The sequence below is a fragment of the Cetorhinus maximus genome, chromosome 13 (genome assembly GCF_964194155.1).
Source record: "Cetorhinus maximus chromosome 13, sCetMax3.hap1.1, whole genome shotgun sequence".
Taxonomy (NCBI): Eukaryota; Metazoa; Chordata; class Chondrichthyes; order Lamniformes; family Cetorhinidae; genus Cetorhinus; species Cetorhinus maximus.
This window is the reverse complement of record NC_135891.1, coordinates 12130049-12201871: the sequence shown is the minus strand read 5'-3', so window position 1 is coordinate 12201871 and position 71823 is coordinate 12130049. Positions and strand designations below refer to the sequence as shown.

The following is a 71823-nucleotide window of genomic DNA, read 5'->3' as shown; positions in this document are numbered from 1 at the left end:
GAGAGAGGAGGGGGGGAGAGAGGGGGCGGGAGAGAGGGGGGGAGAGAGGGGGGGGAGAGAGAGGGGAGAGAGGAGGGGGGGGGGAGAGAGGAGGGGGGGGGGGGGGAGAGAGGAGGGGGGGGAGAGAGGAGGGGGGGGAGGGGGGAGAGAGGAGGGGGGGGAGAGGGGGAGAGAGAGGAGGGGGGGGGAGAGGGGGAGAGAGGAGGGGGGGGGGAGGGGGGAGAGAGGAGGGGGGGGGGGGAGAGGAGGAGGGGGGGGGAGGGGAGAGAGGAGGGGGGGGGAGGGGGGGAGAGAGGAGGGGGGGAGGCCTCACAGTCGGCTCCTGGGTAGGAGGGGCGGGTCTTCACCGTCAGCTCCTGGGGGAGGTAGGGGTGTGTGCGCTTACGCTCTCTCTCACACACCAGCGCTGGTTATTCGGGCCTCAGTCAACGCCCGACAAGCGGATCCCTCCCGGTGCCGATTATTTCAGTGAGTCTCCCCGCTCCGACATGACACGCGGATTGCGCATGCGCCGCTCTGGGAGCTCGCGAGACCTGACTGCCCCTCAGCCACGTGCTCCTCGGGGCTGCTCCCAGGGACATGCACCGTGCAATAGGCAGCATAAAGATACTGGGGATTTGCATAATTTTATTTTTTTTAAATAGCTAAATTCTTCGCACAAAATGCAGAATGTGCCACCCTTTACAAAAGTACAAAAGTGAAAGTTTATTGGCAATTTTACCAAAGGGGGTTATGATAGATTGTAATAGATGGGACGTTCCAACAGTTGAAACATATATGTGATGAGTAGGAACCATGGGATTTATTTAACTGACTAAATTTAACTATTATAGTACGTGTGCTCTTGCAGAACAATATTCAGTTTATGCTGAAAATTGGAAATAAAACCTTGAAAAGAGGAAAACGATTAATATTTTGGGTGAAATCGATGATTTCTATAAAAGGTCATGTCTGGTCAACTTGATTGAATTTTTTGAGGAGGTAACGATGAAGGTAGTGCATTTTATGCCGTCCACAAGGATTTCAGCAAGGATTTGGTAGACTGGTCAGAAAAGTAAAAACATATGGGATCCAAGGGAAAGTTGGATCCAAAATTGGCACAGCAGCTGAAGCAAAGGGTTATGGGTGATGGGTGCTTTTTTTGTGACTGGAAGGCTGTTTCCACTGGGGTTCTGCAGGGTTCAGTTATATAAGTCCCTTACTTTTCTCTCATTGATTTAAATATAGAGGGCATGATTAAGAAGTTTGCAGGTGATGCCGAAATGGTCATGTGGTTGATAATGAAGAAGAATGCTGTCGGCTGCAGAAAGGTATCAATGGAATGTTCACAGGAAAGTGGCAAATGGAATTCAACCTGAAGGAGTGTAAGGTAATAACAAATGAGGAAGATAAACTAAACAAGGGAGTGCACAATAAATAATAGGACATTGAGAAATGTAGAGGAACAGAAGCTCTGGAGTGCATGTCCACAAATTCCTGAAGCAGGAGGTGAATAAGGTGGTTTAGATGGAAATATTTTCCTTTATTAACTAAGGCATAGAATGTAAGAGCATGGAGGTTATACTCAGACTGTATAAAACACTAGGTAAGCCACAGATAGAGTACTTTGCACAGTTCTGGTCATCATCTTACAGGAACAATGCGAAAGCGCTAGAGGGTACAGGGGAGATTTATGATGATGTTGCCATGAATGGAGAATTATAGCCATGAGAAAAGATTGGATAGGTTGGGGTTGTTTTCTTTACAACAGAGGAGGTTGAGAGGATATTTAGTTGTGGTGCACAAAATTATGAGGGGCTTAGATAGAGTGGATAGAAAGGACTTATTTATCTTAACAGAGGGTTCAATAACCAAAAGGTATAGATTTAAATTGGTCGGACTAGAAACGATTTGAAGAGATCTTTTTCACTCAGGGTGTTGGGGGTGTGGGACTCACTATGAAAGGGTGGCAGAGGTAGAAACTCTCCATCACATTTGAAAAAAAAAACTTGGATATACATCTGAAGTGTCATATTCTACTAAGCGATGGATCAAGAGCTGGAATGCGGGATTCATCTGGATAATCCTTTTTCAGATTTCTGCAGCAAGTAAGGTCATAGGTATGGAATTTTATAAGATAGATGTCAGTCAGTTGGATAATAATGAAGGTCTATTTTCTAATAGAATGCCAGGATGAAATCTACAATTCTGGTCAGAATTTGATAGATTTTAGAAAATAGATGCCCATTCCATGGAAGAATATGTCATGGACTTTAACAAATTGTACAAAATGTTGACAAAGTTCAATTTGGGGATTTCTGGATCAATATTAGTGTTTAAATTACTAGATTGTGCTTGGGTGCCCCAAATGGACAAGCAAAACTGCTTCTAACTGGGGTCCAACTCTCAGAGAAGACGACTCTGGTGGATCAGATGTTCGCTCCTTTAGAAAAAATACCTGCAGAAAGTCATTCTCTTCAGCCTTCATGGAACAAATTCTGCTGTGACACAAAGGGCCGGAACTTCCGCAAAGTGGCAGCCAGAGTTGGATTGCCACTCCACTCCTAGTTTCCTACCTTGAAATCCAGACGATCTTTTCTCGCCCAACCTTCTGACTCAGGGCAGATGAGAACTCTATAGGGCAGCACGCTCCTGAGGCCTCCAGTCAATGGCTGCAGAGTTGGAGGTCAGGAGGCTACACCCTCCTTTTTTACAGCACTAGCTGCCGTAAAGCAGATAAGTTCAAAGGTCCAGCCACTTTCAAGCCAAGGAGAAGGTAGTTTGTAAGGTAAGTGGGTAGGGTTGGTGGGGTTGGGGAAGGGTGCGAGGGGGAAGGTTGGGTCGGGTCGGTTGGGGTGGGGGGGAGGGAAGTTAATGGAGGGAGTCGGTCGGGAAGGGCGACTATCAGTTGCTCAGTGGGGGATGGGAGTCAGGTGATCAGTAGGGGAGCGTCGATTAGGGAGCCAGGTGGCGGTCAGTTGGGGGGGGTTGGTTGGGTGGGGTCAGGTGTTCAGTAGAAGAGGTCAGTCAGGTGGGATGTAGTCAGGGGGCTTCAGTCAGGTGGGGTGCAGTCAGGGAGTTCCATGCGGGTCGTGGGGGTAGGGGCTTCCTGTGATGGGGTTGGGATGCTAGTGCAGGGGTTGGTGTAGTCAGGGGGTCCAGTGGGGGGTTGGGGCAGTGTGGGAGGAGTCCTGTTTGGGGGGCCCATAGGGAGTCAGGTGGTGAGGGTAGTCCCGTGGGGGCTCAGAGAGGCGGAGGTAGCCCTGCGGGGGGTTTCATGGGGGTGGGGGTAGTCCCATGGGGGATTGCGGGGGGTGTGTGGGCAAGGTCCCATGGGGGGGTCGGGGGGTTGTTGGGGGTCTCGTGGGGTGGAGGTCAGTACAATAGTTACTCTGAAGCTAGAAGTGGTTTTAATTCTTCTAACTTTCTCTGGGTAACTATTACTGTAATACAGTTGAAAATATCTGATGTTTATGATTTAAATCGCAGTTTCAGATGGTTCCCAGTGCAGAGCAATTGCCATTGAAAGTTTGAACTTCCTGGGAAATTGCAATACAATCCTTACCTAGGAACATCTGGGGGGTGGCTCCCTGGCGCATCTGTCGAGTACCCCCCCTGATACCCTCTCCTGGAGCTCGGATGTTACAGGCCAAAGGGTATTAGATTTGCCGGTTGCCCATTCAAAATATTTCAGATGCTGGATGCAGGCATCAATGATTAGGATTAAAGACAGAGAAAATGGTGGTGAAAGCATGTTTAGCAATTCTGATTATACCAGGAGAAGATGAAATTGGAATGTTAATAATGGGGCAATGAATTCCAGAAATGCCCAAGGACAGGTTAACAGATGCTTTAGCTGTGACTCTTAAGTAGCATTATGTGGCAAATTGCCCAGAGTGAAGAGGCAGGATCTTTGAAATGACTCATTAAGAAAATAGTTCTGAGAAAGAGGATAAAGATAATGATGAATGAACAGTTTATACCAGTCACAAGGAGTTTGAATCCTGTGATGAATGTATTAGTTGCAAACTCCTTTAGTTGTGCAATAGGTTGGTTCAGGGCCCTGAGAGAGGAGTGCCCGGTCCTAATCACTGGGTCTGTAGGGGATCTGGACTCATTGGCCAAGTGACTTGTCAGTCTGGATCATCAGTGTCCAAAGCAGCCAATCTGGTGTGTAGAACATCCCAATTGATAAGCTAATTGACCAATGATTGCTGTTGTTCAGAACAACAGCAATTATTGGTCAAGTAGTAGGACGCACCTCATTCCATTCATTCTTACTTATCTCATGGACTTCTGTTTGAGCCTTGTCATCGTGGGATGCTGCTTCCGTAATCTTCAGACCTGGCTGGAGCACAAGCAAGTTGGTGACACTTGTTTCGAAGCAGATTCCCCTTATTCCCTCCCCCACCACAACCTATTTCCCTTGTAAAGTGTGGGCAAGCGGGTTCCTCTTTGGGTTCGACTTCTCTATTTCAAATTCTAAATTCGCTGTAACCAACTCCTGGGGCTTGGCTGTTTTGAGACTTAAACCCAGCCCCCTCTGCCTCTCCTTCTCCTGGCTCTGCCTGTCTGGCCGGTTTCGATGGCAACAGGTGGCGGGTTGGAGGGCACTGGGTAAGAGAGCGGCAGCGGCGTGAGTTGGCTGGCCTGGACTGCTGGAGGCCACCGTAAATGGAATTTGAGTCTGCCTTCAAGGTCCTTCCATTAGGTGGAGCAAAAGGAGGTAAATTGAGATCTGGAAGTCTGATCACCACCGAGAGCTTACATGGGAAGTTCTACTGGAAATCTTTTCCTACTTAGATGTATCATCCTTGTTGTGTGCAGGCTGTGTCAGCAAGTCCTTCTACCAGATGTCTAAAGACAATTTAATTCGGCACAGGATCTACTGCAGGTATTTTGCATGCAAGAGAAAAGCCTGGAAGCCCAAGACTGTAGACATAGCACTGAGAAGCTGAGTATTATTTCAACACTGTGCAGAACAGTCCAATAGGATTTTGGGTAAAAGAGTACATATGCCAGTGTGCAGGCTCCGGCACAAGGGCAATTGTTCACAATGCATTAACTCTTACACAGGATTGCCATCAAAGTTCCAAGAAGCTTGAAAGCTCTTGGAATTGCTTGGACGGTTGTTCTTTGAGATTGAAATGGGAAAGAACATGTCAAAGAGCAGAGTAAGGCCTGTGATTCTGTAAGAGGTAAAGCGCCTAGTGCCTTACCTGTCTGGCCCTTCCCGATCCTCCTCCTTCGTTGGTGTGTGGGCCCTGGCCCCTGGGCCAGGCCCTTTCCTACCTCTTCCGGCCACTACTCTTGGTGTTAAATATGGAGTTCCATCACATTGCTGTATCCTGCGAAAGAGCCTTTCAGCTCCATTTCGTCAATGTCATGAGGCAGGTTCCTGACAATAATTGATGACTGCCTGGGTATCAGATCGTGCACCGTGTTTCTGCATCCGCCGGTTTATTTCCACTGCGACCTGGGTTCCCTGCCGTTACCTAATTCGCTGATCACCAGGTCTTCCGGGTGGAATTTATATTTCTGGTTTTGTCCCTGGTGGGGGCTGTGATGTTGGGGCTTTGATAGCATGAGGTGGAATTCCAGTGGTGGGGACAATGCCACGAGTGGGCAGATTCTTACTTGTTACTGAAGCCCAGGAAAACATCCTGGAATCCTCCAGAATGGGTGCTGGATTGGCAGTGGAGGGATATGGAGATTTTACCACAGGTTCGTCAGCAACTTTCACCTCTAACACGGGCTTAGGCTTTACTTCTTCCACCAGTGGCTCTGGTTCTGGTCCTGAATGTGTTCTTCTATGGGTTCTACGTTCCTGTGTTCCATCCTGACCTCAGTGCTCCCTCAAAAGTGAGTGACGGAGTGAGAACCTGGAGGCTAGGAGTGAACCGGACACACACACACCTACACAAGGGGCTGCTCGGTATGGGACAAATACACACCCTCTCCCTCCTCCTCCTCCTCCCTCTGCAAACACCTATCCACACCAGCAGCGGAGAGGAGGAAAACCCAGGCTGAAAGCCAACCTGCTTCCAACCTCCGCTTACATATGAATTCTGCTGAGGCCAGTTTGGAGTCTGCACCACCAGAGGTGAACGCAAGGTAGGTGTTAGTTAATCCCAACTCCTTAGCTCCGTTCCCTCCCCATTCCCTGGTGACCCAGTATTGGGGCTTATTCTGTCTCTTTCTAGCTCTGCTCCTTAAGTGAAAAGGCAAAAAAGATTTTATTAGTTAGCTCTGCTGCTTGGCACTTTTAAATGATCATCTTGATTAATTACTCATTTTTAAAATGATCAATTTTTTGCTTTGACATTTTTTTTGGATCAGCATGTTGTTCATGCTTTCTTCATACCTTAACTTCTTTGGGGAGAGGTGTAGTGGTATTGTCGCTGGACTAGTAATCTAGAGACCCAAGGTAATTCTCTGGGGACCCAGGTTCGAACCCCACCAGAAGAGATGGTGGAATTTGAATCCAATAAAAACCTGGAATTAAAAGTCTGATAATGACCATGAAACCATTGCCAATTGTTGTCCCCCACCCATCTGCCATCCTTACCTGGTCTGGCCTACACGTGACTCCAGACCCATGACAATGTGGTTGACTCTTAAATGCCCTCTGAAGTGGCCTAGCAAGCACTCAGTTGTGTCAAACTGCTATAAAGTCTCAAAAAAGGAATGAAACCAGACTGACCTAGGCATCGCAAACGCCAACGGCAAACTCAGCCCTGTCGACCCTGCAAAGTCGTCCTTACTAACATTTGGGGCCCAGTGCCAAAATTGGGAGAGCTGTCTCACAGACTAGTCAAGCAACAGCCTGACATAGTCATTCTCATGGAATCAGATCTTAAAAGATACTGTCCCAGACACCACCATCACCATCCCTGTCCCACCAGCAGGACAGACCCAGCAGAGGTGGCGGCACAGTGGTATACAATCGGGACAAAGTTGCCCTGGGAGTCCTCAACATCGACTCCGGACGCCAAACATAGGCAAGGAAACCTCCTCCTGATTACCACGTACCGCCCTCCCTCAGCTGATGGATCAGTGCTCCTCCATATTGAACACTACCTGGAGGAGGCAATGAGGGTGACAAGGGTGCAGAACGTACTCTGGGTGGGGGACTTCAATGCTCATCACCAAGAGTGGCACAGTAGCACCACTACTGACCGAGCTGGCCGAGTCCTCAAGGACATAACTGCTAGACTGGGTCTGCGGAAGCTGGTGAGCGAACCAACAAGAGGGAAAAACATACTTGAGCTCATCCTCACCAACCTGCCTGCCGCAGATGCATCTGTCCGTGACAGTATTGGTAGGAGTGACCACTGCACAGTCCTTGTGGAGATGAAGTCCCGTCTTCACATTGAGAATATCCTCTATCGTGTTGTGTGGCACTACCACCATGCTAAATGGGATAGATTTTGAACAGATCTAGCAACTGAAGACTGGGCATGCATGAGGTGCTGCGGGCCATCAGCAGCAGCAGAACTGTACTCGAACACAATCTGTAACCTCATGATCCGGCATATCCCCCACTCCACCATTACCATCAATCCACGGGATCAACCCTGGTTCAATGAAGAGTGGAGGAGGGCATGCCAGGAGCAGCACCAGGCATATCTAAAAATAAGGTGTCAACCTGGTGATGCTACAACACTGGACTACTTGCGTGCCAAACAGCATAAGGAGCAAGTGATAGACAGAGCTAAGTGATCCCACAACCAACGGATCAGATCTAAGCTCTTCAGTCCCGCCACATCCATTCGTGAATGGTGGTGGACAATTAAACAACTCACCGGAGGAGGAGGCTCCACAAATATCCTCAATGAAGGGGGAGCCCAGCACATCAGTGCAAAAGATAAGGCTGAAGCATTTGCTACAATCTCCAGCCAGAAGTGCCGAGTGGATGATCCATCTCAGCCTTCTCCGGAGGTCCCCAGCATCACAGATGCCAGTCTTCAGCCAATTCAATTCACTCCACGTTATATCAAGAAATGGCTGAACGCACTGGATATTGCAAAGGCTATGGGCCCTGACAATATTCCGGCAATACTACTGAAGACTTGTGCTCCAGAACTTGCCATGCCCCTAGCCAAGCTGTTCCAGTACAGCTGCAACACTGGCATCTCCCGGCTATGTGGAAAATTGTCCAGGTACGTCCTGCACACAAAAAACATGACCATTCCAACCAGGCCAATTACTGCCCTATTAGTCTATTCTCGGTCATCAGTAAAGTAATGGAAGGGGTCGTCAACAGTGCTATCAAGTGGCACTTGCTTAGCAATAACCTGCTCACTGATGTCCAGTTTGTGTTCCTCTAGGACCACTCAGCTCCTGACCTCATTACAGCCTTGGTTCAAACATGGACAAAAGAACTGAACTCCTGAGGTGAGGTGAGAGTGACTGCCCTTGACATCAAGACTGCATTTAACTGAATGTGGCATCAAGGAACCCAAGCAAAAGTGGAGTCAATGGGAATGAGGGGGAAAACTCTCCGCTTGTTAGAGTCATACCTAGCACAAAGGAAGATGGTTGTGGTTGTTGGAGGTCGGTCATCTCCGCTCTAGGACATCACTGCAGGAGTTCCTCAGGGTAGTGTCCTCAGCCCAACCATCTTCAGCTGCTTCATCAATGACCTTCCTTCCATCATAAGGTCAGAAGTGGGGATGTTCGCTGATCATTGCACAATGTTCAGCATCATTTGTAACTCCTCAGATACTGAAGCAGTCCATGTCCAAATGCAGAAAGACCTGGACAATATCCAGGCTTGGGCTGACAAGTGGCAAGTAACATTTGTGCCATACAAGTGCCAGGCAATGACCATCTCCAACAAGAGAGAATCTAACCATCACCCCTTGACGTTCAATGGCATTACCATCACTGAATCCCCCACTACCAACATCCTGGGGGTTACCATTGACCAGAAACTGAACTGAACTAGCCACATAAATACTGTGGCTACAGGAACAGGTCAGACACTAGGAATCCTGCGGCAAGTAACTCCCCAAAGCCTGTCCACCATCTACAAGGCACAAGTCAGGAGTGTGATGGAATACTCCCCACTTGCCTGGATGAGTGCAGCTCCCACAACACTCAAGAAGCTTGGCACCATTGGACAAAGCAGCCCACTTGACTGGCACCACATCCACAAACATTCACTCCCTCCAGCACCATTGCACAGTAGCGGCACTGTGTACCATCTACAAGATGCACTGCAGGAATTCACCAAGGCTCCTTAGACACCACCTTCCGAACCCACAACCACTACCACCTAGAAGGACAAAGGCAGTAGATAGATGGGAACACCACCACCTGGAAGTTCCCCTCCAAGTCACTCACCATCCTGACTTGGAAATATATCGCCGTTCCTTCACTGTCACTGGGTCAAAATCCTGGAACTCCCTTCCTAACAGCACTGTGGGTGTACCTACACCACATGGTCTGCAGCAGTTCAAGAAGGCAGCTCACCACCACCTCTCAAGGGCAACTAGAGATGGGCAATAAATGCTGGCCCAGCCAGCGAAGCCCACATCCCGTGAATGAATTTTTAAAAATTGTGCGCCAAACCAGATTTCGGGCAGCAGCTGCAGGGTTTCTTGCTGAAGGAGAATGAAAGGCTGACATGAAGTCTGATTGCTTTTTGGAGGGTTGGCAAAAGGGATTGTGTTTGCCCTAATAGAAATGGGAATGCTCAGCACATCTAGCAGCATCCGTCTAGAGAGAAACAGAGGCCAGTGACCCTTTGTCAGAACTAGTGCATGCGGTGGACTTGAAGCATTAACTCTGTTTCTCTCTCCACAGATGCTGCCTGGCCTGCTGACTATCTCCAGTATTTTCTGTTTATGTTTCAGATTTCCAGCATCTGCAGTGCTTTACTCTCCAATTATACGCTCCATGCTGGGCGTTTGTAAGTGTGGTTAGTTTCAATTTAAAATGGGAAAATATTTATCACTCAATGCAAAATGTAATTTTTCTGTTAACATTGATTGGTGGTAATTTTCTGGAAGGTTTTGCCATTTTAAAATTTGGAAATGAAACCAGGAGTTATGTGCCAATAGAATGTTACTGTTAGTTCAAGATATTCTCATTTGTACATTGGATTCTTGTTTACGGTGCTTGTGAGGTTCAAGTCTTTTGGATGTGGCTGTCTGGATATTACATGGTGCCAGGTTCAAAGAAGCAGAGCTGGTTGCATAATATGAATGACCAAATTGTGTGTAATTGTCTGACAAAGCCGTGGTTGTAAAATGTATCATACTGGAATCTGAGCCTTCAATGGGCTTTCTAAATGGAAGCATAGAGATCAAAAGCCAACAAGTTTTGTTAAACCTTGTACAGAACAGTTCAACCGCACCATGACTGTGGTTCCAAATTTTGGGCACCCAAAGATTTGAGGGGGAGGGGTTTTTTAAAATTCATTCATGGGATGTGGGTTTTGCTGGCTAGGCCAGCATCTATTGCCTATCCCTAGTTGCCATTGAGCGGGTGGTGGTGAGCTGCCTTCTTGAACCACTGCAGTCCAAGTGGTGTAGGTACAACCAGTGCTGTTAGGGAGGGAGTTCCAGGATTTTGACCCAGTGACAGTTAAGGAACAACAATATATTTCCAAGTCAGGATGGCAAATTACTTGGAGGGGACCCTCTAGGTGATGATGTTCCCATCTATCTGCTGCCCTTGTCCTTCTAGTTGGTAGTGGTTGTGGGTTTGCAAGGTGCTGTCTAAGGAGCCTTGGTGAATTCCTGCAGTACATCTGTAGATGGTACACACTGCTGCCACCGTGCATTGGTGGTGGAAGGAGGGAATATTTGTGGATGTGGTGGCAATCAAGCAGGTTGCTTTGTCCTGGATGTGTCAAGCTTCTTGAGTGTTGTGGGAGCTGCACTCATCCAGGCAAGTGGGGAGTATTCCATCCATGCAAATGCAACAATCTTCAGCCAGGAGTGCGAGTGAATGATCCATCTCAGCCTTCTCCGGAGGTCCCCAGCATCACAGATGCCAGTCTTCAGCCAATTCAATTCACTCTACATGAAATCAAGAAACGGCTGAAGGTACTGGATACTGCAAAGGCTGTGGGCCCTGACAATATTCCGGCAATACTACTGAAGACTTGTGCTCCAGAACTTGCCGCACCCCTAGCCAAGCTGTTCCAGTACAGCTACAACACTGGCATCTACTCGGCTATGTGGAAAATTTCCCAGGTATGTCCTGTGCACAAAAAGCAGGAAAAATCCAACCTGGCCAACTACCGCCCCGTCAGTCTACTCTTGATCATCAGTAAAGTAATGGAAGGGGTCATCAACAGTGCTACCAAGCGGCACTTGCTTAGTAATAACCTGCTCACTGATGCCCGGTTTCTGTTCCGCCAGGGCCACTCAGCTCCTGACCTCATTACAGCCTTGGTTCAAACATGGGTGAAGTGAGAGTAACTGCCCTTGATATCAAGGCAACATTTGACCAAGTGTGGCATCGAGGAGCCCTAGCAAAACTGGAGTCAATGGGAATCAGGGGTTGGAGTTAAAGGGAGATGGTTGTAGGGGAGGGGGGAATTAGGGGCCTGGAAACAGGAGAAGCACCAGGACCCATGATTTCTTTCCCTGGCCCTGGGCTGGTTACAATGTTATCTTAAATGTCACCAAGATGGGCGCAAGGTTTGGGAATATACTTGTTTGAGATATGACACAACACCTTCAGGTCACAAAAAAGTGGTGATTTCATGTAAACTAGCTGGAGTAAGGTTTTTTATATATTCAGTTGGAGTCTCTAGTGAGATATGTAGGCTGTTGAATAGGGGTTTCACAAAATAGGCACAAATGAAATGTGATAAGGAACACGATTTTAAAAATATTTTTGGAAAATCGGTTGATCTGCAGTTTACCTAGTCAGAATATTATTATATCCTTTTCACAAAACCTAATTTTTCTCATCAGTGTTAGTCAAGTATTAATAGCATCCGATGATAAAGATGAGAGAAAAAAACAAATTGTCTTGAAGTTATGTAGACAATTTGCCCATACTACTTGTAAATGGTTAAAAATCCTGCTTAAGGATGCAGGTGTGGTAAACAAGGGATATACAAGACTCATAGAAGAGATTAGTGACAATTGAAATCTGCAAGAAGTATTGAAGGTCAAGCTTCTTGTAAACCTTCTATTGGCACATGACTTTAATGAGATAGTTACCACTGATCTAAAGATGTGGAACAAAGACAGAAATGTTTTCATTTTTCATTTCGGTAGTACAGAACTTGAATATTGCTGAAAAAGAGATATGCTGTGAATCTTTTCGTTTGACATTTGGTATTTTTGCGAATCTTGCCTGATGAGTACAAGATGAAAAGTGTCTCTCTTTTTCAGCATTTTTTTCATTTTATTGAGCTGACCAGGAGATTTAGTATTTCTACACTAATATATAGTCAGGAAAAAGGGGTGATAGATAAAATTATGGAGACATGAATCAGGACTGAACTTGGAAAGCTAGAAACATTTTTGACTGATAATGGAGATAAATTTGCTGATGACGAGTTCAAATAATGTGAGAATACAAAAATATAATTGTTACGAATACAGCAGCTGAGGGTCTGTTTAGCAATCGCCTTTGTAATAGGATTGTAATAATAATTGATATCATAGTGCATCAAATTTTGGCTGGTTGTCCAGAATATAAATTGTTAACCTTGGCATAGGCAGTTCATGTAAAGTATTTTCTTTAGATTGTCATGAAGAGATATTAATGTCCATAATGTTATTGGAAATTTTTTTTAAAAATAGAGTTCTAGTGGGGTCTGTGTCTATGTGTGTGTCTGTGTGTGTCTTAATTGGATTAAAGCCAGCTAGTCTGTATAGTAGTTTTGAGATGTTAATTAGGTAAACATAAGGAGGGTAGAAGGTAAAGTGTAAACTTGCATTTGTTAAAAGAAACCATTCCAGACTGCAGGTCAAATCTTACACCTAGCTAGAAGATGCCAAGCAATGTGTTTATTTTTCACTAATAAAATTGGTGAGATGAAAGGATGCTATTGCTAGAAGGGGTAAAGTTAAAAGCCTAGTGATACAATGAAAAAATTACATAAAAAGAGAAAGATGTGTATAAATGAGAAAGAAGATTGTGTGTAAGGTAGAGGCATTTTAAGATCCAACAAGTGTGAGAAGCCTCCAGCCTGTAAGCCTCAAGTCTGTCTGCAAGGACCCAGAGCTGAAAGAAACTCATTTTGAATGCGACTGTCCAGGGTGTGCTTTGCTAGGTGCCTGTTTAAATCTGAGATTTACTGTTGCCTTACTGGGGGTGTAATGGAGAGTCAGGTTAATTAGGGGATTTTTGTAGTTATTATAGTAGTAATTTTGTAGACATATGTATGTGTTTACAATCTTTCTTGTATTAATAAATGTTTAATTTAGTTTTATAAAAATACCTCTTGAGACTTAGTAGTCTTATTACTAATGAATTCAAAGCCTGCATCTCTCAACATACAAATTGCTAAAATGGGTTATGACAGTTGTTTCAAGTTTTCCTCTGGGATTTGAACAACTCAGCCTTCACCATTGGCTGTGACATAATATCATTAGAGGATATAGTCCGTGTCAAGTAGTCCATGAGTGAAATTCCAAATTACCTTCTGTTCTTTTGAGATAATCCCCCTCTACTGGAAGGTACTATAATTAGTGCCTAGCATTTTAGCATTTAAATGCTTTTCATTAAGTGAGACAAGCTTTTATCAAGACTTAGGGATCAGAGAAAATTCATAGAGCATTGAGACATCATATTAGACATCTGAGACAGGAGATATACTAAGGATATACTTGCCATAGAGGGAGTGCAGCGAAGGTTCACCAGACTGGTTCCTAGGATGACAGGATTGTCGTGTGAGGAGAGATTGGGCTGACTAGGCCTATATTCACTGGAGTTTAGAACAATGAGAGGAGATCTCATTGAAACATATAAAATTCTGACAGGGATGGACAGACTGGATGCTGGGATGATATTTCCTCTGGCTGGGGGGCGGGGTCTAGAACAAGGGGTCACAGTCTCAGGATATGGGGTAGACCATTTAGGACTGAGATGAGGAGAAACTTCTTTACTCAGAGGGTGGTGAACGTATGGAATTCTCTATCACAGAAGGTCGAGGCCAAATCACTGAATATATTTAAGAAGGAAATAGATAGATTTCTGGACTCTAGAGGCATCAAGGGGTATGGGCAGGTGTACGGCATTGAGATAGAGAATCAGCCACAATCATATTCCCAGAAGTGCAAAAGGGAGGTCTCACAATAAATAATAAATTGGATGTAGAGGCTGTAGCTTGAATAGATGAGACAATGAAATAAAAACCTTAGGAAACTCACATACAGAATTAAGTAGAAGCCCACATGATCATGAAATTTTGGTGGCTGCCAATAAAAGTGAGAATAAATTGATAAGAGAGACAAAACAAAAGGAGTTAGATAGTTTGAGAATTTGGAGTTTATTCTGAGGTACCAGATAAAGATGAATTAGCTTTGTTGTATAGGTTGGCTTGTACTTGTACTGAAAAAAATCTTGCAGATGGAATTTAAGGAGTTTCGAAGAGAAACTGTCTGACCCAGATGTTAGAGTGGACTCTCACGCTGCTGGAAAAAAAATCATTAAAATATATTTGTGGGATTTTAGGTCAATCGACATAAAAGCCACATTTCTGCAGGGCGATATTTTCAGAGAGAATTATTTCAGAAACTGCTTAAAGAAGCAGAATACTTTAACGCCTCCTCATCTGGGTTGCTGGTGTCACCATGGTCAGTTAGCTAATGTCGTAGGCACAATGTTAAATACAAAAGCAAAGTCACGCGGGTGCTGGAAATTTGAAATGAAAAAAACTGGAAATACTCAGCAGCATCTGTGGAGAGGAAGACAAAGTTAATGTTTCAGGTCAATGACCTCCCATCATTGTTAAATGGCATGGCCATTGACTCAAAACCATTGGGCGAGATTTTAACTCATGGAAAAACCCACTTACATGCATGGTTAAAATCCGGCCCAAGTTAACTCTCCCCACAGATGCCACTGGGCCTGCTGTTTAGCTCCAGCAAATTTTCTGTTTTTCTTTCAGATTGCCAGCATCCGCAGTATTTTGCTGTTGGACTGTGAAACACCAACCGGCTAACACAGGGATTGAGAAACAAGGAGAAGCCTGGTATTTTCACTGCATCAGCTGCAGCAGCACAAATCTGCTTAAAGAAATCCAAGCTAACAGGGGAACGGTGGGCATGACTTGTATCGTGAACATGCATTGGTCTCGGGTCCGCCTTCATCCTCTGCAGTGCAGTACAGCACTCATTCCCATTCCTGGCGTGGTAACATTTCTTTATAAAAAAAAGCATTGCCACTCAACACACCACAGTCCTTTTTGACTTTAGTAACAAACATTAGGTAACACATATATATAAAATTATACAGTAAATTTACATTAAAAGCTTTCTATTGTATTATTAAATACTTAAAATTAATAGGGTATAAAATTATGCACAAATATATTCATAAACAAATATATCTAGATACGCACAGATTATATCTGGATCTATACACAACTTATGTATATATATAATTATACAGTAAATTTGCATTAAAAGCTTTCTATTGTAATATTAAATACTTAAAATTAATAAGGTATAAAATTATGCACAAATATATCCATAAACAAATATATCTAGATACGCACAGATTATATCTGGATCTATACACAATTTATGTCCAGATATGCGCCCAGATTACAATCTTATGGTTGTGTCATCTGATCCTCACGCTTTTTATTTGACTCAAACTCTCCGCCCACTTGATTCTTCTGGTTATTTAGAAAGAAAATAACTCTCTTCGCTCTGGCTCGTACCTGGCGGCGCGTTTCGCGGACGCGCTTCCCCACTTCCTCCGAGGAAGGGATGCGGGGAAATAAAAAGGGCAACGTCTACATCTACCCACAGACACACACAGAGAGCGAGACAGAGACAGAGAGTCTATCACTGCGGGAGAGTGAAAGCACTCTGGGGTGTCTCAGGCTTTCGTATTGCTCTGCTCATCTCCCCATCTCTTTATGGTGAGACGGACAGATTAGAGGAGAGGGATACACACACACACACTCTCTCACACACAATGGCAGAGGAAGAGGTCGGTCAGGAGACGAACCTCGGGGCCTACTCGCCGGTAGATTACATGAGCATCACCAGCTTCCCCCGGCTGCCTGAAGACGACGCCGGCTCCACTGACAATGTCCTGCGCTACCGCAAAGAGGATGACTCGTCTCTCTGCGATCCGGACACCGCAGGTTGGTCAGCGCCACTTATTGAAAATAAATGTATTTCGTGACCCTATATATATATCTGTGCAGCTGCAAATATGTTATTTATCTATCATGTAATGTGGGTGTTGACATTTATGTTTTATTATATGTAAAATACAGGTATGTATTTTCCAATGGGTTTATTTATGTCTTTAGTTGTGAGGCTATTGTGGGTATCAGATGTTAAAATGTGAGATTATGGACAGTCCACAAGTAAAATGCCTGCGCATCGTTTTAACACCCATCTTCTGCAGACCTGCCAAATTAATCTCTTTGGATTCATTGGCCTGGCTTGTGCATTGTGCCACAATGTGCTTCAAGCACTGAATTGTTGGCTTAATTGAACTGGGTTAGCCGTCCTCTGCAGGGCTGCTGATTTACAAGTGGGTAGCCTGAAGCCTGTTTCTCTCTTGGCAATGACAGCAACTTCTTGTTGGCAATGACTGGGGACTTGATCTTCTGCAAAGCCTCCAGCAGAGGTTGGATCTGTAAGCAAAAAAAAAATATCAGCCCCTGTCTGCTCGGAGGATCCAGCTCTTGGAAATCAAGTGGAAGGGCCCCAAATGCGAAGTTCGAAGCTTTTTTCCATCTCTGTCTCTATGAAGTAGTTTCCTTGCTGGTGGGCAATGCCCCATTAAACATTAAGCTAAGCACTGGTTCTGGATAGCAAGTTGAAGCCTTTAGAGAAGTTAAAAGCAAAACACTGTGGGTGCTGGAAATCTAAAACAAAAATACCTGGAAAAACTCAGCAGGTCTGACAGCATCTGCAGAGAGGAATACAGTTGACGTTTCGAGTCCATATGACCCTTCATCAGAACTTCATATGGACTCGAAACGTCAACTGTATTCCTCTCCGCAGATGCTGTCAGACCTGCTGAGTTTTTCCAGGTATTTTTGTTCTTGTCTTTAGAGAAGTTGGTGGATAACTTTTCCCCTACGTTCAACATTATTGGTTCCGACATGGTGAAATCTTCGGCATCCCTCCATTTCAGGTGGGGTTGGCTATGATGGATTGGGAAACGTTACTTAAAGGGATAGCGGTGGATAGGCAATGGCAAACATTCAAAGAGCGCATGGGTGAACGGCAACAATTGTTTATTCCTGTCTGGCGCAAAAGTAAAACAGGAAAGGTGGCCAAACCATGGCTTAATAGGGAAATTAGAGATAGTATTAGATGCAAGGAAGAGGCATACAAATTGGCCAGAAAAAACAACAGACCTGAGGATTGGGAGTAGTTTAGAATTCAGCAAAGGAGGACCAAGGGATTGATTAAGAAGGGGAAAATAGAGTACGAGAGTAAGCTTGCAGGGAACATAAAAACTGACAGTAAAAGTTTCTATAGGTATGTGAAGAGAAAAAGATTGGTGAAGACAAATGTAGGTCCCTTACAGTCAGAAACAGGGGAATTTATAATGGGGAACAAAGAAATGGCTGACCAACTAAATACATACTTTGGTTTTGCCTTCACAAAGGAGGACACTAATAACATACCAGAAATGTTGGGGAACACAGGATTTAGTGAGAGGGAGGAACTGAAAGAAATCAGTATTAGTAGGGAAATTGATGGGATTGAAGGCCGATAAATTCCCAGGGCCTGACAATCTACATCCCAGAGTACTTAAGGAAGTGGCCCAAGAAATAGTGGATGGATTGGTGGTCATCTTCTGAGATTCTATAGACTCTGGAACAGTTCCTACAGATTGGAGGGTAGCTAATGTAACCCCACTATTTAAAAAGGGAGGCAGAGAGAAAACAGGGAATTATAGACCAGTCAGCCTGACGTTGGTAGTGGGGAAAATTTTAGAGTCCATTATAAAAGATTTAATAGCTGAGCACGTGGAAAACAGTGGCAGAATTGGGCAGAGTCAGCATGGATTTATGAAAGGGAAATCATGCTTGACAAATCTACTAGAATTTTTCAAGGATGTAACTAGTAGGAGGATGAGGGGGAGCCAGTGGATGTGGTTTATTTGGACTTTCAGAAGGCTTTCCACAAAGTCCCACATAAGAAATTGGTGTGTAAAATTAAAGCACATGGGATTGCGGTAGTGTATTGAGATGGATAGAAAACTGGTTGGCAGACAGGAAACAAAGAGTAGGAATAAACTGATCTTTTGCCGAATGGCAGGCAGTGACTAGTGGGGTACCGCAGGGATCGGTGCTGGGGCTCCAGTTATTCACAATATATATTAATGATTTAGATGAGGGAATTAAATGTAATATCTCCAAATTTGCAGATGACACGAAGCTGGGTGGGAGGGTGAGCTGTGAGGAGGATGCAGAGATGCTTCAGTGTGATTTGGACAAGCTGAGTGAATGGGCAAATGCATGGCAGATGCAGTATAACGTGGATAAATGTGAGGTTATCCATTTTGGTAGCAAAAACAGGAAGGCAGATTATTATCTGAATGGCTATAAATTGAGAGAGGGGAATGTGCAACGAGACCTGGGTGTCCTTGTACACCAGCTGCTGAAGGTAAGCATGCAGGTGCAGCAGGCAGTAAAGAAGGCAAATGGTATGTTGGCCTTCATAGCCAGAGGATTCGAGTACAGGAACAAGGATGTCTTGCTGCAATTGTACAGGGCCTTGGTGAGACCACACCTGGAATATTGTGTGCAGTTTTGGTCTCCTTATCTGAGGAAGGATGTACTTGCAGCGAAGGTTTACCCGACTGATTCCTGGGATGGCGGGACTGACATATGAGGAGAGATTGAGTCGATTAGGATTATATTCACTGGAGTTCAGAAGAATGAGGGGGGATCTCATAGAAACCTATAAAATTCTAACAGGACTAGACAATGTAGATGCAGGAAGGATGTTCCTGATGGTGGGGGAGTCCAGAACCAGGAGTCACAGTCTGAGGATATGGGGTAGACCATTTAGGACTGAGATGAGGAGAAATTTCTTCACCCAGAGAGTGGTGAGCCTGTGGAATTCATTACCACAGAAAGTAGTTGAGACCAAAACATTGTATGTTTTCAAGAAGGAGTTAGATATAGCTCTTGGGGTGAAAGGGATCAAAGGGTATGGGGAGAAAGCGGGAGCAGGCTATTGAGTTGGATGATCAGCCATGATCACAATGAATGGCGGAGAAGGGCCGAATGGCCTACTCCTGCTCCTAGTTTCTATGTGTCTTCAGGTGGTGTACCTTGAGCTGATGGCTGAAAAGGCCAATCCTTGAGAGGCAAGTTCTGTCATAAGTGTTTGTCACATTTGCAGCTTCTAATGCAGTTTGCATGCAAGTACAGTAAGCAACTAGGAAGGCAAACTGCCTATTGGCCTTTATTACAAGGGGATTGGAGTACAGGAGTAAAGACATCTTGCAGAGCAGAGTTGGGGTAAGACCACATCCGGGGTACTGTGTGCAGTTTTGGTCTCCACGTTTTAGAAAGGATATACCTGCATTGGGGCGGTGAGTGAAGGCTAACTAAATTGGTCCCTGGGATAAGGGGGTTGTCCTGTGATGAGAGGCTGAGTAAATTGGGCTTATATTCTCTGGGGTTTAGAAGAATGAGAGGTGATCTCATTGAAACAAGCAAGATTCTGAAGGGGCTTGATTGGGTAGACGCTGAGAGATAGATTCCCCAACCAGCAGAAACAAAAATGTGGGGGCACAATCTCAGGATAAGGGACCGATCATTTAGGACTAAGATGTGGAGAAATTACTTCACTCAAAGGGTTGTGAATCTTTGGAATTCTCCACCCCAGAGGGATGCGGATGCTTCATCATTGAATACATTTAAGGCTGTGATAGATAGATTTTTGGTCTCTCAGGAAGTCGAGGGATATGGGAGCAGCCAGGAAAGTGGATGGACGCCCAAGGTCAGCCATGGTTGTATCGTATGGCGGAGCAGGCTCGATGGGCCGTGTAGTCTACTCCTGCTCCTATTTCTTATGTCCAAGTGTCGTTGTGGGTTGTTGTTTTTGGGATTGGCGTCCGTTGCAAAGCCACTGTAGCCTCCACTCACCGCACTGGTGATGCACACCAGGCTGCAGGAGGTGTCCACATTTTCCTCTGTCGTCATCTAGTGACCCTTGGGTGCGATAATCGATGTTTAGGGCCTTCATGTCACGCTTGCCAGCATCCTTGAGCTTTGGGTGTCCGACTGATTGGCTGGCTCCGGCTACCTCACCATATAGAAGGTCATTGGATATGTGACCGTCTTTCATCACCTGCGCACATGCCTGAACTAACAAAGCCGTCTCTGTTTGACGAGTGCTGACAAATGTGGGAGATCTGCCTTTGGCAGCACTGCTGCATTCGTGATTTTATCCTGCCAGAATATACCCAGATAGTGAAGATGGAAATTGTTGAGCTTCTTTTCTTGATAGCTGTAAGCCTTCCGTGTTTCATAGCCATACAGCAAGGTGCTGAGAACACAGGCCTCACAAACCATCAGCTTGATCCTAAGGGTCAGCTCGATGTTCTTCCATGTGCGTTTTGTGAGCCAGCCAAAGGTGGTAGCTGCTTTCCCTGTGCGTGTATCAAGTTCTGGATCAAGGGGCAGATTATCTGTCATCATGGACCCAAGGTAGCAGATTTTGGTAACCACTTCTAGTAGGGTTTTATTTACTGTGATCAGGAGTGGAGCTGCAACACCCTTGTCCCATGACCACACTTTTCTTGATGCTTATAGACACAGAGAACAAGTTACAGGCATGGCTTGAGGCAGAGTCCATGTGTCTTTGTAGCTGAGTTTCCATGTGGGCGACTAACACAGCATTGTCAGCGTAGATAATTCTCTGATCAGGACACAATGTACTTTGTTCTCACTTTCAATCTTGACTATAGGACTTGCCTAGTATGCAAGTTAACTCCTTCCATATCTGCAGGGAAGACAAAGGTCAGGAGGTTGGAGTAGAAGAAACACCGATGCTGGTATCGATGAAGCTTGGAAGTCACTAAGCTCAATCGTTTTCTTTTTATTTGTTTGTTCACAGGATGTGAGCATCATTGGCTAGGCCAACTTTTATTGCCCATGGGAAGGTGATAGTGAGCTGCCTTCTGGAACCTCTGCAGTCCAGGTGCAGTAGGAACACTCGCAGTGCTGTTAGGAAGGGAGTTCCAGGATTTTGATCCAGCGACAGTTAAAGGAACGGCGATATACTTCCAAGTCAGGATGATGTGTGGCTTGGAGGGGAACTTCCAGGTGGTGGTGTTCCCATGTGTCTGCTGCCCTTGTCCTTCTAGATGGTAGAGGTTGCGGGTTTGGAAGGTGCTGTCGAAGGAGCTCTGGCGCTCCAGGGGCATCATTTGGTAAAAGTGGAACCCGCAACAAGGATCGGTTTGAGATCGACTCAGCTGAGATGATATCTGTCATTGATGCAACAAACAAAAGCCTACATGATGCACAACAAAACCCGAACAGCTAAAATACTGCACAACCTGAAAATAGCCAAGACAGCCGTGCAAAAGATAGGGAGATACTATACTGGGCAAATAAGCAGTGGACAATGGAAATCTACAAGCTGTGTATGAAGGAATCAAGGGGACACTTGGTCTTACTATCGCCAAAGTTGCTACCCCCCTGCCTCCTCCAAAGTCGGCAGATGGTGAAGTACTCACCGACAGAAGTAAACAGATGTTCCGCTGGGCCAAACACTACTGTGAGCTGTACTCCTATGAGGCAGCCATCTCCTGGTCCGTGCTTAACACTCTCCTGGAGCTTCCTGTCATGGATAAGTAAGATGAAGAACCTTCATCACTTGAGCTCACGAAGACCATAGATCGCTTAGCAAACCAAAACGCACACAGTACGGATGGAATCCCAGCCAAACTGCCCAAGCACGGAAAGTCCCATCTATTGCCATGCCTTTATGATCATCTTCTTTGATGGAAAATAGGCTCCCTTCCACAGGGGATGTGTGATGCAAAAATCATCGCACCTTACGAAAACAGAGAAAGGCTACAGTGGAGACTGCAGCAACTACAGGGGTGTATCATTCCTCAGCATCTTGTGGAAGGCCTTTGTTAGGGTCATACTTTAAAAAGACTGTCTACTTGCAGACTAAGTCTACCCAGAAACACATTATGGTTTTCGTGCCAGCAGATCTCTGGTGGACATGGTCTTCTCCATATGCTGGTTACAAGATAAGGGAACAGGGTATACCTCTTAGTCAGGTATTCAATATCGTCAGCAGAGCAGGACTCCACAAGATTTTGGGGAAAATTGGCCATTCACCAGAGCTTCTCGGTCTCATCCACTGCTTCCATGACAACACGCATTGCACTGTATGATTTGATGGCTCCACTTCAGGCAGTTTCAGGTTGGTAACTGTAGGTCTGTCTGGAGATTTTCATTCTGCTCTCAGTGGTTCTGCACGTGCCCTCCCCCAGATGAGACAGCCAGTCTGCCCTGTATTGCACATGTGGCGGAATAGGCTCGAATGGCCGTATTGCCTGCTCCTGCTCTTATTGCTTCTGTTCTTTGTACTTCTCCCCAGTCATAAGAGAGTGCATATCCTTTCCTAACACCACTGTGGGTGCGCCTGCAGCAGTTCAAAAGGTCAGCTCACCACCATCCAAAGGCAATTAGGGATGGGCAATAAATGCCGGCCTAGCCAACGACACCCACATCCTCTGAAAGAATTTTTAAAATCTGGTTGTTTTTTGAAAATTACTATTGAATCTGCTTCCGCCAGCTTTTTAGGCAGTGCATTCTAGATTATAGCCACTCAGTGTTTTTTTTAAAAAAAATGTCTGTTCATCTCTCTTTTTCTTTGACAAGTTGCCTTAAATCTGTGTCTTCTGACTGCCAACCCAGAGGCTTGGAAACCGTTTCTCCTTATTCTATCAAGATTCCTCACTCCTTGACAACTTGACTGCTTTAGGAAGTATCATTGCTCTCTCTTCTTAGCATATATTAGAGCCAGGCTGTTCAGGGGTGTCAGGAGATATTTCTTCACGTTGGAGGTTAGATGAAATCTGGAACTCTCTCCTCCAGCTGTTGAGTCTAGGCATCAGTTAAAAAATTCAAAACTCAGATTGATAGATTTTGGTTAGGCAAGAGTATTAAGGGTTATGGAACCGAAGAGGGGTAAATGGAGGAGATGAAGATCACCCATGATCTAATTGAATAATCGAACAGGCTCGGGAGGCTGAATGGCTGACTCATTTTCTTATCACCAAATCTGCACACTACAAGATTACTCTGTTCGACGAGAACAGCCGAATTACTTTTCTCTACCGGTAACGGTTTTCTCCAGATCTCCTTCCACAATGTCATTCATTTTCACCTCCAGGCACAAAGTATGAAGATCTGATGGAATTTGACCCTGTTCAGTTTTTCTCCTGTTTCATACCCCATGCCAGGAACTGGTCTCCATAATGCTGCTCACTAGTGTGTGCCAATATACATGATGCCACCTTACAATTACTTACTGACACTGTCCCTTAACCCAGCCAGTGCGTTCATCCTGTATATACTTGTGTGAAAATCGAATTTCTGAGAACTATATTTGCCTAAAAAATTTGATAAGGGGTTGACTTTTAGATGGGTAATGTTTTTGAGCGGCTTACTTTCAGGCACACCTGCCTGACACACCTAACATGGCTCTCAAAAGAATCCACATGGTGGATGGAGGAAGCGGTGCCCACCTCAGGCCTCGATTCTCTCGCTCTCCTTTCAGTAAGGGGCTTCTCCCATTCCCCCACACCTAGGAAAGGAAGCGCCTGCCTTGGCCGAGCCTACGGTTTCAATGCTGCTTGGGAGGCCAGCGGAAAGAAAGAAAAGGAAAGGGCCACGCTGTTGGGAAAATGTCACACTGACGGTTCCCAGCCCTTGACCTAGGCCTTGGTGCAGGGGGTTTGGACCAGGTTGGCATTCACAAGGGCCCACCAATTAGCTAGGCCTGAGCCTCCTCTCCCCTCCCCTCCCCTCCCCAGGAAGGCTGAGGGCGATGATTGAGGACACAAGGTCCTTTTATTTAACACAAGTTCATTTATTTAAAGTGTGCTGTGGCAGTTGGTCCCTGCATCCTGTTTCCTCTTTGAGCTGTAGGTTACACTGATCTGTCAATTTCGCCCCCACAAAAATCACAGTCAATCTGCGGTCTTCCTGTCTTAATTGAAAAGTCAGAACTGGAGGAAATCTGGTAGGTGTAATTTTTTTATAACGGATAATGAATTGAGGTTTTTGATGTGATGTGGAGATTATACTTTGGTTCTGAAATTTTTGGGCTTTGATCCCTGAAAAGGTAGGATTGACTTTTTTAATATGATGTCTATGAAAAACTATGGTTTTTTTGGGCCAAGAATCATGGGGTCGACCTATATGCGAGATTGGGTATATATGGTAATTTTCATGGATCTATGCTGGTTTCCTGAAAGTCAGGATGTTTTCACTATGCGATACAGCTGAAGGAGGGAGAACCACACATCTGTCAGCAGCTGCATTCCTGTTGGGCTAGAGGACCTTTGGTTAGTTAGCATCATTGAGCCATTGAGCTCTCCGGTCTCTCTCTCTCTCTCTCTCTTTCTCTCTGATCCATGTGTTTGTGACTATTATGCTGTTGCCAGGTTGGGAACCATGCCAGCCATCCAAACAAAGCACACCCAGCGATAAAATCATAACAATACAAAGTGAATTATCTTGCGATAACTGTTCATTACGTTGGCAGATATCTAATTACTCTTAACGGGGAAAGCAAGAAATTAGATGTGTTTAAGATCAGCCACCTGAGACAATACTAGACGTTGATCTGGGGTTGATCCTCACTGAGTCTGTTACTCACTCCTTTCTCATTTCTTATTCTCTGCCTTTCGATTAGTTTCTCCTTCTCCATCTCCACAGATCCTCTGTATTACCCCCCCCCACTCTCTGTAGATGCCTCATCTACTTTTCCTTTTTTATCTGCGTGTTGTCATCTCTGTTATATTTTCAGACTTTTTCCTCACACCCTCCTTTTCTCATCACCTTTTTGGAATACAGTACTTGAAGCCAGACTGTTCTGACCTGCTAATGCCTATAAAATTGTCTCACCTGCCCTCATGCATGAAGGAATGAGTGGGGAGATACTTCTCACTCAAGCCTCAATAATCTTCGTCCTGCTGTCCACAAAATTTCTGGCATGGGCAGCCAGGTGGAAGCGGGCAGCCTGGTTTTTATTTTTAGCTCCGTTTTACAAAGGGTGGGAAGGAAGGTGGGCAGGGGATTTGATCTTTGGGGGCTACCCTTTGCGGGTCGGGGAACACCCTCTTCCTTCCCTCCACCCCCACAAGATATGGACCCCCGTTTTTCCTAACCTCCCTCAGCCTTGAACTCAACACTGCCCTACTCCCTGACCTGCCACAACATTCCCTGCCCAAGAACCTGGACTTCCCAGCTTTGGGGATCCATGGGCATGCTTACTCCAGCTCTTGCAGAATGGGCAGCAGCCTCTAACGCGCTGTTGCCACTGCCGGGATTGATGGAGCTGTCAGCCAATTGGATTTCTGGGAGCAACCGAGGGCAGGACTCTTCCCACCCCCCAGCAAGGAGCTGAAGCCTCCCATATTGCCCTAACATGGCTTAACATAGCCTGCCTGCAGTGGTTCATGGCTGTGGGGTGGGTCAGCTCTACGCTAACTTTGCTTCTGGTGGGGTGGGGGGGGGTGAGCTGTCCACCCACCCCCCACTCAATCCTATGGCTCTGATAGGTGCAGGCCTGTCCACCAGGAATGGAGGCTCCAGCATGATGTAGCAGGGAGTGAGAGATTGAGGGTAAGGCTTGAAGGAATGAAGAAGCTTAGGGTTTGGGTGCTGGGGTTGGCAGAGAACAAGAAGGCCATGTTTGAGAAACAGTGGAGATGCTGGGGCCTGGACTGGAATAAGCACTAATTGGGAGAGTGAGACGCATACAATTACACTGAGGATGTTAGAGACAGGAGCCGGTTGAGGAGACAAGCAAGGCCATAGAGTCATAGAGGTCTCCAGCACAGAAAAAGGCCCTTCGGCCCATCGAGTCTCCGCCGGTCAAACAAGTACCTAACTATTCTAATCCCATTTTCCAGCAATAGGCCCATAGCCTTGTATGCCATGACATACAAGTGCACATCCAAATACTCCTTAAATGTTATGAGGGTTTCTGCCTCTATCACCCTTTCAGGCAGTGAGTTCCAGATTCCCACCACCCTCTGGGTGAAAAAATTCTTCCTCACGTCCCCTCTAAACCTCCTGCCCCTTAAATACCTTAAATCTATGCCCCCTGGTTATTGATCCCTCCACCAAGGAAAAAAGTTCCTTCCTATCTACGCCCCTCATAATTTTATACCTCAATCATGTCCCCCCTCAATCTCCTCTGCTCCAGGGAAAATAACCCCAGCATATCCAATCTCTCCTCATAACTAAAACTCTCCAGCCCAAGCAACATCCAGGTAAATCTCCTCTGCATTCTCTCTAGTGCAATCACATCCTTCCTATAATGCGGATTCCAGAACTACACGCAATACTCTAGATGTGGCCTAACCAGCGTTTTATACAGTTCCAGCATAACCTCCTTGCTCTTATGTTCTATGCCTTGGCTAATAAAGGCAAGTATCCCATATGCCTTCTTAACTACCTTATCTACCTGTCCCGCTACCTCAAGGGTTGGACATGCACACCAAGGTCCCTCTGATCCTCGGTACTTCCCAGGGTCCTACCATTCATCGTGTATTCCCGTGCTTTGTTTGTCCTGCCCAAGTGCATCACCTCACACTTATCCGGATTAAATTCCATTTGCCACTGATCAGCCCATCTGACCAACCAGTCTATATCCTCCTGCAATCTATGGCTATCCTCCTCACTATTTACCACCCCACCAATTTTGGTGTCATCTGCAAATTTACTGATCAACCGTCCTACATTCAAATCTAAATCGTTTATATATACCACAAACAGCAAGGGACCCAACACCGATCCCTGTGGAACCCCACTGGACACAGGCATTCAGTCACAAAAACACCCCTCGACCATCACCCTGTGCTTCCTGCCACTCAGCCAATTCTGGATCCAATTTGCCAAATTGCCTTGGATCCCATGGGCTCTTACCTTCATTATCAGTCTCCCATGTGGGACCTTATCAAAAGCCTTGCTGAAGTCTAAGTAGACTACGTCAAATGCATTGCCCTCGTCTACACACCTCGTCACCTCTTCGAAAAATTCAATCAAATTGGTCAGACATGACCTCCCCTTAACAAAACCATGCCAACTCTCCTTGATTAATCCCTGCCTCTCCAGGTATAGATTAATTCTGTCCCTCAGAATTGTTTCCAATAGTTTCCCCACCACTGAGGTTAGACTGACTGGCCTGAAGTTCCCCGGTTTATCCCTTCCCCTCTTCTTGAATAACGGTACCACATTGGCTGTCCTCCGGTCCTCTGGCACCTCTCCTGTGGCCAGAGAGGTATTGAAAATTATTGCCAGCGCCCCTGCTATCTCCTTCCTTGCCTCACTCAACAGCCTGGGATACATTTCATCCGGGCCTGGAGATTTATCTACTTTTAAGCCTGCCAGACCACTTAGAACCTCCTCCCTTCCTATGCTAATTTCTTTAATTATATCACAGTCCATCTGCCTGATTTCCATACCCACGTCGTCCCTCTCACTTGTGAACACCGACACAAAGTATTCATTTAGAACCCTACCTACGTCTTCTGGCTCCACACACAAATTACCACCGTAGTCCTTAATGGGACCTACTCTTTCCCTATTTTCCTTTATTTTATCTGCCAATGTTTTTTCATGCCCCCTTTTTGCTCTCCTAATTTCCTTTTTAAGTTTCCCCTCTACACATTCTATCCCCCTCTAGGGCTTCCGCTGTTTTGAGCCATCAATATCTGCCATAAGCCTCCCTTTTTTTCTTTATCCAATCCTGTGTATCCCTCAACATCCAGGGTTCCCTGGATTTGTAGGTTCCACCCTTTATCTTTACTGGAATATGTTGGCCCTGTACTCTTCCTATTTCCTTCTTGAATGAATCCCACTGTTCTGATGCAGATTTACCTAAAAATAGCTGTTCCCAGTCCACTCTGGTCAAATCATATCTGATCTTATTAAAATCGGCATGCCCCCAAATTAGAACTCTGGCTTCTGGCCCATCCTTGTCCTTTTCCATAACAACCTTGAATCTAACGGAGTTATGATCACTATCTGCAAAATGCTCCCTCACTGATACCTTTACCACTTGCCCATCTTCATTCCCTAAAATTAAGTCCAGGACCGCCCCCTCTCTTGTAGGACCTTCTACGTCCTGGCTTAAAAAGATCTCCTGGATGCATTTTAAGAATTCCACTCCCTCTAAACCTATCACGCTATGACTAACCCAGTTAATGTTGGGGAAGTTGAAATCCCCCACTATTACTACCCTATTATTTTTACACTTCTCTGAAATTTGCCTACCTATCTGCTCTTCTATTTCTCTCTGACTGTTTGGGGGGCTATCGTACACTCCCAGCAATGTGATTGCTCCTTTTTTGTTTTTCAGTTCTACCCATATGGCTTCATTCGAGGAGCCTTGTAAGATGTCATCCCTCCTTACCGCTGTAATTGATTCCTTGATCAATATTGCGATACTCCCTCCCTCCCTCTTTTACCTACTTTTGTTTTATACTTACTTTTAGCCTCCCTCCTAATAAACTTAAGCATAGCCCCATGAAAGTAAAAATTGGCCTCTTGTAACCAAGTCAATAATATTACAATGATAAAAACAAAAAGCTAAAAGCTACTGCGGATGCTGGAAATCCAAAACAAAAACAGAATTACCTGGAAAAACTCAGCAGGTCTGGCAGCATTCTCCACCGATGCTGCCAGACCTGCTGAGTTTTTCCAGGTAATTCTGTTTTTGTTTTGTCAATAATATTACACTTTATGTTACCACCGACCATCAGATCTCAGAAAGCAGATGAACAGGGATGGATAGAGGAACAGACAAGATGGAACCTCTCTCTCTTGCACACATACATTGCCTTAGCTGTAATATGAACCCCTGCTTTCAGATTGTATTGTTACTGTAATAATATGGAACTGTTGGGCCTTTGCAGACTGCCCTATGCTTTGCATTAGTCCCTGGGCTCTCCTCTCTCTTTCTTTGTACTATCACACCTCTTGTAATACGATCATGGGAATCAAATAGATCTATTTGTTTGTAAAGAAATGACCATTTGCAGTAAAATAACAATTACAGCAACAAAATATATTTATATGGCATCTTTTAATATAATAAAACATCCCAAGGTGCTTCCCAGAGCATTACAAAACAAGGTGTTTTCTGAGCCATATAAGGGGATATTGGGTCAGATGACCAGAAGTTTGGCCAAAGAGGTAAGTTTTAATGTGTGTCTTCAAGTAGGAAAGCGAGAGAGGTGAGGGAAGGTATTCCAGAATTCGCTGAAGGCATGACCACCAGTGGTGGTGATTAAAATCAGGATGCACAAGAGGCACAATTAGAAGACTGTTGATATCTCCTCCAGCCCCAACATTCCAAAATATCAGAGGTGGAGGATTTGAAAACAGGATGAGAATTTTAAGATCAAGTCATTGCTTGGCCAGGAACCAGGAAAGGTCAGCGAGCACAGGGGTGATCAGGGATTGGGACTTGCTGTGGGTTAAGACATGGGCAACAGAAGTTTGAATGACCTTAAATTTACATAGGGTAGAATGTTGGAGACCAGGCAGGAGTGCATTGGAACAATCAAATCTAGAGGTAGCGAAGGAATTAACGAGGCTTTTAGAAGCAGGTGAGCTGAGACCAGGGTGAAGTCGAGCAATGTGACGGAGGTCATATTACATGTTATCATGTTATCGGAAGCTCATATCGTGGTCAGATGTGACACCAGGGTTGTGAAGAGACTTGTTTAGTCTCAGACTGTTGCTGAGAGGAATGGAGTCAGTAGCTACAGAACGTTTTAGGTGGAACCTCTCTCTCTTTCTCTCTCTCGCACACATACATTGCCTTAGCTGTAATATGACTTCCTGCTTTCAGATTGTATTGTTAATGTAATAATATGGAACCTTTGGGCCTTTGCAGACTGCCCTATGCTTTGCATTAGTCCCTGGGCTCTCCTCTCTTTGCCTAATAAGGCTTTGTTAATTTGTGCTAATCCCGAATAGCAGGTTCTGCAGCTACTCCTGGTTAACGAGCTTTTGAATGGTTTGCAGGCAGTATCTCCACCTCCGCAGGCCTTAATTTTCACCACATTTTTGTCTCAGTTTCATCCTGAGTATGGGTGAATGGACAATGGACAAGACGTGCCAAGAAGAAAATCAGACACAAATACATAGATACTGTGTGTCCAGAGTCACACATTTCTCAGACCAGGTAAGGATAGCAGATTTCCTTCCCTAAAAGACATTAGTGAACAAATTGGGATTTTGCAACTTTCCACTAGTTTCATGGTCACCATTACTGATACTAGATTTTTATTCCATACTTATTTAATTGGGAGGGCTTGTGGTCCTGTGGGTAGTGTACCTACGTTTGAGCCAAACAGGTTGAGCATCAACTTGTAAATCCTTCCACCATACGGCAGTGGCAGGCGGTAAGAGCGGGAGAGCTTCCTGGTCAGTCACGTGATGGAAAGAAAATTGGACCCTCTACCATCCTGCTATGGCAAGTATATCCTTTCTTAGGCTAGCACGCAAACTACACGCAATGCTCCAGGTGTGGTCTCACTGCTCAGAGATCATTGCTCCTGTACTCAAGTCCTCTCGCAATGAAGGCCAACATACCATTTGCCTTCCTAACTGCTTGCTGCACCTCCATGCTTGCTTTCAGTGATTGGTGTACAAGGACGCGCAGGTCCCTTTGGAGACCAAAACTGCACGCAATAATCCAGGTGCGGTCTCACCAAGGTTCTATATAATTACAGTAAGGTTGTGGCATATGGGTCGGACCTGCCATTGGGCAGGGAACTGAAGAAGAATTTATTTAATTAACTGAATCTGAATTCCACAATTCTGTGGTGGGATTAGAGCCCATATCTCCATATCTTTGGATTTCTACTCCACTAGCATTAGCACTATGTTACTGTACCCATCAAGATCTGAATTAGTAGAATAGATGTAGTGGGGAAAGAACATTTTAGGAATGCAGATCCAATGCTTTTTTTTCATGGTATCGTCATGCCACTATAATCTCCCCATATCTCTCAGCCTTTTGAAAGTACACTGTGCATAGCAATGCCATTTATTAATAATGGCAATAACAGACCAGCTCCAAATAGACTTTTGTCCTTGTGCAAATTACAGTGTTCTCTGGCTGGCTGCATCCGTGGGAATGAATGTCATTTTCTTTTATTTGTTCATGGGATGTGGGCGTCGCTGCCTAGGCCAGCATTTATTGCCCATCCCTAATTGCTCTTGTTCAGAGGACATTTAAGAGTCAACCCACATTGCTGTGGGTCTGGAGTCACATGTAGGTAAAGACGGCAGATTTCCTTCCCTAAAGGACATTAGTGAACCAGATGGGTTTTTACAACAATTGACAGTGGTTTCATGGTCACCGTCAGACTTTTATTGAATTCAAATTTCACCATCCACCATCGAACCCATGTCCCCAGAGCATTACCCTGGGTCTCTGGAATACTAGTCAGTGACAATACCACTATGCCACTAACGTCATTGATAGTCATGGATTGAAGACACATGTTTGCAGAGCAATTTAGTTGCTATTTTCATTGCAACGGTCAGTGTTAGGTGGAAAACAAGGATTGGCTAATATGTTCAAGATAACTAACCAGCTATCAAAATGTGATTATCTCAATCACAGAATTGAAATAGCGGTGGTAGATACTATCGATGAATTGAATAGTTTCAACCGTTTTATGGATAAGCTATCCCATCTGTAGATTGCTCAACCAAAGGAATTAAAGATGTGCCGAAAACCTGGATTTATAATGAAATAAAATTGGAAACAGAAACGGAAGATGCTAGAAACACCCTACAGCTCAATCGGTATCTGTGGGGGAAAACAGGGATATTTCAGATGCTGATCAGAACTGCAAGATGAGAAACATTTTAAAAGGAGCAAGACAAAGGGATGAGGGAAGGACAAACACATTTTTGCACTTGCATGCACGCAAGTGCTGACAGAGAAACGCACACAACGGAAAGGAATAGAATGATCTCTTAACTACTCAAGTAGAAAACTGAAGTGATGGCATCTGTGGCTCAGTTGGTAACATTCTCGTCCCTGAATCCGTAGATTGTGAGTTTGAGTCCCACTCTGGAGGCTTGGCTGTAAAACTCTAGGCTGCCGCTCCAGTGCAATACTGAGGGAGTGTTGCACTGTTAAAGATGTTGTCTTTTTGGATGAGATGTTAAACTGAAGTCTGCCTGCTCAAGTGGAGGTAAAATCCATGTAAAGAATTTAACAAAGGGATCATTGCTGGCAGTATAGTTTGCAGATAGTGGCTGTTGATGATGGTAATAAAGGAAATGGCAGAGCCTAGAGAGATTGGTCTGGATTTTGCATTTAAGAGCAATAGTGAGGCTGTCAGGGCTTCTAGTCTTTGGGCACACGGAAATCAGGAAGTTGCTGTCCGATGTACCCTGCTGCTCCAGAAGCTTCTCTCTAACAGAGACTCAGCACTGAACTACACGACGGGGATGAATTTGTGGTACTTTCTAAATGTGCCAGCAAAAGCTAGGGCATGTCCATTCAAGAGACTGAATTTTTACCGCATGTTAAGTTTTAATTATTGCTAGTCAGTCTCTCTGGCACTGAAAATTTAATTTTACAATTGTAAAGTCTCATTGCTTCAGATTTTAATTATTGTTGGAGATCGTAAAAAATTTAAAAAATGTTTTCATTCTCTCTTTTAATCCCATCTTTCCTTTTCTCCCTTTGTTTAGCTTTCTATACATGATTTTATATTGATTTTAAATATTCTAACTTACACTTCCTGGTTTAGCTCTTGTATTCCTCGGTAAGGATTTTTCAAACTGATTCAGGGGACATGCCATTACTTGACCTGTTCTCACAGGCCCAGCATTTATTGCCCATTCCTAATTGCCCTTGAGAAGATGGTGGTGAGCCACCTTTTCGAACCGCATCGTCCGGGCATTTAAGAGTCACCCACATTGCTGTGGGTCTGGAGTTACATGCAGGCCAGACCAGGTAAGGACAGCAGATTTCCTTCTGTGTCCTGAGGGCAGGCTCCTCACACCCCAGCATAAATGTTGGACATTGGTGAATCAGATGGGTTTATATGACAATCGACAATGGTTTCATGGTCATCATTAGACTTTTAATTCCAGATTTTTATTGAATTCAAATCTGCCATGGTGGGATTTGAACCAAGGTCCCCAAAGCATTACCCTGGATCTCTGGATTACTAGTGCAGTGACAATACCACTACATCACTGCCTCCCTAGGACCCCTGTCAAGGGCAGCATGGTGTTCCAACTCACTAATTCAAATTGCAATGTAAAAACCCACAAAAAATCTGGAGCTAGCTGTAAACATAATGAAGGGCAAGCGACATTCATTTGCTACTGAATGCAAAATCTGGGCCAATGATGCAAAATTCTAAAACTGATCATTTCAAAGAGAAGTAAAAAAAGGGGAAAGAGAGGTCATAGAAAAATTAAATTAAATATATGTCAGGAATGGTAGCATCGTGGTTAAGTTACTGGACCAGCAATCCAAACATCAGGACTAATGCTTTGGAGACATGGGGCTGATTATACACTGAGGGCAGGTCCCTCACATCCCAGCGTAAATGTTGGGAGTGAGCCTGCCTCTGCTTAGCTGGCTCGCCCTGCTTTAATTTTTCGGGCAATGGCCCTTTAATTAGTATGAAGTGGGACTTCCGTTTGTCTGCAGGAGGATGTCCCACCTCATGGAGCTGCCGGCCAAGCGAAGACATTAGTTTTGTGCCACACCAGGATTGGTGGCCGCTGTCGGTATTGCAGGAAGCCTGGGAGGAAGAGGAACCATGGATGCCGTGAAACCCAGGACCCAGGTAAGTCAGGAATCTCGCTGGGGCCTGCCGGGGAAGTAGGGCCAGGGGGCGGAGGGTCATGTTAGACAGGGCAAGGGTGGGAGGGTGGACCCTGGGAGACAGCTGTTTGGGCGGGGAGCCTCCAATTGGCACAGGGAGCTCACTGACCAGCCCGCAGGGTTAAACCTGCGTGGCTACTCATTGGGTGCAGGCCTCTCCCACTATCTGTTAAATTGGAGTGGCGATGGGATGAGGCTCTGAATAAGACATTCATTTGCCAATTGAGGGACTCATTTGGGCCATGGGTGAGCAGCCCACCTATCACATCCCCCTCCCCCGCCCATAAAATTGTGGCGGGGTGGGTGGGTGGCGGGCATGCCGCCAATGACGGTGCCCTAATTTACAGGTTCACCCTCCTGTTTTACCACCTGCGGGTGGCCCATAACACTCAGCCCATGAGTTCAAATCCCACCACAGAAGCTGGCGAATTTGAGTGCAATTATATAAATCTGGAATAAAAAGCTAGTCTTGGTAATGGTGACTGTGGGACCATCAGTTTGTCATTAAAAACCCATCTGGTTCATTCATGTCCTTTAGGGAAGGAAATCTGCCATCCTTACTGGCTTGGCCTACTTTTGACTCCAGGCCCCAAGCAATGTGGTTCACTCTTAGCTGCCCTCTGAAATGGCCTGTAAAATGGCATCAAACTGCTACAAAAAAGTTGGACCACCCTGTGTTCATCACTGCCTTCTCATCGGGCAATTAGAGGTGCGTTGATTAATGCTGATATTGCCAGTGGTGCCCACATCCCCATGAATGAATAAAAGAAAAAGACATTTTAAAATTTAACATGAGGCTCCCCATTTTGTTTCAATGTGAGGCCTGACCAATTCTGGAAGACCTACACCTTCAAGTTTCCATAGCAACACGGAACTCTTTGTCTTTCACCAAGCTCAATTTTTTCATCAATGTTGAAGCAGGAATGTTGAGAGGGGAAGAGAGCATACTCAATTAGCCAAAGGATTGCTTGTATTCAATAAGCTTTTGTTATTGAGACATAGGCAGCAAAAAAAGTAAACATTCTGGGTTTGGTGACAGTTTAGAGCCCACTTGGCTCCCACTCAGATTGGTTTATGAAGTTTGCATCAAAGGTTATGCAACACTTTGGGGTAATATGTCACCCTCCCCCAACTCCATTAAAAATAATTCAATTGTTGTTGTGCTTTTTTAAAAAAAAAATAATTCTGAAATAGGTAGTATTTCTGTGGCAAAGATTCTGAATCAAGTCATTTTATGATCAATGAATTTTATACAGAAAAATGGCAATTTCACTCCGATAAACTACAACAGCAACTTGCATGTGCATAGCGCCTTTAACATTGTAAAACGTCTCAAGGAGTGTAATCCAAAGGCAATTGACATCGAGCCAAAAGCGATATTATGCTAAGTGACCAAAGCCTCGGTCAAAAGGGCACTTTGTAAGCAGTCTTAAAAGGAGCGAGTGGTGGTTGAGGCCAAGCTATCGGGGGAAGAAATCCCAGAGCTCAGGACTGAGATGGCTGAAGGCACAGCTGCCAGTGGTGGAACGTAGGAAGTGAAAGATGTGCAAGAGGCCAGAATTGGAGGAACTCTGTATTGACAACTGGTGTTTGAATTGGAAATGCTCTTTTTGAGTTAGCAGTTTAAAGATTGGATTTACATTATGACTGCAGTATCACTGCAAAGAGTGGTTTTCTTTATACTGAGGCTAAGCAGTTGGGGTTTAAATTCTGAGAGGGGGCCTGATCTGACTCCAGAGCTAAATAGACTGAAACTTCATTCTCCTGTTTGAGAACAGCTGTACAGTAGAAGCTTCATGTTGAGACGCCTCTTCTCGTTGCCAAGGCAGCAGATTCACCCTGGGAACGAGGGACTCGCGGCGCTTGAATAAATACTTTTTTTTTAAAAATCAGCCCTTTAGTAGGATATGGATTTAACCTATAGTTTCTGCAACATTACAGATTGCAAAATGCTTTCCTACAGTTTTACCAGAAAGTTGTTTTCTCTCATTTCTACCCTGAATACATCTGATTGCTGGATCTTTGGTTATCATGTCAGCAAATCTAGGAGCCTAGAATCGATTCTGCAATTTGGAATGGTGCAAGAATTTGCACCAAGAGCAAGTAGATTTGAGTGGAACTGGTTACTGAGATCGCAGGGCGATCAGAGGCAAGGAAGGTCGCTTCAGCATCCAGTAAAATGCTAAAGATTCCCCTTGGCATCATCCAATTCTTTTGTGTTAAATAGCAACTGATAGCTACAATTACTTGTATTTGTATAGCGTCTTCAACATAGTAAAATGTACCAAGGTGCTTGTGGAGATGTTTAGGAAGGGAATTCCAGAGCATAGGGCCTAGGCAGCTGAAGGCACGGCCACCAATAGTGGAGCAATGAAAATGGGGGATTTGCAAGAGATCGGAATTGGAGGGATCAAAGATCCCTGAGGGTTATAGGGATGGAGGAGGTTCCAGAGATTGGGGGTGGAGAGGCCATGGAGGGATTTGAAGACAAGGATGAGAATTTTAAAATCAAGACGTGGCTGGGCTGAAGTTACCGTAGGTCAGCGAGCATAGGGGTGATAGAGGAACGGGACTCAATGCGTTAAGATAGTCTTGGATGAATCCAGTTTAAGGATGGTGTGATATGACTGGCACCCTGGACTCTCGCAACAGCAGAGAGAGGCACGAGGACAGTCTTAAACTCACTATCCGCCTTATTGGAGTAAACCCTGCAAACTTCTTTCAGCGCCCGTTGTTCATACGGACATTAACAAGATTCAAAAGAAATGCAGATTTTATGGGTGTGAAATCAACAAATGGCCTGCAGAAATGTGACAGAAGCACAGTACATTGAAGGCACGAAACAGACAAGGTAGCAAAAGTTCACATAATGTTTCAGAGACAGTGCCGCAGTTAAATAGAGCTCTGATTTTCTTATTCATAGGATGAGAGTTCTAATGGCCATTGAGCATAGCACGATGATTAATTGCTGATGTCCTAAGTCGTGTAGGGCATCGGTCATAACTACAAGCCTATCAGAGAAGAATGATTGGTTTTGTATAATAGAAAGCATCACCTACAGGAACTTTGGGTGTATTTTCACAGACTTAAATCTCTCTCTACGGTCTTTGAGTTTTTTAATATAAAAGAAAGTCTGAAAACAAAATGCTGGTAAGACAAAATGGGTCACTCGGCTTCTGAAAGAGAATTTTTGGATAATCTGTCAGGGCATGCGGGCATTTTCACTGAAGTTTAACGTTAGCTGTACCACTTCTAGTTAGCTGTTTTTACTCTTGTCAATGGAATGATAGCCAGTCCCTCAGGCTAACCTGGACTGCTGATGTCCATACTGCCCTCCCTGCTGTAGGATGTAACTTGCAGTGATTGTCTAATCGAATATATACCTTGGAATAACATGAAAACAAGGGCAGTATGTCTGAACTGAAAATGAACAAGTTTGGAAATGCACAAGCTGTTTGGCATCTATGAATGAGAGAGAATGAGCTGGCATCTTTAGACGATCATCCCTTGTCAGAAATGCCAAATGGATAGGGCCATCTTTAGGATTGAAGGAAACAGAGGTGAGGGAGAAAACAATAAGTTAAAAATGGGGAAAGTAACAAAATACTACAAAATGCAAGAAACCTGGAATAAAACCAGAGGATGCTAGAAACATTCAGCAGGTCAGACAGCATTCATGGATAAAGAGAGACATTACTAATATTTCAGCTTGATTACGTTTTGTCAGAACTTCTAACTAAGGTACAACCCATGGCTTTTACATACTTAGACTTTGTCCTGTACAGGACCAAAGGAACTATGGGCAGCAAGACTTGTCCACTGGCCCTGTCCAACACAATTTCTTTTGCACCAGCCCAGGTGGTTTCCCACTCTTGAAGGTGCTCCTTAAATGCACTTCGCCAGGTCTTCCTTGGCTGGCTCTGTCTTCTTTTTCCATCTGGTGGTGTCCATTCTATTCCACTCTGAGTTGGTGTAAGTCCAGTAGGTGAAATACATGTCCTGCCAGTCTTGGTTGTGTCTCTGTCACAATGTCCCGCAGCTGCTGCTGTCCAGTTCTCTGTAGCATTTCCTCATTGGTGATGCCATTTCTCCATGGTGATGCCCAGGATCTTATATAGCTGGCGCTGGTGAAAGATGTCCAACTTATGTGACACCTTTGCTGTTCTCTTCCATGTCTCGCTGGCATAGATTCCAGTTGGTACTACTATGGACATGTAGAGTCACAGCTTCACAGCCATGTTGATGGTATTGGATGCCCAGGCCGTGTGGAGCTGCTGGAAGACCGATGCTGCTTTGCTGATTCTTGTGTGGACGTCGTTCTCTACATTAACCTCCCTGGAGATGTTGCTTCCGAGGTAGTGTTAAGATATGGCAGGTGGTATTTGCCAGGCTGACCAACCCCACAAGGGGAACTTGGCCACACTGAAACAACGATTTTGCAATTTGTATTTATTACAAGAAGGCTTGGGCACTGAAGTTTGAAGTAATGAGTCCACTACCACCTTTAGAGATTTTAAAGATTAAATTAAAACATTTATTAACAAAAGAAGAAAAAAAACTTAAACACACTTAAGATTACAGTTGCACAGTTAAACAGTTCCCAAAATTTCTACTTAACCAGATTCCCAACTAGACACCCACTTTAAGGCAACAGTCCAAATAGATTCCAAATTTATAAAGTCATCCAGCAATATTACCACAAGTGTCCACTGGACAATGGACTTCCACTTTAGTTACTGGAACAGCAAATGTCTTCAGGGTGGCTCGAGGCTTTTCCCCCCAAGTCTGTTTCACACAGTCACCTTTCAAGATCTCACACGGCCACACCTCACACAGCCTTCCGTGCTTCTTTAAATATATCTTTTTCCGTTTTGATTTGTATATCCCATTGTTTCCACTTGTTTTTAGAAGTTACTTTTCCCAGAATATTAAAAAAAACCTAAAGGTTCTCATTATGGCCAGTACTTTTGGAAAAATCAACATGACCACTTGCCTTATTTACCTTGTCAGTTGTAAACATTTTCCACCTCCCTTTGAAAATCAAACACCTCTCCACTTATCTAAAAACGCCAATTCCATTCACACTGTATCTACTGAGCTTGCTCTAGCTTTACTCGTCTCCATTTTAAATGCCTGTTTTACACTCACTCCTTTGATAATTTAAACCTTGCGGACTAATCGTCTCTAATTTAATTAAATTAGCCTCACACACACACACCTGCTTTAAAGAATCCCACAGTGATATTACGAAAAATATGATAGTTCCTTGACAGTAGAGAAAGTGGTTGACATCCTTGGAAATTCTGTTACCCGATGGTGATGGGAGGGGCCTTGTTGCCGTCCAGTTGTCACCATCTTGGTCTTCTTGCAGCTGATGCGTAGACCAACCTTGGCACCGCTACTCTCCACACTGGTGGTCATGTCTTGGAGCGTGCGCGATTCTTTCACCAACAAGGCGATGTTACCTGCAGAATCCAGGTCCATCTACCGTGGGATGCCAAATTCTGCACCCACCATCACCTTCCTCATGATGAAATCAATAACCAAGAGGAAAAGGAATGGGGAGAGTATGCAGCCTTACCGTACTGCTGTGATGATGTTGAAAGAGTCCGTGGTGCCCGTGCTGGTCTTGATGCAGCAGCTGGAGTCCCAGTATAAGGCTTTGAAGATGTTAATATACCGCTCCGGGATGCTGTACTGTCTTGCGACGTATCAGAGTGACTGCCAATGGATGCTATCGTATACCTTCTTGATAACAAGTGGCTCCCGATACTCTAGGCTCTGTTCTGTGATGTTCCTGAGCCTAAAGATCTGCTTGAAGCATGACCTGCCACCCCAGAAACCTACCTGTTCTTTGCAACGGGTAATGTCTACTTCTGCTTTCAACCTGTTGAGGAGCACCATGCTGAAGACCTTGCCAAGCACTGACAGCAGTATGAGATGCCCCTCCAGTTGTTGCAGTCACTGAGTTTCCCTTTCTTTGGCAGCTTGACAATTACTCCTCGCCTCCAGTCATCCAGGATGTCCTCTACAGTCCAGATCTTGTTGAACAGGTCTGTGAGCTCTGCTGTGATGGTGTTCTCGCCATGTTTCAATAGCTCTGCTGGTATCTCGTCAATCCCAGGTGCTTTGTTGTTCTTGCATTTTCAGTTATAAGACTTAAGAGAGAGGATTTGTATCTATATAACATCCATCACATCCTCAAAATGTCCCAATGCACTTCACAAGCAATTGATTGCTTTTGAAGTTTAGCCAGTATTATGTGGGCAAATGCAGCATCCAATTCGTGCACCCCACAAACAAAAGTGAGATAAATGACCAGTTTATCTCTTTGTTGGTAATGTTTGAGGGTTCTGATTAAAGATCATGATCAGAAACGTTAACTCTGCATCTCTCTCCACAGATGCTGCCAGACCTGTTGAGTATTTCCAACATTTTCTGTTTTTTCAGGTTTTCTGCATCCACAGTATTTTGCTTTGAGGAGCAATTGTTGGCCTGGACACCAATAGAACTCTTCTGTTTTTCTTTGACAAACCCTTAGAAGCATGTCTCCTTTTTCTCTGGCGAGTAGCACAAACAGTACTGTTTACAAAGCAACTTATCACGTCACACAACAAATTACTTTGAAGAGCAGTGATTGTTATTTAAACACAAATGTGATCTCTCTCTCTCTCACTGTATGTGTGAAGCAGGAATGGGGATTCATTCCCATTGAGCGTCAACTCGCAGACACTTCCTCCTACCTCCCCCTGGACCATGACCCCACCACTGAACATCAAGCCATTGTTTCCAGGACTGTCACTGACCTCACCTCCTCTGGAGATCTTCCCTCCACAGCTTCCAACCTCATAGTCTCCCAACCTCGGACGACCTGCTTCTACCTCCTACCCAAAATCCACAAACAGGACTGTCCTGGCAGACCGATCGTGTCAGCCTGTTCCTGTGCCAAGGAATTCATTTCTTGCTATCTTGACTCCATTCTCTCTCCCTTTGTCCAGTCTCTTCCCACCTACATCTGTGATTCCTCTGACGTCCTACATCATATCAACAATTTCCAGTTCCCTGGCCCCAACCGCCTCCTCTTCACCATGGATGTTCAATCCCTCTACAGCTCAATCCCCCACTGGAATGTTCTGAGGGCTCTCCGCTTTTTCCTCGAACAAAGGCCCGAACAATCCCCATCCACCACTACTGTCCTCCGTCTGGCTGAACTTGTTCTCTCACTGAACAATTTCTCCTTAAACTTGTCTCACTTCCTCCAAATAAAAGATGTGGCTATGGGTACCCGCATGGGCCCCAGTTATGCCTGTCTCTTTATGGGGTATGTGGAACATTCCTTGTTCCAGTCCTACTCAGGCCCCCTCCCACAACTCGTTCTCCGGTACATCGATGATTACTTCGGTGCTGCTTCATGCTCTCGTCTGGATCTGGAAAAATTTATTAATTTTGCTTCCAATTTCCATCTTCCATCATTTTCACGTGGTCCATCACTGACACTTCCCTTCCCTTCCTTGACCTCTCTGTCTCAATTTCTGGTGATAGACTGTCCACCAATATTCATTACAAGCCTACTGACTCCCACAGTTATCTGGACTACAGCTCCTCACACCCCACTTCCTGTAAGGACTCCATCCCATTCTCTCAGTTCCTTCACCTCCGTCGTATCTGTTCTGATGATGCGACTTTCAAAAACAGTTTCTTTGACATATCTTCCTTCTTCCTTAACCAAGGTTTTCCACCCACGGTGGTTGACAGGGCCCTCAACCATGTCCGACCCATCTCCCATGTATCCGCCCTCACACCTTCCTCTCCCTCCCAGAATCATGATAGGGTCCCCCTTGTCCTCACTTATCACCCCACCAGCCTCCACGTTCAAAGGATCATCCTCCGCCATTTCTGCCAGCTCCAGCATGATGCCACCACCAAACAGATCTTCCCTTCACCCTCCCTAGCAGCTTTCCGTAGGGATCATTCCCTCCAAGACACCCTGGTCCACTCCTCCATCACCCCCACACCTCAACCCCCTCCCATGGCACCTTCCCATGCAACTGCAGAAGGTGCAACACCTGCCCCTATACTCCCCCCCTCCTCACCGTCCAAGGGCTCAAACACTCCTTTCAAGTGAAGCAGCACTTCACTTGCACTTCCCTCAATTTAGTCTACTGCATTCGCTGCTCCCAATGCGGTTTTCTCTACACTGGAGAGACCAAACGCAGACTGGGTGACCGCTTTGCGGAACACCTTCGGTCTGTCCGCAAGCATGACCCAGACCTCCCTGTCGCTTGCCATTTCAACACACCACCCTGCTCTCATGCCCACATGTCCATCCTTGGCCTGCTGCAATGTTCCAGTGAAGCTCAACGCAAACTGGAGGAACAGCACCTCATCTTCCGACTAGGCACTTTACAGCCTTCCGGACTTAATATTGAGTTCAACAATTTCAGCTAATGAACTCTCTCCTCCATCCCCACCCTCTTTTCCGATCCCCCTTTTTCCAATAATTTATAATTTAAAAAAAATATATTTTTCTTTTCCCACCTATTTTAAAATTTATTTCGATCTATTGTTTTATCTCCACCTTTTAGCCCATTTTGATCCCTTCCCCCCCCACCCCACCCCCACTAGGGCCATCTGCCACTAGCTTGTTCTGCTTGCTACCCTTAATGTCCCCATTAGCACATTCCTTAGATATTATCACCACCGTCAACATCCCTTTGTCCTTTTGTCTATGACATCTTAGGTGGAGGCAAAGAAGAGATTGCCAATCACCGGCCCTCTATCCAGCTCTATCTGGTGCCCCCCCCACCCCCCCCCCCCACCCCCCCAACCAAATTATCTGTTCAGTGATGTTAGTAGAGGAATGAACGTTGGCTAAAGTACTGGGAAGAACCCTTCTGTTCAAACCAGCTTATATTTCACCTCATTTCTCTATTTCCTTAGTTCTGATGAAGAGTTATATGGAGTCAACTGTATTCCCCTCTCCGGGGATGCTGTCAGACCTGCTGAGTTTTTCCAGGTATTTTTGTTTTTGTTTCAGATTTCCAGCATCCGCAGTATTTTTGCTTTTATTATAATGGGGATTCACTGTTTGACATGTGCTTCTATGTGCAACATGTTGGAATTCTTTCAGTGGTGAATGTGCTGTATAAATGAGAATTGTAAAAAAAAAATCTTAATGTACAGATATTGGCTCATTTAAATTTGGTGAGGCTATTTGCACAGTGTAATATGAGCCTTCTTCAAGAATGTATAAAGTATTTAATTTTAATAAACTTGGGTTTACTTCCTTCTTTCAGTTTCTTGAATTCACTGAACTAACTTCTCTAAAATTGCTGCTTCTATTTCTAACTTGCTGTATTGCTGCATTTCATAAGCACCATATTATTCATGCACAACCCTTTTCACAGGTAAGCCATAGGTTAAAATTGCACTTGTGTCTTCATCCCTTCATGGCTACTTAATCTCTGAAACGTGCATAAAATATTTTTACTCCACTTTCTACTAGTATACTCTGCCTAGTATGCATTAAATCTGGTTATGTTGCGTTGGGCCAAGAGTGTGCACAACTTGACCTCTTCAGGTGTGCAATCTGTTAAAGATCTTTTGCCTCTGTCCCTCTGCAGGTCTTGTGTTTCTCCCTCTCCCTCTCAGCCTCTCTTTCCTCAAATCTATCTCTTGTTTCTGTGCCTGTTTGTTTTACTGTCTGCTTGTGTCTTTCTAAATTTATCTCTTCCTCCTTTCTGAAGGGTCGCAGTTGAAACGTTAATCTACCTGTCCATCAGGTAGTGATTGACCTGCTGTGCAATGTGTACTTTACAGTTATTGTTTGATTTCCAACCTTTGAATTTATCCCTTAAGTCCATGTTTTGACTTTGAGCATACTGATAACTTTATTTGCTCTGAAACGCAGTGCAGCTGGATTTGCAAAGTGAGGAGCTTTGAATAAAATGCTTTCATGAAATACCAGAAGAAAGTGTGATAAAATTAGGATGATGAAGAAAGAAACAATGGTGGCAACACCATGACTTTTATACCTTTCTGCTTCTTCTGCTTCTGTTTTAGTTACGTCGGCATCACAGGATAACACCCATATTCCTCCAACATTTATACAGGTAGCGCTAGCTAAACCAAGCACGACCTGCTCAGATGGTGGTCCTGATCGTTTTTAAATGGAAATAATCTAAAGATGGGTTTTGAAGCTTTCAAGTGATGGGGCTGTGACTATTTCCTTTCTCAGCTTGTTCCACTGTGGGATTATCCTTGGGAAGATTGTTGATACACTGTGTCTTGGAGCCAAATGGTCTTTGTATGGATGACCACCTTGTGTTTTGGCATTGTCCGAGGGCACCAGGTACTTGTTTTTGTCAATTCCCACCAGTCCATTCATATTTTATAGCACATGGCCAGTCTTTTTTCCCTCTCTCTGAGCCCAGAGCAAAGCTGGATACCATTGTGGGTAGGGAGGCGAGGCAGAGGTACTTCAAGTAAGGCCAGTGTGCCTAAAGCATTAAGTGAACATTTATAAATTCTGTGAGATATGGACTTTTCCACTCGTACACGCCTGCTAATCCTATGCATGTATTGCACTGTTGTAGAAATTCAGTAATCATCAATTGAAATAAACCAAGACTAAACTTTTTAAATGACCTTTTGTAGATCCTGACTTGTTCCTGAAATCGGCTCGCCTCCAACGCCTGCCCTCCTCCTCCTCTGAGATGGGCAGTCAGGAGATGTCTCCATTGCGTGTGACCAACAAGGATCCATTTTCTGGTGACTGCACCTGTCGGCAGGATGGTTTGACTGTTATTATCACTGCCTGCTTAACATTTGCGACTGGAGTCACTGTAGCCTTGATTATACAGATCTACTTTGGAGACCCACAGGTAAGTCTTCTACCTGTAACTGCAAAATGGAAAGGTTCACTCTAAAGGTTTTACCTGCCCCACAAACTAAAAAAGGCACTTGTCATTAAGCTAGCACTCTTCCTGACCTTGGGACATCCGAAAATGCTTTGTACGCAATTAAGCACTTTTGAGGTGTGGTCACGACTGTAATGTTGAAAATATGGCGATCAATTTGCATGTAGGACGATCCCACAAACAGCAATCTGATAATAGCCAAATTAGCTGTTCAGTGATGTTAGTAGAGGAATGAACGTTGGCTAAAGTACCGGGAAGAACCCACTTGTTCACCCTTGAAATGGTGCCACGGAATTTTTATATCCATCTGAGGGAACTGAGAAGGCCTTTGTTTAACATCTCTTACAAAAGTCATCACCCCTAACACTGCAGCACTCCCTGCAATCCTGCATGTGTCAGCCTGGATCATGTGCTCAGGCCTCTTGAAGTGAAGCAAGAAGGTTAAGACCTTCTGACTCAGTGGCACGTTACCACAGTGCCAGAGCTGACTGAGGAAGTGAACATGGTTCCTGTCATTTACACTTCTTGGAATGTAAACCTCCACTGCCTTTATTGTTTCCCTCCGATCTACCCCCTTTTGCTGTGTCCTTACTGCTCCCATTTCCCTAGAAGAGTACATTTGACATCATGGGAAGTCCAGCTTACCTTGTTTATTTATTTATTTACTTACTTGGGCACAAGAGAATGTTAGTTAGTTTATAGTGACTGAAGGGCCAGGTCTGGCATGGTGCTCAACTGCTGGCACATACGACAGTTTTAAGAAAGGGAAAAGGTCCCCAAGCCTGGAGCACCCAGGAAATAAAAGTGGTGGGGAGTGGGGGGCCTTACCCAGAACAATACATCAGTATTTTTACTGGGTACCAATAGGGTGATTTCAAGAATTCATTGTGTCTTAATCTGTATTCCCATTGGGAATCAAGCAGACGTGGCAATATTTCAGAAACCTAATGAGCAACAATCATAAACCAGGGAAGTTTTGCATCTCTGACTCTACCTTCCCCTCTTGTTCCATGTAGATCTTTCACCAAGGTGCAGTGGTTACAGATGTGGCCCATTGCTCCACAGTTGGTACCGAAATACTGAATCGTGATGGCTCTTCGGTGGATGCAGCTATTGTGTCCGCCTTATGTTTAGGAATAATCCATCCCCACAGCTCTGGAATTGGAGGGTAGGTGTTGTAGGTATTATGGAATATTTAATGAAAATGCTCATGTTTATACACAAAATTCTTGTTTTACAAAGGGTCATGTGTCCTTGGATCTCCCCCCTTTTCCACCCAGCTGGATGTTTTCTACACTATTGACGCTATGTAGTGCAAGTTGCTGTAAAAGCTTAAAATGAAATAAATCTCAGCCCAGATCCTAATAGGCCCAAAATGGCTAATATTTCAACAAAACTGGCACCATGTTGCCAATCTCATTGATGGCATGGAGATGTTTGATGTGCAGTGACCGATAATCTGCCCCTTGATGCAGAACTCAATACACACACAGGGAAAGCGGCTACCACCTTTGACCGATTCACAAAACACACATGGAAGAACATTGAGCTGACCCTTAGGACCAAGCTGATGGTTTATGAGGCCTGTGTTCTCAGCACCTTGCTGTACGGCTGAGAAACACGGACAACTTACAGCTATCAAGAAAAGAAGCTCAACAATTTCCATCTTCACTTTTTGGGTATACCCTGGCAGGATGAAATCATGAATGCTGCAGCCCTCTCAAAGGTGGACCTCCCATGTCATCAAACAGCGGCAGCTTTGTTTGCTCAGGCACGTCCGCAGGACATCCACGGGAGATGGTTGCATACCCAGGAACTTCCTGTGTGGTGAGGTAGCCGGAGCCAGACAACCAGTGAGATGCCCAAAGCTCTGCTTCAAGGATGCTTGCTAGCGTGACATGAAGAGTCTAAACATTGATTATTGCAGCTGGGAGTCACTAGCTGACGACAAGATGAAAATGGCGACACCTCCTGTGGGCTGGCGCACATAACCATGATGACCAGAGGCTACAGTGGCTTGGCAACAGGCACCAACACCAAAAACAACAACCCACAATGTCACTTGGAAGCAGCTCTTGTGGCAGATCCTGTCTCAAGGATTGGCCTCTTCAGCCATCCCCATCTGAAATAGATTGTTTTCTGCCTGTCCATCACCTTTCCTCGATGTAGAGATGCTGACATGGAGATGAAATGTGTGCGCGTATATGGCTTATTGTTTGTCAGTCAGGAATTTGCTGGAATGATGCCCTTTTCTTATTTGTCCTTTCTTCCAGGGGTGGTGTAATGTTAGTTCATGATATCAGGAAGAATGAAAGCTTCATTGTTGACTTTCGAGAGACCGCTCCAGCGGAGATTGAGGAGCAAATGTTCGCACATAGCTGGGAGGACAAGGTTAGAGCTGCCGCCTGCCTCTTTTGTATTTATTTATTCGAAGAGTGACAGAGTTCCATTAATTGTAAAGTGCTTGTGCAACTTTAAACTTTAATATACGCATGATGGAAGCAAACTGTAAATTGCATATGAAAGGATATTTGTTGGGGCTGCACTCATCCAGGCAAGTGCTGACTTGTGCTGTATAGATGGTGGGAAAAACTATCTGTTAACCCTTTACGGGATGGTGCGTGATAAGGCAATGCCTACAGAAGGGAATAAAAACAGCTTAGAAGTAAATGCTAAATGCTTGAGTTCCTTCAAACAGGTTATTTCTATGTGAACTATATTCACTAAGCGCAGTCCCGCCCATGGTCATAATGTTACTCTGTTCTTTTATTGCTATTTTTAATGCCTTTACAAATGACCTCAAGCCTTCAGAGAATCGCCTGAAGGTGTGACATTGGATTTTACTGCATGTCAGAACATTTGATGAAGTACATAACGTGAACACTGCAGGATAATTTGGTTGCTATCAATCTTAAGTAGTGACTTCCAACTAGGAGCCTTGAGCTTAAATTGCAGCTTTGTTTGCCATTTATATCTAGGCTCTTCCCCTATATAGGGAAAAAAATCCAGTTTCATTACTGAGGCTGCCTGCAGAAACCATGGTACAATTGACTAGATGGATTCTTCTCTTCTTTTACTGCTGAAGCCTCATCTCTTGGTGGGACAGCCAGTGAGCATTGTTGATAGCAGCTATGGAGGTGTATGAAGAGAGTAGTGCTCTGCTCTTTAGAACAATATTTTGGAGAGTCCTGACTAAAAGATTAGTCTTTCAGAGCTCAAATATGTATAAATGATGTCTTCTTTCTTTCTCTATGCAGCCTGGTCTCTTGGTAGCTGTCCCAGGTATGTTACAAGGATTGCATCAGGCCCACCAACTCTATGGCAGGTAAACATTATACCGGAGAACGGTAATACAGATTTCTGTTCCTTGACCACATCAATTTGCGTTTGGATTGTTTTGAAATACTTGATTCCTCTTAATTAGTTTGGTTAGGGTGTTGAACTCTAGCATCTTGTTCAAACGTGGTAGCAAAACCCAAAGGATTCTGAGGGTTTATACTTTTCCCCAAAAGTAATTATGTTGAAGCAGCTGTTTTTTTTTTGATTTTGGAGAGTTGAGAGCAGACCTTACACCTGGGCCCAAAGTTCAAAACAGCAGTGGAAAATGAGCATTGGTTAAAAAGTCACATCCAAGTTTGACTGGTTGAGTTTGACTGAATCCAAAGTCTGCGGATTGCCTGAATAATCAGCCTATGGAGCTGATTTCCAGGGAGCTGGAAGCCAGTGTTTTTGATGCAGGTCCCATCACCAAAATGAGTGGCTGGACACTATATTAAATCACACGTATTTTAAATTTAAGAGTCATGGCATAGAAACTATAGGAAAGATAAAGAAATTTAAAATCAGATGAGAGAGAGAATTCGAGAAGAAACTTGGAATGTTTAAAATATTTGTTGTTTATTTGATTCCTGCTGAATCTATCTGTTGCCAAGTGCCCATTCTGCCATCTTGCCTCCTGAAAGCTTTGATTCCTTCCTGTGCAGGGTCCGTGGGCATGGACCCCTCTTGTCCTAGTGCCCACTATTCATCTAAGAGCCTTGACAGCAAATTTTGGCGAGAAATATCAGAGTTGAACTTGTCCCTCTTCTCACCAACGCACATTCACACCAGTGATCAAGACTGGTAGCCCTGGTGGAATCACTGTTCCCTAATCTAGGGGCGTTGTTGTCAACCTTAATACCTTAACCAACTTTTGGTTTCGATTGACTACCTCAGCACAGACTGAGGATTGAACCAGGATCCTTCGTGGATTTGGATAGCTTGCTGAGTCACTGGATAAATTAGCTGCAAATATTTTCTTTTTATTCACCATTGATTTCCACATTTGTTTTCATTTTATAGGGAGCTAATGATTCAGGAATTATATTACTTTTGACATTTCTGTACTATTATTCATTGCGATGTTGCTTCACCTTAGCAATGTATGAAGTTTTAAAATAAGGTCTTTCCTAAGGAGATTAGAATTTTCCTCAATGTTAGTTATCTGAGGGTTAATACGAGATGAGATTCAGCAAACATATAAACTGATGAGTTGGCTAGCACACAGAGATACTTTGAGTTAACATTTAAGCCCCAGTCAGCATTGCAATAAAAGCTCTGATGCCAGTTGGAAAAGTTTGAATTTCCATTGGAATTTTATTCAAATCATGCTGTAACTTCGTAGAGTCATGGAGATCTACAGCACAGAAAATGGCCCTTCGGCCCATCGAGTCTGCGCCGGTCAAACAAGTACCTAACTATTCTAATCCCATTTTCTAGCACTAGCCCCATAGCCTTGTATGCTATGGCATCGCAAATGCACATCCAAATACTTCTTAAATGTTATGAGGGTTTCTGCCTCTACCACCCTTTCAGGCAGTGAGTTCCAGATTCCCACCACCCTCTGGGTGAAAGAATTTTTCCTTACATCCCTCTAAACCTCCTGCCCCTTACCTTAAATCTATGCCCCCTGGTTATTGATACCTCCACCAATGGGGAAAAGTTCCTTCCTGTCTACCCTATCTATGCCCCTCATAATTTTATACACCTCAATCATGTCCCCCTTCAGTGGTGGATTGACAGGAATTCCAGAGAAGCAATTTATACAGGTTCTACTGAAGATAGGCAGGAGATCGGGAGAACTCCCATGAACATTCTGCCCCTTTGGAGAACACAGTTACATAGTTTCATGGCAGGAGCAATTGGCATAGATGCAATTTGCAGAGTAATACCTCTTAAGTCATCGACTTCAACCGGCTCAAGCTATCAAATCTTTCTCTTTTTTTGAATGTGTTGTATCCTTAATATGCATCCCCGACTAACTGAAGTTATTGCCTAAATATTTTGCTACAATTTTGATGTTCATCAAGATGAGCTACATCAGTGTTGGATATGGAATATTTTTCTGACATGGCACCTGTACCTAATCGAGCGTAAGAACAAGTGGAAATATGGGATAAAGAAAGATCATGCAGTTTCCCCAGGCCAAATCTCCAATTGGTCTGTTTCAGTTACTCGTCTTGATGCCATTCTTGGAAGGACACACTGGGACTGCATTTCAAACATCAACAATTTTTTTGATTTGAAATTATCATTTTGCCAAATTCTAGGCACTGTTGTGCTCTGGACTCGTGCCCAACAGGAACTGAAAATTGACTGTCCGCAATAAATTTCATCCAGTCCTAGTAAAGAACAAGAGAAAAAAAGGCAGATTTTCAACATCAGCTGATAAAACTGTAGCATTGCAGAACAGTGAAATAGGAGAACAAATCAAGAGAGAGAGAGGCCACATTTCCCTTGTGAATTCATTTTACCCAACCTTGTAAACAAGGGTTACAATGTCTCCCACTGAAATAATCCAGTGAAGTGGGGGTTTTTAATTCATTGAAATTCGATTCAAAAGAGTGAAAGGGAATGGTTTTCTTCCCCATTGGAATGAAAAGGGGTTTGGAAAATTGGAATTCAAACAGGGTTGAAAAGTAAGCGCGCTAACCTACTGTGTGCGTACAAAACAGTAGAATGATCAATAAGCAGTCAAACTATTTCAGCTAAAGCTCCATTTTAATGTAATATATGTAGAATGCTGCTTTTGGTAATAATAAAACATAATTAAGCAAATGCTTGTAGAATAAGATTAATCATCTGAAAAATCTGCAGTTTTGTATGGTACTATTAGATTGCATGTGATACTACCCACAGTCATAGGAACATAGGAACAGGAGGAGGCTGCTGTAAGGTGTTGGGCATAGTTCAATAGGTCTTATTAAGGTATTCATAATATTAGGTAGTTCAACAATAAGTATTTATTAGCTACTGGAAACAATGTACATAGGTACAGTAAAGGTCCAAGCTAGGAGCTGGCTACATGCTTGCTTCTACGCACGGCTCTGTCCAACACTACTGACCCCTAGGTGCGGGGTCATGTGCTCCCTTACATCACTGTGTGGGTGGTACTGTACTCAGTTCTACGTTAACCCTTTATGTGCCAGACCCTTTATACTACAGAGGCTATTTAGTTCCTTGTGCCTGTATAACCATTTGATGGGATTATGGCTGTTCTTTGACCTAACTCCATATTCCTTAATGCCCTTGGTTAACAGAATAGTTGGTTAGCAAAAGCTTTTCATATATAAAAGATAGCAATGTATTTAGGAAGTAGTCTTCAGGAACTCGTTTCACAGAGTGAACAGAGACTGCAACTATGTTGTGACAGTTTACATATGAAAGTTGAATACGGAGCATTGACATAGCAATTTACAATGGTAAATCGTGGCATCAGGAGGTAAAGTTTCTGAACAGGAAGTGCATGTCCTATTCAAAATTGTCATGAGACTTTCCTGTTATTTTATCATTTCTCCAGAATCTCCTGGTCTGAGTTAATGGCTGCAGCAGTGAAAGTTGCACAAGAAGGTTTTAATGTTACTCAAGAACTTGGTAGGTGTAATAAATTTTTTCCTAAAATATGAAATTCAATGCACCATGCTGCTGCAACAGGAAGCCTGTGATTCCTCTCTTAGATACAAGGATCTTATTGATTAAAACGGCATTGAATGAATGTCAGTATAGAGAGGGGCTTGAAAAGGTTATAGTTACCCAGGGGATACAGAGAGTGAGAGGACATTTCGGAAAGGCTGGAGCTTTTGGAGAGCAGCGAGCCTTGTATGTGTAGCACTTTGTGAGGCAGTTAGCTCCAGATAAGCACTTGACTATTTTGAGCATATTACTGATGTTGTCTTGTTTGTTGTTCAAGGCAAAGATGACCATGTTCATCATCTGGGGCGTTTGAAAGGGATCTGCATCTGAAAGGCTCTGCTGCTAATAGAGGACACTGCAGATGATTATGTTTTGGATGATTTGCTGGCACGGGATTTCCCCCTCTTGTATTTTCTCTCTGGTTCTGATTTGCACTTGCTTAGGATTTCTATGGATTGTGGACTGAAGCAATAGGTAGAACCAATCATGTAATAGACGTGTAGAACAGAGAATGACATCTTTAAGATCTAGTGTTCCTTGCAGAGACGGGTGGCCTTGAAGTCTTTAGTCAGGTAGCTGATTGAGGAGATCTGGGTGTGAGGAAAAAGTGGAATCTTAGAAAATTGAGCAAGCTAGCTGGAGAACTCTGTGCATGGTAATCATGAGGGATGGATCTAGGGGAGTCTTTGAGAGATGGTTCAGGAGGGAGGGGAGGGGATGGGGAAGAGGGAATAGTCTGTCTCATAAAAAATCATACTGTTTTTATACTTTGAGAGAATGAGGTGGAGAGAGAACTTGATTGAGGAGAGATGTACAAAAAAATGGTCTCTGGTGCTTAGAGTCAAATGTTCCTTTCTAGTTTAATAAGCCAATCTAGTGAAATCTACAATTTGATTTTAGTGCATTCCCAGGTAGCCAGTAACAAGGATAATTAAAACATCAGTATACAGCTCTCTAACTAGTGAAATCTCTCTTTCTCTCTGGAAATGTTTTGAAGTGAGTCAAGATCCTTTATTGATCTGATTTAATTGTCTAACATTTTTTTGGCTTCCGCTACTCCAGCTAAAGCAATCGATCAAGTTAAGGACAAAAATATGTCAGATACATTCCGTGAAACCTTTCTGCCACAGGGGCAATCATTACATCCAGGAGCTTTCATGAAACGTTTGGATCTGGCAGCCGTTTTCAATGCCGTTGGCTTAGAGGGTGTTTCAGCATTTTACAATGGAAATATCACAGAAGAGATGGCTTCTGAGGTAAAGAGTTAATTCTGTCATCATAAACATTTCAAGCACAAGGACCTCTTAATTGTTTATAGTAACAATTAAAATTTGGATTTGTTTAATCTTTGTGAAGCAGTTAACGCTGGATAAACACTTAACTACTTGAAGCGTATAGTGATGTAGGTTTTCTACAGAATAGATTCCTATGGACTGAAGCAATGGGTAACAACATAACACACTCACTGATTCACTACTGATCTGCACCTTTAGGTCCATCCATTGAATAAATACTGTGACCAACTGGTCTCAAGGTGTTATTTCTATATCCCAGCATTACGTTTCTTGGTGAAGTAGCTACGAAATTTCCTCTTCAGGATTTAACTACAGTAGATAGAATGATGTTAATGCCAGGAATCTGGACTTGGTGGAGCGCTTAGGACTGACTCTCTTTGCCCTTCTTTCTCTTCAGGCTCGGAGCAAAGGCGGAGTACTTTCTGTAGAGGATTTTGCTAATTACAGCGTGATTGTTGAGAAGCCGGTTGAAGGATCATACCAAGGTCTGAATTGGTCTCTGTCCATAGGTTGGGAGGGGCTAACTGAATCTGAACCTAGAGTTCAGAATTTTCTTAACTCTGTATTTGAGGTAGGGGATCAAATTTCTTCAGGTACTATGGTATTAGTTTGGATCAGTTGTTGGCATCAACATCTGAGGTTGTGGGTTCAAGATCTGGTCCAGGACTTGAGCCTGTAGTCTTGGCTGACACTTGTACTGAACTGAGGATGTGCTGCATTACCTGAGGTGCCACATTACAGCTGAGACGTTAAACTGAAGCCCTGTCTCCCTGTTCAACAACAACAAACTAAAGCTTACGTTCATTAAGAGTTTTAACATAGCAAAACGCACCAAGACATTAAATGAGCGATATCAATAATAAATGTTTTTGACACCAAGCCACAAAAGGAGATATCTGAACAGATGGCCAAAAGCTTGGTCAAAGAGGTAGCGTATAAGGATCATCTTGACAAAGGAAAGGCTGGTAGAGAGGTAAAGAGATTTAGGTGTGGTGGGGTTGGGGGGATTTGAGAGTTTAGGGCCAAAGCCAACAATGGTGGATGCGCAGGAGGCCAGAACTAGAGGAATGCGGAGATTTTATTAATTCTTTCATAGGGTGTGGGCATCGCTGGCTAGGCCAGCATTTATTGTCCTTGAGAAGGTGACAGTTTGTTGGGCTGGAAAATGGTTGCAGAGATTGGGAGGGGTGAGGCCATAGAGAGATTGGAAAACAAGGATGAGGATTTCACAACTGAGGCATTGTTGGAAGGAAGCCAGTATAGGTCAGCAAGCACTGGCGTGGTAGGGGCGTGAGACTTTGAGCATGTTAAGATACGGGCAAGAGCTTTGTATGAGCATAAGTTTATGTAGGGCGGAAGAAGGGAGGTTGGCCAGGAGAATGTCGGAATAGTCTAGTCTAAGAGATGACAAAGGCATGGGTGAGTGGGGCAAAGTTATGGAGGCATATCTAGGCAGTCTTGGCGATGGCACGGATATGTGATCAGAAACTCCTCTCGGTCAAATATGACGCCATCTGGTTCACCTTTAGACAGTTGCCAGGCACGGAAATGGTGGCCAGGCATCAGAATTTGTAAAGGCAAAATACTGCGGATGCTGGAGACAAAGTTTTCAGAGTTTCTAATGGGGACCAAAGACGATGGCATCAGTGTTTGCAGTATTTAGTTGGAGGAAATTTCTGCTCATCCAGTAATGGATATTGGACAAGCAGTCTGACAGCTCAAGGGACAGTGAAGGTATTCAGAGAGGTGGTGGTGAGACAGAGCTTAGTGTTGTCAATGTATATGTGGAACCTGGCGATGATCCTTTTTTGGGTGATATCGATGAGGAGTAACACGTCGATGAGAAAGAGAAGGGCGCCAAGGACAAATCCTTGGGAGACAGCAAGGGAGTGTAAAGAAAAGCATTGCAGGTGATTCTCTGGCTGATAAGATGATTTTATAAGAATGGAACCGAGCAAGGACAGTTCTACCTAGCAGGATGCTGGAGGAAAGGCGTTGGAGGAGGATGATGTGGTGAATTGTATCGAAGACTACAGGCAGGTCAAGAAGGAGGGGGAGGAGTAGTTTACCACAGTCAAAGTCACAAAGGACACCATTTGTGACTTTCATTAGGACCATTTCAGTATTATGGCAGGGCAAGAAGCCTGACTGGAGAGAGAGAAAAACCTGTAGGGAAATCAGAAAAATTAAAACCGTGTGCGGTTGAATGAACTGACGCGGGTTGATGAAATCAGATTGAAATGTGGCGGAGGAACGTTAGGGGAATTTGGCCCAGTATACTAGGGGGAGGTTGGAAAGTGGCAGAGGCAGCTGAATGGATAGGGTCAATCTTTGGGTCAAACAAATCCATGATCTGCTGGCACTTATTGTTGAAGTTGAGGGTGGAGGAGGTTGGGGAGAATAGTTTTAAGAAGACGATTTTGGTGGAGGAGAGAAGTTTTGGTGGGTGCTAGTGACCCTATGGCAAGATTTCAAAAAGAGCGATACAATAGTCAACAGTCCTCCCTCTTCTTGCTTTCATTATAAATGACCCTGCATTTGTTTTTATTCATTCACGGGATGTGGGCTTCGCTGGCTGGGCCAGCATTTATTGCCCATCCCTGGTTGCCCTTGAGAAGGTGGTGGTGAGCTGCCTTCTTGAACCACTGCAGTCCATGTGGTGTAGGTACACCCACAGTCAGGATGGTGAGTGACTTGAAGGGGAACTACCAGCTGGTGGCGTTCCACCACCTGACCCGACATTATAACAGTGACTATTCTGTTGTAAAGCATTTTGGGAAGTCCTGAGTTCATGAGAGATGCTATATAAATACAATTTCTTTCCTACCTCACTTTTTTTCAGTGGGTAGGCCTCCCGTTGTTTTCGTTGAAAGGAAAAAAAAGACGAGGTGCTACATAATCTAACAATCACTCCACAAAACTTTGGCCCAGATTGTCCCGACTCCTGATCATATTATTCCGGAGGTACCCCGGAAGATGCGCAGTCCGCTCGGAAGTCCGCACCCATTGACTACACGGGAGTTGCGTGAGAAGTTTCATTTCCATTGGGTGATTACCCTGGATTTGAAGCATCCGAAACTGTGATTTAAAGCCAGAGACTTCAGGCGTTTCTGACTTACTTGCAAGAATACGTTACCCAAGAAAAGCTAAAAGGATTAAAATCAGTTCTAACTCCTGGGTAACTATAGTAGCTCATAGAATTTCATTAGGAGGCCGTTCACCCTTCATCCCAGCTAACCTCAGGTGAGAGTCAACCATGGCTAAGTTGGTAGCGCACTCACCTCTGTGTCACAAAGCTCTGGGTTCAAATTCCAGTCCAGGGCTCAAAAGTCAAGGCTAACACTCTAGTGGAGTACTGAGGGAGCGCTGCATTGTCAAAGGTGCAGTCTTTCGGATGAGACATCAAACCAAAGCCCCATCTCCTTAGTCGGGTGAATGTAAAAGATCCCATGGCGCTATTTTGGAGAAGAGCAGAGGAGTTATCCCTAATGTCCTCCTGGCCAATATTTAACCCTCAATCAGCATCACATTGCTGTTTATGGGAGTTTGCGGTGTACAAAATGGCTGCCGCATGTCCTATGTGACTACACTGGTTCATTGACTTTGAAGCTCTTTGAAGACCAGGTGGTCGTGAAGGGTGCTATATAAATGCAAGTCTCTTTTAACTGAAAACTACATTTTACGTTTTGCTTTTTTTTTACAGGTCACTTTGTGCTCACTGCCCCACCCCCACACGTGGGACCTGCACTTGTCGCTGCCCTCAACATTTTGGAGGGATTTAACATAACAGCCCAGGCAACCAGGAATTTAACCTATCACTTACTCGCTGAGGTAGGATTGTGGGGTTTGGCATAGTATTACTGCCCATCTAGTTTGAGAGTGGACATTCCTGCTTTTAAGCAGGTTTGATAATAATTCTAAAAGAATCAGTCAAAAAATGAGCGACAATTATTGCTGCGTTATAATGAACATGGGGATTTATGTAAACAGGTGTGCTAAAAATGTTTGCAAATTAAATTGAAAGTAGACTTCTTTCCCCTCCTGATTTCTGTCTTTTATGATGTAAAGGTGTTAATTACCAAAGTTTCCAATGAATTTTCGTTAGCCGATGGATAGGTTCAGTGCCACCCTCTCTTAAGCGGTTTTTGGAAGCCACAGAAGAGAATGTTTCTTCCTAGCCAAGACTTTAAAGAATATCCATCTCCGATCTTTGTGGCTTTTGTGTCCCTTTTAAGTGGCTTCCTCCCTTGCAGGTAGTGAAGTGCTAGTCACTGTTAGGAGCCAGCCTGCGTACTTAGTATCTCCCGACCTAGGAAATTGGGATGAGTCGTGGCTGGCCCGGGTCCTTTTGGTGGGGAGTTTCGGGAAAATTCTGATCGATGTCCCTGAATCCTACATTGGGCAGAAAATTAATAAATGGACCGTGGACTGGGATGATTTTAAATTTGTGGGAATGACTGAAGGCTCTGTTGAAGGGAAGGATCTTTTTTAAGAGCCATCTGAATGTGGAGGGATGGCAAGGCAGAGAAAGTTGAAGGGAATGTTCCAGAAGGCGAGTGTATATGTCGGAGGTAACTTGGTAATGGTGAAGTGGCAGAGTGGGGGGAGCTAAAGACTTTTTTTTTCTATGGGTGTATGTCATCTTTCTCCATTACGCATCCTGTTGACAGTCAGTGAGTTCCGCCATCTCAAAGTGAAGGTATATTTTGCATTCCCTGTGGATGCTGCTAATTCTTCAATTCTTTTTCTTTTCAGTCGCTGAAAATTGCTTTAGCCTTGGCGAGTAGCCTTGGCGACCCCTTCTATAATTCCACTATTACTCAGGTGACAGAGCAGATGCTCAGGTGAGAGATGTCATTTTCTTTACTGGCTGTTTTAAAAGAAAACTCCAAAGATTTTAAGGCTTACAGTCACGATTTCATGTAAAACCTTTTTATTAATTTCAAAGTTGCATTTTGGTGATGAGGGATCAAAACTTGGCGACCTGCCTGAAGTTTTCAGGGTATTATGTATTAGGTAGGCTGTACCTCTCAACGATCGGCTGATTGAATCAAACAACACGTTCCTTCCGTTGTTTGTTATAGGCAGAGTACAGACCGTACTCAACCAGCCTGCGCTCGCAAAACCTAAAACAAAACGTCTGCTGTTAGATGTGAGTCTGTGATTGGACAGCACTTGATGAACAATCCTGAGTGCGCTAATAGCTACACTAACAACCAATTTAAGACAATCAGTTGAGCTCTTAATGTGGCTCATTTATGCTTGCTAGAAGCGACATACATTTATACACAGGGACCCATTCTCTACAAACGAGAGGAATATGTTCAAGCCCAGTGCCTTTATTGGATCACCCGGGAGCATATAGTTCCCTGTCACTTTCTCCATGGCAATGCCTCGGTTAATCAGAGTCAGCTTGTCAACCAATCAGCATCCTTTCTCCTATAGTATAAATTGCTGTGATTGTTTGAAATTGACAAATGCATGTGTCCTGATGAATGCAAGTCAAAAGGCTTCAGCAACATGTCTTTTGTTTCCACACTATATATTTTGTAAAGACATAAGTGTCTTTATAACGCATTGGCACAATGTTTGTGATGTGCCTTGATGTGATCAGACAATACTTTGGACCCTGTAAATCAGGGCCCGCTTTCAATATGCTTTCAGAAATGTAACTTCAGCGTTGTGCTTCAGTGAAGGGTTTTCCTGATTTCCATGCAACTCTTCCGCTTAAGTTACAGAAATCCTAGGGCTGCAGAATAAAGGATGTGCAGTTTCTCTGGCATTTGTGCCAAAGCTACAGCAGAAGATTGGGTCAAACCGTTGTGGAAATTTGACCCATTTTAACTCAACGTCATACCCATCCTGCTGAAAAACTTACTTTGTTTTCCCCTTTTCTCTGCACGTCCAGCAAATTGGAAGCCAAATCCTTGCGCCAGCAGATTAACGACGGTGTGGGATTCCCTCCTGCCCACTATCTGCCCTACTACTCCCTGGAGACTGGTCCTTCTGCGAGCCAAGTACACGTGATAGGACCTGACGACTTCATTGTTTCTGTTGTGAGGTAAACAAAGAGAAGGGGGGAATTATTTATTTAAGACAAACATTTGGACCTTTGGGGACTCAGACCAAATCGAGCTGGTCCTTTTAAGTGACTGACTTAATTGCACCAATTTACATGAGTGTGCATTCTTCTCTATTATCAAGTCACTCGAAGGAATTACTTTTGGCGTCTTTTATTGATCATAGTGGAAAAATACATTCCTTTTATATAGCACCTTTTTCTATCGAAATATCTCCACGCATGGTACACAATGAATTATGTTTTGAAGTGCATTGTGTTGATTTGAATTTTGGGCAGGTATTGCAGATTTGTTGGAGAAACTTTGAATCCTGGGTTATTTTAACCCCGGGCCTCACTAAATGATCCACCATCTTATTGCTGTTTCTGAGATATCGCTCTGTAAAATGGCTGCCACTTTTGCAGGCATTTTACTGCTCTTCAAAGGCGCTAATGGCGTATGAAGTACTTTGGGATACGTGAAAGATGTGATTCCGGAAGTCTCACACTGTTTTGCACTGTTCAGCTAGAAGCGAATGCTAATCACTGAGCAAAGAAAGGGATGTTTCAAGAGGACTCTGAAATACACAGAGTGAACTAGAATTATGCCTGATCTGCAGGAGCATTAATATCAAAACGCATCTTTGTTTGTCTATTCTGCAGCTCCCTGAACCGTCCCTTTGGCAGTGGGATCATGACGGCCTCTGGGGTTCTTCTGAACAGTCAGATGTTGGACTTCTCCTGGTCAAACAAAACACAGGACAATTCCACAGTGAACCTTGTAAGGAAATGTTTTCTTGCCACTAAAATGACTCCCCATCTTCATTGTAGCGAAATCTCTGTGAAATATGTTAACCTAGAAATTTGTTGACAGTGCCTATGTTTTACATTATAATGTAATATAGTGGGCAGTGTGCGCGTGCACACCCTGAACTGGAAGTGTGCCATATTTGGTACAGACTGAAGTAAGAGTGTCCAGGGCCAGCACCTGAAAACAGGTGCTAAACCCTCTGTTAGGATGGCCATTACTGGAGGCCATTAATACCAGACACAGGTGCAACATCATCATGAACAGGGTGTTGTCATTGCGTATGGAAATTCATCGAAGTTTGAGGGACAACAGGGTGGGGGGAGGGGGAAATTATGAAAACCAACCTTTTTCCATATCCCAGTCGTCCTGAGGCTGTTGCAAATGGGGAAAGGACAAGCACAGTCCCCTGCGACGCTTCACTGACGTAAGTGTACTAAGGCACAAGAATACCAAACATCAAGCCATCCAATACTGGACCGTGGCCAGACCAGCTAAAAACTGGACTGGCTGTGTACAGAACTTATCGACTGGTTGTGTACACAAATAGGGAGACGGATGTCCGTTTCAAGCACCTTCCCAAAATTTGGATGCTCTGAACAATGCCAGTGCTGGAAACGTTGCCAGTACCAGGAATGCTGTTTTCAGGATAACCAGGTCTACATGGGGCCTAATTGGGACCTTAAAGGAACTTCTATAAGCCCCCACCAAAACAGTAAACTCCTTTCAAAACAAAAACACCCCACTAAATGTGGAGTCGTCCCAACATTGGTGGCGTAGCGACTCGAAATCTATATCAACTTCACTGGTGGGTTCCACTTGTATGAGCCTGGAGCTTCCTTAAATGAACTTAAATGAACCCTAGGTCCAATATTGAGTATGACTTGGGCCTACCTGTTTAGGTGCCATTTTGTTCCAGCTGGCATTGCACAATCTCACCTGATTAAACCCTTCAAAATGTTCTTGAAGTCTCATAATGGGAATCTACTTTTTTTTTAAAATGAAACTTTTTTACGATTGACATTCATAGCCCTTTACTATTGTGATATCCACTTCTCTGTTGATTTGGGAATAGTTTTCATTTAAGCAATGTGGGTTGAGGGCCTTGCTGAACATGCTAGTTTATGGAAGTTGAAAAGGATTACAAATAATGGATGCTATGAAATTCTGTTGCAGTATCTAGTTTTCTTATTCAATCATGGGGTGGGTGCAGCGCTTATTGTCCATCCCAAGAAATTATGCAGTTGTAATGGGAGGTTAGGGTTAGGTTCCTACGATAAGGTGCGTCAAAGCATAGCACATCTGAGTGAATTTAGGGATTGTTTGTTTTATTGATGCTGGAATTCAAATGACTGGATCTTTGCTAATTCACAAACTTCAGCATATGTTAGTCTAGTACCCTAAACATTGAGGAGGTCTTGTGGCACAATGGGTAGTGTCCCTGCTTATGAGCCAGAAGCTCTGGGTTCGAGTCCCGCCCCAAGACTTGATGGCCAAGGGAGGTGCATTCATAGCACAGCCAAACAAGTGATTATCAAACTGCAAATCCTTTCAACACATGCCAATGGCAGGTGGTAAAAGTGGGAGAGATCGCTGGTCAGCCGTGTGATGCGAAGACATTTGAAACTTGTAGTATAGCCTCTGACCATAGCTCCAGACTACAACATGCATGTAAAAAGTGTATGTTGCCACAGCAACTCAGACTCCTTGAGTGAACTGCAGCACACCTCCCACCACCACCCTAAACATTGTACTGGTAGATCAATCCTACATTCTTCATCCTGGCTTTTTTTTATTGGCTAAATAGTTCCATAGTTCCGGCTTGTCAGACACCAGAAGGATATAGTGGTGTTGTGGCAGTGTTATTGGACTAGTCATCCAGAAGTCTGGAATAATGATTTGGAGACATGAGTTCAAATCCCACCATGGCAGCTGGAGAATTTAAATTCAGTTAATTAAAGAAGTCAAAGTTTCTTTTTTTTTTAAAAAAGAGCTAGCTTCAGTAATGATGACCAGGAAATCGCACCTGATTCACTATCATCCTTGGGAAGGAAACCTGCTGTCCTTACAGGGTCTGTCCTATACATGACTACAGACCCACAGCACAGAGTCGACACTTAAACCCCCTCCGCCCCCAACTCTAAAATAAGGCCTAGCAAACCACTCGGTTGTTTTCAAGAAGGCAGCTCACCTTCACCTTCTCAGAGCTACGCGGGATGGACAATAAGTGTAATGTAATATGGATAATCTGAATTTTGTTTGATCTATCCATTAAGGGGAGGAGGAGTCTTTCAAAAAACCTTCCTCAGAAAAGTAAATGGACAGTGTCGAATCTTTGAAAGAACAGAATGCTGTATGATCCGCGGAAGTAAATGTCCTTTCCTCGTTCTGTGCTGGCATGTCTTTATCTTTGTTTCAGGGAAATAGTATTCAAGCGGGCAAAAGGCCTTTGTCCTTTTTGTTACCCACCATTGTACGGCCATTGCAAGGTATGTGTGGAACATACCTCTCCCTGGGAGCCTCCCTTGGAACCAAATCTCTGAGTAGCCTCACTGAGGTGGGTGAAGATTGTTATTTGTTATCTTGCTTCTATTCCTTTGACTCCAGAAGATTTGAAGGGTGGTCTGATTGAGGTGCTAAAAACGTTAAAAGGGTAGATATGGAGAAACTATTTCCTATGATTGGGGAATCGAGAACAAAGGGACACAGCCCTAAAATTGGAGCTGGGCCATACAGGAGGGAAGTCAGGAAGCACCTTTTCACTCATAGGGCAAGAGAAGTCTGGAATTCTGTCAATGGATGTCAGGGAAAGAGGAGCTTTCAAGACTGAGCTTGTTAGCTTTACCTAACAAAAATATATCAAGGGATATGAAGCCAAGGTACAGGTCACCTATGATCTATTAGAATGGCGGAACAGGCTTGAAGGGCTGAATGGCCTGTTCCTGTTCCTAGGGGGTGGATTTTAAATGGGGATGGGTTACCCGCGCCATCTCCCAAGAAGTCCATTGGTACCATGCCGACCAGAAACCCGGCTGCTCCGCAGCAATAATATACTGGGGTCAACCTTAAATGTTTCAGAGTGGGACTTCTGCCGCTGCCCTAGAGACTGCACCTCTGTAGTTGCAGCAGCACCAGGATTGAGTAATGCCCACTGCTGGGACTACAAGCAGTCCCCAGAGAAGAAGTGCCTTGGATCCTGAACTTCAGGTGAATCTTGGGATTTTGGACAGTCCTATCTGGTGGACCCCAGTGAGAGGGGGAGATATGGGGGTGTGGGAATGGGTTGTAGAGACTGGGGAAGAGGCTTAAAAGTGGCAGGGCTGGAGGGGCGGTGGTACAATCTTGGGGGATGCACAGGGAACAACCCGCCACCCCCCAAAGGAGATACCGCACCCCCCCCCACCCCATTCCTGCCTACCAACAGCCCATGCAGTGAAAGCTGCCGGGTCACCTGCCTTGCCTCCGCCTTCCCATGTTATATATATTCTAGTGGTAGAGGAAAAATGAGGCCCTTATGTGGCCTTTAATTGGCCACTTAAGGAACTTAATAGGCCCCAGGTTGAGCAGACTGCCTGACATCTTACCTACCCAGTGTAATATGGGAGACAGGTCACAGGTGGGTGGGAAGGTTTACAAGAGAGTGAAAAATGAGAAATAATAATGTGATCAGTGATTGACGGACAACAGGGGAGAGGTAGGAATGTAACAGTAATATAATCCATTTTTGACGGCCTTATTCACTCTCTCACACGTTGTTTGTTTGCTTCTTGTATCTAAGTAGGTCTTGTTGAACATTTTCTCATTTCGCAAACATCTGAATGAAAGCCTTGCTCTTGGCCGTCTCTATCCCCAGCTTCAGCCGAACGTTTTACTGGTTGACAGTGAGTAAATCAAACCCCTTTACTTTTATTTGAAATAAAGAAATCAACTACTTGCAGCTATACTAGCCTTTCATTACCTCGGGATGCTCCAAAGCACTTTACAACCAATGAAGTGCTTTTGAAGTCTAGTTGTTACTGTAATGTCGGAAACGTGACGGACAATTTGCACAGTAAGGTCCCACACAAAGCAATATGGTGACTAGATAATGAATTTGGTTGAGAACTGAATATTGGCCAGGAGATCGAGGATAACTGTTCTTAGAAATAGCGTCATGGGATCTTAACATCCACCCGAGGCTTTCTGGATACGATTAGCATCAGCAAGGCACATCTTAGCGACACTCCAATTCCTTAAGTCTTCAAGAGCCACACCTGTTCCCTTTTGAACTGGAAGGGAGCTCTCACCAGCATCCTGCTTGGTCGTCAACACAAAAACAGTTCCCCTTGCTTTCCCACAGCAGTAGCTCCTTTGTCTCAAACAGCAGCTGTCATTTTCCTGAGACGTACTGTGAAAAGGTGTTAAAGTTGCCACCCCACTTCAGTGGGTTTCAGATTGAGCTCCTCTCCCATGGCAACAGGATCACATGATCCGAGCTGATGTGTTTATCCAGAATTCTCTATTTTACTCTGAGCTAAAGGTACATTTCAAAACATAACCGTCCTCTAAAGTTCAACAATCCTGACAAGAATCATAGAAATTTACAGCGCAGAAAGAGGCCATTTGGCCTATCATCTCCATGTCGGCTGACAAGGAACCATTAGCCTAATCTCACTTTCCGGCTCTTGGTCAGTGACCTTGTAGGTTACTGCACTTCAAGTGCATATCCAAGTACTTTTAAAATATTTTTGAGGGTTTCTGCCTCTACCATCCTTCAAGGCTGTGAGTTTCAGATACCTACTGCCCTCTGGGGTAACCTCTAAATTATGAGCAAGGACTCTGGCTGATGTTCCTGGTCTTCATGGCTCTGTTCCTTAGAAGGCATTAAATTAACTCAGCTGAGCCAAGGAAGGACTATATTAACTAATGACTTTGCAGAACTGAGTTTGGAAATCAAGCAGCTTAGGTCTATTTAGTGAGCTTCAATGAACAATAATAGAAACTTACAGCACAGAAGGAGACCATTTCAGCCCATCGTGCCTGTGCCAGCTCCTTGAAAGAGCTCTCCGATTAGTCCCACTGCCCTGTCCTTTCCCCCGACTTTGCCCTACTTTGTACAGTGACCGGTTCCTCAGCACGTCAAATGTTTGTCCAATTCTCTTATGAAAGTTGCGATTGAATCTGCTTCCTTTCAGGGAATGCATTCTAGATCATCATAACTCACTCCATAGCTACCATTCTTCCTACCTCGGTCCTGACTCTGTCTCCCCTGGTTACTGGTTCCTCTGCCAGCCAACAAAAGCTTATTCTTATTTGCTCTTATCAAAACGCTTCATGATTTTGAAACGCTTCTAATGAACCTCCCCTTAACCTTTTGTGCTGTAAGGAGAATAATCCCAAGTCATTAAAACCTCTTTATTGCTTTCCAGATGAATTCCCGGAGGAGGATGTGGAATTCCTTACAGAACGGAGTCACACGGTGGTGAGAGAAGAGGTTCATTCCCTGGTCCATGTGGCCAAGAGGATAAATGACTTCATCACCGGCGCCAAAGACCCCAGAAGCAGTGATGCAGCTGCGTCTGTCATTTTGTAGCCAGAAGTTCTTTTTTTCCCCAGTAATTGTTTCATTTTCTCTTTTTCTTTTCTCCTTTGGTTCACCGTGAAGTCGCAAAATGGAAGACGGAGGTTAAATAAAGAACGTGCCGGTCAAACTAGGGCACGGTGGAAGAGAAGCAGCGAGCTCTGCGAGGGCTCCTGCTCCCCGAGTCTGGTTACCATTGATGTTTTTAACTGAAAGTGGCCTGACTCCTGCTGCTTGTCTATGGTTTTTGTGACTTTGGAGCCTTGGAGGCAGATAAAATGCGCACTGTAAGTCACCTTGGATCCTCCCCCGCTTCCCCTCCCGCTCCTCATTTTATTCCCATAGTCCATAGGGTCCCAAAGTTTCCCAAACTAATAGGACTTTATGTCATTGATGAGTTGCGAAACCAGCAACATTTTGGACACACCCAGTTCCAAGACGCAGATCTCTGCTCATTTTGCGTCGGCTAGGGTATGGTCGCATAGTGGTTATGTTACTGGATCAGTGATCTAGGGACCCGAGTTCAAATCCCACTACAGTAGCTGGGGAATTTAAACTGAGTTAATTAAGTAAGTTTGCAGTAGAAAGAACATGGGTAATACAGGACTGTGAATACATTTATCTATAATGGGTAATACTGGACTGTTGTAAAAGCCCATCGGGTTCACTGATGTTGTTAAGGAAAGGAAATCTGTCATTCCTACCCAGTGTGGCTTATATATGACTCCAGACCAACAGAGTTGACTCTGAATTGCCACTCAGTTATATCAAAACTGCAATGTCAACTTACAATAACTCCCTACTTCCCAGCAATATGGGAATACCTTTACTGCACACACTGCTGCAGTTCAAGAAGGTGGCTCACCGCCACCTTCTCGAGGGCAATGAAGGGGTGGGGGGCGGGGGCAATAAATGCTGGCCTTGCCAGTAATGCCCATATCCCATTAGTGAATAAAAAACAAACGTTTTGCCCTGTCTTGCCTGCATTTAGGGGTCAAAGCAACCCAATTGCCTACAACAATTAAGAAGTTGAAAGTTAACAGAAGTCTTTGTACCCCTAAATATATATGGGGCTACTTGCTTTGTGGATTGTTTTTGCCCAATTGGCTGGAAATTTCATGTTTTGTCTTTTCACCCCCTGCCCAAACAAAAATGAGTAACTTATACTTGAACAAGAAGGAGGGGCAGAAAGGGAGCTTTGCTCACAGTGTTGTGTGTCAATGTTGACTGATAGGCACTCGTTGATAGAGTTAATTTAAGAGGTGAGTGCTGCTAAACATAATTGTGTCATGGAATCTGCACTTGGCCATTTTTTAATGTCATCTCCCAAGTAGTAGTTTAGCTTCACTAAATTTTTTAAAAGGTTTCCGTTAGGTTTATATTACTTAGCTTTAAAGGAACATTACAGTGATTTTATTCTTGATTTTGGTTCATTTTAAACTTTTTCTGAAATATATATCTTCAGGTACTAATTGAAAAATTACACCTTACCGACTTCCTAAAATTTCTTGTATTTCCTTCTGTTTACCCCTATCCCATCAACCTCACAAGCAGCCTCAAGTAGAGTGATTGTATGCTGCTCTACTCAAAATTATCATTAATTGTACTTGTTAAGACATTATAACTTTCCATCCATGGTGCAATTACGATAAGAACAATTCTGCTCTCAATGATGTCAAATATTTCTGTATTGGTTTGTATTTATTTATTTATTTGTTTGTTTTAAAATGATTACATTTTATTTGTACAGAGTTCTTTAAACACTGAACCTTCTAAACCTGAATGTTGTGAAAGTAAATTCTATTGACTCAGCTCAACTCGTGTCTGTCCAACCGAAACCACTGCTGTTTTCCCTCAAGTGGCCAAAATGTGGTTACTCAAACTACGTAAACTGGATTTCAAACTGCTACTACTAAAGATCTGTATTTATTCCAATTGTTAAAATTGTTCAGGCACATTTTAAACTATTGCAAAATTAAACTTCCGTTGCAAAGTATTTTTCCATAAACTCATAACTTAGACCAACTGAGGATCAGTACTGAAGGGGTGCAGCACTGCCAGACATGCCATCTTTCAGGATGAGAGGATAAATCCAAGGGTCCCATCTGCCCTATTGGGCAGAACGTAAAATGTCACAATACTATCGGAAGAAGAAAAGGGAAGTTCTCCCCTGCGTCTTGGGGCCAATATTTACCTCTCAACCAACATCAGTTAAGACACCGATGATCTAGCTATTTGTCACATTGCTGTTTGTGGGAGCTTACTGTGTGCAAATTGGCTGTTGTGTTTCCTATGTTACAATAGTAACTACATTTCCAAAGTAATCCTGAGGTGTTTTGGGACATCCTGAGGTCATGAAAGGTGCTTTAGAAATGCAAGTTCTTTCTTTCTTTAACTCCTGGTTTATCACATCTGTTGTTGCTTGTGGTTGGTATTTTAAGATCAAGTTCAGAGGGGTGCATAAGTGAAAGGAGTTTTATTTATTGTCACCTATCATTTTTCATTTTATTAAACAACGTGACACTTTTAGGGACGTAGAAAATGTTGTAACCTACAGAGGGTGACCCTGCAATTTTAGAAATACGTGGTTCCCAATTTTATGCTTGTTTCTTACATTCATTTGTTTTTTTCTTTCTCACTCCACCTTATCCCCACACGTCTGGCTTTCCCCAGAAGACAGTGAGAACAAGAGGCTATTCAATCTTGATTGTTAAAAACACAGTCAAGGCCATTTCTGTGCCAATTCAGTGCCCATAAACGTATACTTTCCAACAGGGTACACAGTGGTTCAGGGTTGCAACTTTAGCTGAATTTCATTGTTTTATTTGTACCTCTGTGGCAATTGCTTCCGTGTTCAGTGTCAAGGCCTGAATCAGAGACCTTTATGACCCATATCACTCTATACCACAATGTATGGTGCATTTACCTACATAGCCTGTTTCTGTAGTTGTACATTCTATTTGGAGCAGTAGAGTCCATGCCAGTGTTTATACACCACACCACCCTCCTCGCACCCGTCTATCTAAAAGGCAGAAATTACAGGGAAGTTTTTTTTTAAATGAATATGTAAATGAAAAATAAATTACATTAATGTAGACTGTACATTTTATTTCTTGACGGCACCACCTGTTAGTTCTCAGTGGCATATTGGAGAACTGCCTAAATAAACACACAACAATATTAGTTTCCCATCGTAGGAAGAGGCCTTTTGGCCCAGCGAGTCTGCTCTTTGCTAGAACAATCGAAAACTAATCCCTTCCCTGCTTTCTCCCTAAAGCCCTGCACTTCTCCTGCTTCTAATACTTCTTTGGTTTTCTCTTAAAAGATCTAATCACCTCTGCCTCAACCATTCTATGCCCTGCATAAAGAAATTTCTCCTGATCTCTTTCCTCTACCTCTTAGCGATAATTTAAATGGACAACCCCCCATATCACTTACTCCTCATTCAGTGGAACTTGTATCCCTATTTACTCTGTTTAACCCTTTAAAACATCTTGCGCATAAAATGTCAGAAAAGCTACACTGCAAGACAAAGTTTACTAAATGTCCACATGACACAGGGTGTGATTGAAAGTTCAGTGTAATGTCATCTCCCCCTGTGCACAATGAATTCTGTGTTTGGTTGACTCACTGTTAAAGTGACCAGTAATGCACAGTGGAAGTCAAGTAGTACTCCAGAGTCACTTGATGTGGGTGGAAAAGATTCAGAACTTAATTCTTTGCCTCTATTTGCCCCTGTTGGCATTGGGTGCTGTTGTTGAATTCATGACAGAAAGATAAGGTCGAGATCAATGATAAAGGCTGAATTTAATGGGCCAAATATTTTTTTGCAACTCTTAAAATGTTACATGGAGCTGTTGAAGATATATAGAGAGAAGCAATCTTGAGAATAGATGGGGAGTGGGGGGTTGTAGTGGAAGGAAAATGGCGAAAGAATTGGGACATGAAACATTTTGGGAGCAATAATACAAAATTGAATTTCAAAACAGGGACCGAAGACTCCATAGGTTTCTTGAGTAGCTTCTTAGTGTTAGACGCTTCCAAAAACATGTCACTTATTTTCATCATCACTCATCAAGGAGAATTGCCACTGACAAGTCAGATTCTAGACACTAGATCCTAGAGCTAATTAAATAAAGGCAACATAGGCCAAGTCTTATATAAAAGCAAAAAAACTGCGGATGCTGGAAGCAGTTCTGTTGAAGAGTCATAAGGACTCGAAATATTAACTGTGTTCCTCTCCGCAGATGCTGCCAGACCTGCTGAGTTTTTCCAGGTATTTTTATTTTTGTTTAGGCGAAGTCTTGCCTCATTTACAAAGGGAATGATCAGATCAAGTGTAACACCACAGCGTGTCCATTCTGCTATTTTATCTGTAAGGCACTGCAGTAAATGCTATTCCAGTACTCTCAGACTGATCACTAGAAGACATGATTTACTTGTTTGGCAGTTGTACTTGGCTTGGACTTTTTGTACTGTATGAACTTAAAAAGGGTGGTGATAGATGAAGAAAGAAAAAAAAAACTAATGTAAGTGTGCAGTGTGTAGATTTTGAGAAGGATAACAATTATTCATGAGTTATTGGGAACATATAATATTGAATGGTCATGTGTTGCTGTTTAATGATGTGACTGTTTTGAGTAAGGTGTCCTTGGGTTCAAATGAATACCAAGAATTATATAAATAGAAAGAATATTATTTATTTATCGAATTGCCAATTTGCACCTCAAATAAAACCCTTACCCTGCTGAATAAAACCAGAGCCCTTTGAGCAACATTTCTGCTGATAATTTACAGTCAAGCCTTGAAAGTTATTTTTTTTGTACGAATAGGAGTGACTCCTGGATAGTCAGAGGGGGAAAAGGTTTAAAATAATTTGCACTTAACAGGTATTAGAATCATAGAAAGTTTACAGCAAACAAAGAGGCCACTTTGGCTCATCATGATCAGCAGATGTATTATCTCAGTAAGATGAAAATGCTTTCATATTATTTTGGGGTGGGGCAAACAATGAGAAGTTGCATTTATATAGCACCTTCAAGGTAGGGGTAGGCAAGAGGTACCAAGGTTGGCTCACTTTAAAGCAGGAGTGATCCTCCTGGGCTCCACTGTTTCAGCCTGAACTGCTGCTGCACCTGTCCCCTCCCACCCCTTAAATTGGAGCTCCACACTCTCAGTGGATCGATCTACTTTGCAGCTCGGAGCACGCAATATTCCAGTAGCAGAACTCAGAATGCTTTCCTGCAACCTGCCCTGCCCTCTGAATGGTAATAAAGTCCAAACCTCCAAACTGGGAGGAGGACTAGCTGGCTGAATTGAGTACCGGGGTAAAATTACTCCCCACTTTGTATAGTGGATGGAATACAAAGTTTTGTCCATTAAATGGTCTGAGGGTGTTTCCAGGGTCCTAGGAATGGCTTACTCTGGATGCTTGTCAAGGAGAGCAAACTTTACCTCATATTTTGCATTAAAATAAAAGTTGGGGGGTGTCTCTGCTGTAAAAGATAACTTGTGTTAACTGTAACTTTTGATTTGACCAGAGAGGAAAAATTCTTACTAAAACTGTCACTGAATCTGCTTTGTGTGGTTACACCAGCCCAGGAAACTGGGAAGTTTCTTTTTCACACCTGAAAACCTTGCCCTTTGAACTTTTAACTAGAGGAAATTAATTTTTAAAGGAATCAAATGTACCTTATGATGTAAATGGGGACCTAGTCAGTGGGATTAGGGAAGCGCTGTCACAAAACACAAAGGATTAATGCAGCATGACAACAGAAAAACAACAATGAAAGCTTGAATTTACAGGGACAAATGCATAAAGCAAGCAGAAGAGAAACAAGTAGTGACGGAGGCAATAACAATGAAAAATTGGGGTTGGATGGAGAAACACATTGAGGAATTGGAGGTGGAAGAACAAACAAACGAGAGTCATGTAAATGCAATGAAGGATCGGAATCGAAAGGATTGCCACACTGGAGC

The 71823-nt window shown here is 43.9% G+C and overlaps 2 protein-coding genes across 4 annotated transcripts in view; one reads left to right on the top strand and one right to left on the bottom strand.

The window, feature by feature from the left end:
• The window catches only part of cyld2 (cylindromatosis (turban tumor syndrome) 2), a 32685-nt gene extending 32181 nt beyond the window's left edge, over positions 1–504 (bottom strand). The window contains exon 1 of the mRNA XM_078554952.1: positions 386–504. The gene's annotated coding sequence lies outside the window, so the exon portion shown is untranslated. The remainder of the gene's footprint in view (positions 1–385) is intronic.
• Positions 505–16102: 15598 nt separating this feature from the next.
• Positions 16103–68837, top strand: ggt7 (gamma-glutamyltransferase 7). Of its 3 annotated transcripts, none has more exons than XM_078554949.1 (15): positions 16103–16276; positions 44910–45136; positions 46189–46340; positions 47446–47563; positions 48430–48497; positions 52011–52084; positions 53186–53379; positions 53816–53903; positions 57122–57249; positions 58174–58262; positions 59327–59479; positions 60140–60257; positions 62704–62841; positions 64066–64165; positions 68518–68837. In XM_078554949.1, the coding sequence occupies exons 1-15, from the start codon at positions 16105–16107 to the stop codon at positions 68556–68558; spliced, it is 1860 nt and encodes a 619-aa protein (XP_078411075.1). In that variant the 5' UTR covers positions 16103–16104; the 3' UTR covers positions 68559–68837. The 3 variants fall into 3 exon arrangements, with proteins under 3 accessions (XP_078411075.1, XP_078411074.1, XP_078411076.1); XM_078554948.1 differs by lacking the exon at positions 68518–68837 and adding an exon at positions 65693–67661; XM_078554950.1 differs by lacking the exons at positions 53186–53379; positions 53816–53903; positions 68518–68837 and adding an exon at positions 65693–67661.
• The last annotated feature ends 2986 nt before the right edge of the window (positions 68838–71823 follow it).

Bases quoted from the DNA above. Each gene is read 5' to 3' on its own strand.
- ggt7 (XM_078554948.1), top strand. From the start codon at position 16,105: ATGGCAGAGGAAGAGGTCGGTCAGGAGACGAACCTCGGGGCCTACTCG. The intron at 45,137-46,188 runs GTAAGTCTTCTA...TGTTCCATGTAG, and splicing joins TCTACTTTGGAGACCCACAG to ATCTTTCACCAAGGTGCAGT. The intron at 57,250-58,173 runs GTAGGATTGTGG...TTTTCTTTTCAG, and splicing joins CCTATCACTTACTCGCTGAG to TCGCTGAAAATTGCTTTAGC.